Source organism: Manihot esculenta, chromosome 6 (genome assembly GCF_001659605.2).
Source record: "Manihot esculenta cultivar AM560-2 chromosome 6, M.esculenta_v8, whole genome shotgun sequence".
Taxonomy (NCBI): Eukaryota; Viridiplantae; Streptophyta; class Magnoliopsida; order Malpighiales; family Euphorbiaceae; genus Manihot; species Manihot esculenta.
The window spans coordinates 25101236-25172011 of NC_035166.2; the positions used below are offsets into that span (position 1 = coordinate 25101236).

Here is a 70776-nt window from a genome sequence, read left to right on the forward strand (position 1 = left end):
TTCATTTACTTTACTTTAAAACTTAAGGGGTTGTTCCACTCACCTGGTGACTGAAGCTTTAACAACGAACTCTGAACGACTATCTCACAACCGGGGGTCTCGGTTCCTCGGGTCCGAACCTACACAGGTGGACTCAAATGAGGCACCAAACAACAAGAACATAACTCTAAACATACCCCCAAAAACCTCCTAAAAACACCTCAAAACACTCCTAGGAAGCATGCAAGAAAAGGCTGGACAGGGCACTTTCGGCGGCACCTTCGGCGGCCGGAAGTCCCTCCAGAGCCGAAAGTCAGGCAGATTCGGCGGCACCTTCGGCGGCCGAAACTCCCAGACAGAGGCGAAACTCATGCATGTTCGGCGGCACCTTCGGCGGCCGAAAGTCTCGGACAGAGCCGAAACTCCAACTTTCGGGGGCAAGCTTCGGCAGCCTAAAGCTGCCTCTCAAGCCATGTTCGGCGGCCGAAACTCCCTTCGGCTGCCGAACCTGGTTTCTGCCAAAGGGCAGAAACTTGGCTCCCTTAAGCATTTTTGCCTTCAAACTCACCAATCATGCATAAACTTGTTCTAAAACATGCATAAACACCATACATCACACCTAGGGGTCTCAAACTATCAAATACCCCAACTACAACACTTCAACACACACAAACAACATACATTGTTCATCAAAACATTTGGGCCGGACGCTAAGCCTGAGTGGAGAGGATGGGTCGAATCCGGCCTTGAGGGTTGGATGAGCCAGGCTTGTTATGTGTATCAGGTATGTGGGCCTCTACGTCATGGGTCTTGGGCTGTGGTCAAGCCCCTGACCCGGGGTGAAGGAATCCAGCGGTCATCAGAAATGAAATCGTGTTGCTAAAGTATGAGCAACCACATTCACAGCCCATTACACAAAACAACATTTAACATTGTTGATTTTCGAAATTAAAAATTTACAATTTGAAACTATCAAATCAAAAGCGGAATCATCTTGATCACTTAGCCGCATTTACTATTAGTAAAGAATCAAATTCAATAACAACTGAATTTCAAAACTTGGATTTTGTCCAACTTAATGCTTTTTTGAAGGATAGCGTTTCTGTCTGTAACGCAGTAAACTGTTCTTGTTGCATCCAAGATTTTGCAGCAATCCCACGCAAAGAAGCATCAATCTTAATCTTTAGCTTCTCAACCAGCAGCCTCATCCACATTCGATCAGCTGGACCTGCAGACACTTTAATCCGTTGCCCACCATTTTTGTCATAATCTTTAAAAATATATTTTCTATAAATAGATCATATTGAACTGCGCTTTCATTTTCCTTTTTAATTTCTTTTAAAAATATTTGTACAGTCTGTCTGATGGGATTGACGAAATTTTAATTTCTCCGGAGAGTCAGAAATTGGCGGGAACAGAGAGTCATTAACCGATGGGTTTTGTCAACGTACGGTCTTTTAATTTCACCGTGCAGTATCATACCCTCCAGAGAGATCACTTTCGATTTCTAGAGCTGAAATCTGCAATCTTTGAATCTTGGAAAGAAGTTAAGATAAACCGATGGTTTCTCGCAGATTCAGAAAGCTAAGCCTCACCTTAGTTCCAATATCAAAGCCATGAATCAGAGGATCGATAAACCGAAGAAAATAATAATAATAATAATAATAATAATAATAATAATAATAATAATACGAGTGAATCCTAGTTTTGCAAGGTTTGCAATCTGAATCGGGGCCAGGGACAGCGCCACAATTACTTCCATAACCACAAGGTTTTCTCTCTGCTTTCCTTTCGATTCTTTAGCAAATTTGGTTCCTTCATAAAAACCCTCGGGGTCTTCGTCGCCGGAAATCGCTTCTGGTGCGTTCTCTGAGATGCAGATGAGGTATGCTGCTCCTTCGCCTGGTCAGTATTTATTGATCTGCTTCAAATGAAGATTTCAATTTTATTTTTCGTTTTTCTTTTTCAAATCCATGTTATTCGTCACTTCGCTCAAGTCTTAACCTTATTCTGAGATTGTAATATGTGCAGTAGTTTTATTATTATTTGGCAGTTTTCACAATTATATTGATTTCTACCAAACTGTGGATGGTTTAGACTTTAGCATATCTTTCACAAAGATATGGATTGGGTTCAGTATGGGCTTAGTTTCGTAAAATATTCTGTTGGAAGCCGAATTAATGAAATGAAAGATTCTCTATGTTTTACTATTTTTATTTATTTTCTTTGAATATCTTCGTTTTGCTGTCGCTTTTTGAGTGGTACTTCAATTACTCTTCTTATATATATTTCTTTCCTTCCCGGAAAGAAAAAGCAGTGTTCATCAATAAATCATCTGGCAAGTGTGGATCATCTGAAGAACTTGAAGTACTTCCATTGGAAATGTGGTGGTGAGATGGATCTTATGGATGCTTATTAGACTATTTTGGAATCTGATGTAGCGAAGATATTGTCATCTCTTCCTATTTTCAAAAAGAATGTCTGTTGTATGGTGGTTGCCTGCAATTTATGTGGTTTAAATAGGATGGTTTGGTCGTTGAAGCACTCTGAAGAGAAAAGAAAATGTTTTTGATACTTGTGTAACATTTCTGTTTCCATGATGAGAGAAATATAGAAAATGATACAATTACATAAAGGAATAAGATACAAAATGGTTTATTGACTAGTGTTTATTTTGGTAATTGTAGCGGAAAGGAAGCACCAATAACTGGAGAATGAAGATATATCGTCCAATAATGGATCTAATGTGCTTCAAATTAGACCTTCAAATAATATCCAAAATGAACTCAACCAGAAAAATACAAATACCTACAAAAGGCTATATTTTTTTACCCTACTAAAATCGGATCTTTCTAGTGGAGTTATGCCATTAAATAATCGTCAGAGATCCCATTCAGCACTTTCTGCAGCTTCGAATGTTGGACCATTTGTACATGATTTCGTCTCTTCTATTCCTGCGGATGGATGGAATCCAAATGATTTAACAGGTATGGTTAATTGTTTGTTTGATATCCTATTTGTTCAATGAACTTATTTGCTTGCTTTATGTTTAGTATTTTTTTGTGAGGTTATACTCAAGAAAAATTACCCGAGGTTGAAAGTCATTCTGAGGTGCTGTTAAAATAGAGTCTTACAGTGAAAGCACCAAATTCTGCAGTATGTTGTGTGGCATGCGATATTTTCCTTTCTCATGCTAGAGTTGTTGTTGATAATGCCTTAGTTGCAGAAACACAAAAAATAGGTAAAAAAAAAAAAGATCCTAGAAAATAAATTAGTTATGGCTGCACTTTTAAAAGCATTTTTTGTTAAAATTTCATGTATAAATGCATGTTACTATCAATGAAGTTGATGACAGTAGTCCCAATTATGCTTCATCTTTATTGCTTTGTTTTCTTCCTTTGAAAAGCAAAAGTTGTTAATATAAGATTATTGAAAATGCATACCTGTTTCATTTTACCAACTATATTGTATTCTTTTATTTTCCAATTACATGATTTTCTGAATATGTAGATAGTGGGCCTATTATAACCTGCTACAGCAACTTATAATTGCTTCTCATTGAGTTCTGAAAGTCTTGAGAATCTTTGTCCCACATTGGGAACATATTAAATGAAATAGCAAAAGATAAGTGGTTGGTTGCAACATTAAAGTGGCCAAGTTATTTTGAAGGTAAAACAACTTAGTCACTTATATAAAGCCTTTATAAAAATGAAAAAAATGAACTAGTGTCTAATGTGCTCAACACTTTTATATCGTAGCCTGGTTGAGGTTGTGGTTTCAACTGCCTATAAGGCTGTATAATTGGGTCCATTTTGGGTTATTACCAACTAATTGTCACGTGACAACAATGTAATTGCACTTGAGATGAGAGTGCTGCGAATCTTTGTCCCACTTTGAGAAAATATAAAATGAAATGGCAAATAATTGGGTCCAGTTTGGGTTATTACCAACTAATTATCAAGTGATAACAATGTAATTGCACTTGAGATGGGAGTGTTGGGAATCTTTGTCCCACATTGAGAAAATATAAAATGAAATGGCAAAATATTTGTGGTTGGATTGGTTAATCATTTTGATATATAAAGAAACTTAATTATTTATATAAGCCCATATTAAAAATGAATTGATGTCTAATATGCCCAACAGTAGTGGATTGAGTTCTCAAGAATTGATTAAATTTTCATGTGGAGTACTTCTGTATTGTCTGGTATAAATTTGGTGCCAATTCCCCTAGATCGGTTTCTTTTGGACCTTAGATGATTGGGTGGAAACTCTCAACTGCACATTTTACAGCAATGGAGTTGCAAAACATGTAGTCTTCTCCTAAAATATAGCTCCTTCCTGGACATGGAGGGAACAGTAATACACCTCTGCAATGATAAGAATCACTAATTTGAGGTGGAGTGCCAATGAAAATCTTTTGCTTCTTTGATGACAAGGTTTTATTTGGGATTGGTTTCAACAGTATTAATTTGTAGAACTGTTTCACATTGGGTTTATATAAATGAATTTTCTCAGCCTTATGCATTTTTATGTTTTCTCTCCAACACAGAGAAGGGATGTAAGTGAATGGTAGTCAAGGATGTATGGTGATCATCATGCAGATGAATGATGCTGCAGGTGACAGATGTGGTCAGAGGTTGGTATGCATATTTATCTCCATTTGAGATCATTTGAATTGGATATTCCAGTTGAAGGTGAAAAGGGATATCGGTGAACTTCAGTCTAGAAATGGTAAGTAAGCTGTTGTGTATGTGTTGTAATCATGACAGTGCTGGATTTGTTGGCTGTTGATACTTGATACTTGTTCAGTGTGCTGAGATGAAACCATCCCATATCTCATGTTACAGAAAAGAGATGATTGATTTTGTTAAAGTTGCAATTTACTGAAGCTAGGAATATATGAGCAATTATCACACTCACTATGTGAAATTCGTGGCAATATGCTTCGGTACTCAGATGTTATAGTAGCCATGAGACATGCTACACAGTACACACACACTAGCTATGTGAGGGTTTGACAATTTTATTGTGCCGTTGTTGAGAATTACCTTAAACATGTTAGGGGATATTAAGAATTCATTTTAAGTTAAGTTTGATATATTTTACTCATAAGAACTCCAAAACAATTAAACAACTTTTTTCAACAGCATTCTAATTGGTGTTTTTTCTCTAGTAATTTTTTTGACCACTCAACATAGTTCCAAATGGAGTCTAAGTATGATACCATGCGAATACTAAACATAGATTTTTTTATATAATTTACTTGAACAGATGATTCATTTTTAGATAAAAAAAATTGGGGCAATGAATCGTACAATACAAGAAACTGCTATTTTATTTAAATGGTTCTTTCGTTTGACAAACCTGTAAAATGTGCAATTCCCAGTGCTATCACCTACACGTAAATCTACTCACTAAAAGCTATGGACCGGCATATAGTTCATGGCTGAAATTATTTTTCTATAAGGATTTACATGATTATATGAAGATATATACTTTTTTTTGTTCTTGAAAATTTTCTCTAATACATGGCAGTGATTTGATTTTGTGTGGATCTTGTCCCTTGACTGCCATTATCTTGGCTGTTATGCAAAAAAAATTGTTGGCATCTGAACACATGGCTTTCATGATGCACTTGGGCACATCAAAGAATGTTCATGAAATGATGGGACTTGATTCTTTATGAGACACCTCAGAAATGAAAGCATCAGTCTGTGCAAAACCTCGTAGAATTTGACTTACCGGTGACCCTAAAATTCCAGAGCTTTCCCTTTGATGAAATCAAGTTCTCATCACACAGGAACTCCCAGGAAAACCACTTCTCAATTGTCCGGTCCACATCATGTACTACTACATCTGTTGTGTTTCCAGCTCTTGCTATTATACTAGCTGTGTAAATTGTAGACATCCTGCCTGGGGCCTCTGGTGAGTGTCCACTTGGTCCGTCCACCACCACTACATCCCATTTCTGCTTATATACTTCTTGTGGTAAATTTGTTAAAGCAAGTTTGCATGTTGAATTTTGAAGCCTTCCTGAGCTGGGTGCACAAGCTGGACTTTTCCTTGCATGCTTGAGCAGTTTGAAAGCTTTCTTTGCAGGTAGATGGTAGTCAACCTGGTAGATTCGAGTATTGTTGGATTTTGCTCTGGTTGCACTTATCCTGTCAGGATTGTCCTCTAGAAGGACAGTGATGCCCTCTGAGTTGATTGAGGACAGTTTAAGATACTGGGGCTCCAGCCCAAAAATAAGGAGGTTGCAGGGGGCTTTACTTCTAATGAGATCAGATAGAAGTTTAAATTCTTTTTTCATGAGAGTGGTTGAATTGGCAGGGGTTGTAAATTTAGTGGTTTGACTGCCAGGCACATGTGATGGAATGTTGGTGCATTCTGGAGATGCAGAATTACATGTGTGCTGGAGAGTTGGAGGAAACGCTGGTAGTGGAGGAGCAGAAGATGAATTGTTTGCTAGTCTAAGAAGTCTAAGGATGGAGATGGTTGATAAAATGAAAACAAGCAGAGGTATGACTCTTCTTCCAGGAATTTTCATAGTTTTCTTTCCTCTGATATATTTGCGGCCAATTGGCAGGATGGTATATGCTTCGGGTGAGCTTGGATCTGAAAACTTAACTGGTGGAGCTGCAAAAGAACGGTAATAAGGTACTTCTGGGGGCATTTTTTGCCCCTTGCCTATTCCTTTCAGTGCACTGTGAAGATTGCATCTCTTCCTCACAAGGCATTGGTGGGGTTTTCTATGACACACTGTGTAATTATGACGATTCTCATTTTTGTCTTGATTGAGGAAGAAGGAATGGGCTTTTGCTTTTGTTTCAAGTATTTTCTTTCATGGAGCTATCAGTTAGTCACCTAATTGTTGCGGTTAACATTTTACAAATCAATGCTTTCCATATCTATCAGTTGTGAAACGAATAATGAAAGAGTTGGTTCGTTTTTTTCTTTATTTTTAGGATGGTGACTTGGGTCATGAAACTTGTAGGAAATTGATTCGTGTTCACAGTTGTCATTTTGCCCTTTTTGGGCTCGTTTGGTGCGTATGAGTGAGGCTGAAGGAGGCTAGTGTATAGTTGCAGGGTTGCTTTCAATCAATTTCCACAAACCCATTAGTCATTCCTAATTCTGTTGGCTGGTAGACATTTATGTCTAATTGATTATAAAATTAAAGCCTTAAAGCCTAATTGGTGAGTCGTTGCCGTAGGAAGTAGGAAAAACAGCAAACGTTATATCCTCTAAGCCTCAACTAGAGTCCTGTGGGATTTATCATGTCGTCCTGAAGATATAATATAAATTATCTAGAAGGTAGAAGTTAACCACCTCCCCCAGTTGCGGACAAATGTACCTTTTCAGGGCTCCTTAGAAAGAGACTTGGAAGTTGGAAGTGATATCCTAGCCCCTCCTTGCCCTAAGGGGGTGATATAGGTGCCATGAAAATATCTGTGCCTCTACTAATTGATTGTTATGCTTGCCTAAGCTTTTCAATAGATGAGGACATCTTGTGAATTGTGACCTTCTGAAGCTCATTGCGCATGTGAAGATTTAAGTGCAATTTCTAGAAGCAACTTTCCTTTCCTAACATAAAATTTCCACTCATATACTTTACTTCTATTTGATGAAATTGTGGTTGCCCTGTTACCTCGAAAAGAAAAAAAAAAAACAACTATCTGCCTGTTGCTATAAATTTTGTTTACTTGTTTATTAACTGTGAATGTAAAGCCTCTAATAAATGAGCTTGCAGGGTGCTATTGCACTTTTGTAAAAAGATGAGTGAATCATGCTTCTCATTTCATGGCAAGGGCAACTGTTTCTGTATCTGGTTTGGTGGAATGAGAGTTTCAGCTCCATTCTACCTTTTCAGTGTATTGCTTAATGATGTTAATGTCTAATAGTAATATTTCATTAAAAAAAAAAAAAAGATCTTTTCCCTCGAAATAAAAATCCTAATCTACTTTTTCTATTCTTCAAATTGGGTGGGTGAGAAAATACCTACTGGGTCTGAAAGCCCTTTTCGTAAAAAAATTTCATTTATTTATTTTCAATATTATCAAACTTATGCTTACGAATGACCGAGCAAAAGCAGGAAAGGAAACCCAATTGAATGAGAGAGAGCGTGTTTGTGTTATTTAATCTGTTTAGTCGCAGGTAAAATTAAGATTAAAAGTGAGATTCAAAATGAAAAAATTAATACAACTGAATTAATTTAAAATTTTGATTTATTTTTTTATTTATTTTGATTTAATTTATTTTTTAATTTAAAAATTTTAATTATTTTAATTCAGTTTGATTTTAATTAGAAAAAGTTTAAAAAAATAAAATCGAATCGATTCAATGATAATAAATATAAAGATTAAATTATATTAAAGTTAAAATATTTTAATTAAATTTTAAAATATTAAAAATAAAGTGTAAAAAAAAAATTATTAAAATTTTAAATTGATCAAACCGAATTGAATTGAACTGAATTAGGCTAGTTCAGTTCCATTTGATTTCTTATGAAAATTAGTTTAAATTTTATGAATATTAAAATTTTAATTGATTTTAAATCGAATCGACCGAATGCTCACCTCTAGATAAAATCGCATATTGAGTGCTCGATGAGGGGGAAAAATAGCTTGAAGACTACTTTAAAGTACAGCATCCATATTAAGGAAACAATGGAGATGATTTTTCTAGTTATGATAATAGCTTTCCTTCAATAAACTGAGAGATACAACTGACGTTTGTTGGTTGGAATAATGCAACAGAGAAGTTAGGTTCAACTGCAATGGAAGACTGGGCTCAATGCAATAACTTTTCTCTTTCCTTTCCATTAGTTTCATTTAATCATGTAATGAGAAAGAATGTCAACTGCACATTGTAATAAGTTATTTTTGCCCGTAACTTTGTCTCTATATAAAATCCTGCTATAAGGAATCTCTTATGAGGCATAATTTTTCGATGCTTCTATAAGCCCCAAAAGCAAAAGAAAATCTGTTCTCAGTTTGTTCTGCTGCTATAGAAATCCACACCAATAAATAAGTATTGAGCGAATGCTTTCAATTTAAAATTTTAAACACAATAGGCTGATGTTTCATCCCAATGAATATAGATTTTTCTTGAGAGTTTGTTGCTCCTTGATAGTTTCATCTAAGAATTTGACCTCCTTTCACATCTATTCTTGAGTCAGATTGAAAAAGTCAGGATGTAAGCCAAATTATTGGTATAATCAAGGTTTATCCAACACCCTCAACTGTGCAGAATATCATCTAAAGCATGGGGATGATAACAAACTCAAAAGGTATAGAACATTGCTGTAGTCATTGTCAACTTTTCTTAACTTCTTTAATTAAAACCAGATATTCATATCCTTTTCTGCAGCAAGATCTTTTTAATTCCTTGAACATGTAAATTGTCAAGGTCTTGATAGACTCTGACCACAAGAAGAGAAATGCAATGTGGAGCAGTATATCTCAGTCAAGTACCGTCAATACGTTAGAACTGTTGTTGGAGGAAAGATAGATTTCTCTACTCTTTGCATTCAACAAGATAGCTCAGGGGCTGCATCACCTGACATGCTAAAGTTGGCTAGGATAGTTTTGGAGAGATCTCTACGATCTTCTCTGGAAACAATATTCCTGATTTGGATAACACCCAGTTAAAGCCATCAAGGTTGCTTGAACCTCGTTTCCAGGGAGTTTCATCTTAATACCTGAAATCCAAGCTCAAAACAAAATTTTGACGCACTGTGGATTACCTGATTATAAGTATCATGTCCTCTTTAAGCAGAAGTACAAGTCTGCAATGATATTAGTTGCGGAGAATGATCCTTTCTTCAAACACATGTAAAGAGACTGCCAATAGTCAAGAAAAGTAATTAGTTTGCGAGCCACAAGGAAACAAAAGTTGTCGCGGCACCGGAGACTTGGTTGGATTTGAGGATCATTCAGTACTGAGTAGCAGCAGCTCCTTCAAGTACGCTTAGATTGCTTCAGTAGCAGATATGAATGTCTGCAAACCAGGAGGTTCTGAATTTGGTTAACTAATAACCAGCTGTTGACAAATAATATTTCTTTTAAACATATTATAGATGAAATTATGCTAAAAACAACTAACCATTGTAATTTCTGGGATTATTTAACTTGATTCAATTGATTTGCTTACGAATTCAAATGTCAAGGAACCTTTGAAAATTACAATCTAACACTATTCAACATTTGCTAGCTTGGATACTCGAACTTTTTCCATACCTTCATTCAATCATGTAATGAGAAGAGACATACACTAAATTAATGTCAAGTTGAACATTAAAATAAGTTTTTTCTTGTGAATTTGTCTCTATGTAAGGTCTTGTCCTCAAGGCATCTTCAAAGGCATAACTTAATGCGTCTACTTTTCTTCTGCGATAGAGTCTAAATGGCCTTAAGGACTAAGAGCAAGAGTACTTCATCTTGCCTCTGAAATTTTCCATGGTCTAATATAATTGCCTCCACTAGAAATGCACCTTCCTTGAAATTGCTAAGGAAGCAAGCTTCTCTTCTTCGTCAAGCAAAGATTCCAACTGGCTTGACTCAAAGCCAACTAGCCAAGTCCCCTCTAGAATATTAAGTCTACCTTGTTAAGCAGGTCCTTAAATGGTCGCTTTCACTTAAGAATTCAAACCCCCCCTCCCCCAAAACCAACCAACCCAAAAAGTTAAAAAAATGATTCATGACTCAGATTGATAGAAGTCAGGACGTAAGCCAAACGTTGGTATAATCAAGGTTTATTCCTGATTCTCAAGCCACCCATTAATCAGATTACATCAGCCAATCCTGCATAAGGTCCTCTTAACCATGGTTAGAATAACAAATCAAAACCATGGTTTCATGGTTTCAAGTTTTAGAGGATTGCTATTGTCATTGTCAGTGTGCTTTTCTTCATAGTGACTTGTTTTTTAATTTCATTAATAATTAGCACCACACCTTCAGATCCAACTCTGCAACAAGAAATGTTTTGTTCAGTTTGGCCGGGTCTTCCCTTCACACCTGCTTCATTTTCTTCCACCAAATTTCCCATCTCTCGCCATTTCTAGAAGTCAACTTTTTGTTTCTTGAATTCTCATCTACATGTTCAGTCTGTTATCAGAGATTTTCACAACCTTGGCTTTTGCCCCCCCTCCCATCATCTCTTCTATCTATTTATTCGTTTCTTAAAATTTCTTGATATAGAACAGCAAGACAGGTCTGCAAGAATAACATAATTTTAGACAATAAATTCCATGGGGACCAACACCAAAGAAGAGAATGTCTCACGTGCAGGATCAAAGGTAAGCTACTTTAGCTCGATAAAATGTTGACTGCTTAACAATTCTTAGAGAATCTAATTGAACTGCTAAAAAAATTCTAGGCCGTGATGGAAGGTCAACACAAAAAATCCCTTTTTGCATCTATAGCCAAGCCTCCGACAGATAGTGGCAGACCAAGCAGTATGGTTGTGAAGGTAAAATTTCTCTGCGGACATTCTCTACAATGTTTTCTATGTGAATATGTAAGAATCTGATTAAAGTTCTGATCTTTTTTACTAAATTGGGGACTAAACAGAAAGCACATACCGTGATTCCTGCGCATATTGTAGCAGAAGCCATATCAACAATCCGAGGTCTTGACCTCAGATGGTCAGGTCCGATAACTCCATCAGAAATGCAATATGTTGAACAGTATGTGTTGGCAAAGTATCCCCAATATGCTGGTCTTGTTGTTGGAGAAAAGATAGATCTCTCTACTCTTTGTATCAATGAAGAGGCTTCAGAAACTGCAACTGATGACAAGAGAAAATCGCCCAGGAGTAGTTTCAGAGAGGCCTCCTCACCATCAAACGGAGGCAATCTCCCAGATTTGGACAGAACCCAGTTGGAGCCATCAAGGCTTCTTGATATCCTCACCAAGAAATCCTCATTTCCAGGGAGCTTCATCTCAATACCTGAAATCCAAGCTCAAAACAAAGTTTTAAAGCACTGTGGATTACCTGATGATGAGTATCTTGTGCTCTTCACTCCAAACTACAAGGACGCAATGATGTTAGTAGGTGAGAGCTATCCCTTTTTCAGAGGAAACTTCTATATGTCCATCATTGCAGAAGAAATGGATTACGCAAGGGAATTTGCCACTTACAAGGAATCAAAAGTGATATTGGCACCAGAGACTTGGCTGGATTTGAGGATCAAAGGATCACAGCTCAGCCAGTATTTCAGGAGGAAATGCAAGCACAGCCCAAAGGGATTATTCTCTTATCCAGCTGATGTGAATGGGACTCGTTACTCAATGCATTGGGTGTCTGAAGCACATAGAAACTCATGGCATGTTCTGCTAGATGCAACTGCGTTGGTCATGGGGAAGGATAGTATGAATCTTGCACTCCACAGGCCTGATTTTGTGCTGTGCAGTCCTGACAATTCACAAGCTAATCCTTCAAACATCACTTGCCTCCTTGTTAGGAAAAAATCTTTTGATACTTCAACAGCTTTGTCTTAGTGCATGGAGTAAGAGTTGATAGGTTGTGTATGTGAATATTGAATGTGTAGATTGGTTTAGCAACAGCTACACATTTCTGGACCTTGGAACTATAAAACCCAGTAATTGAATTTGGTTAATTATAACCTTACACAGAATAATATTTCTTTCCATCTTGTAATTTCTGTAATTAGATTACTGCAGTTTTCTGATTTTCAACACCAGCATCCAGCATCTCAGGCACAAATCTACCAGTGTTGCATTGAAATTTCATTTTTTTGCTTAATTTTTTTTTTCTGTCATTTTTGAAAGCAATGCTTGATGTGGTTTTCAGAAAATAACGGACCTTTTCAGTTCTTGAGACCTTGGTGAAAAATAAAGGTTAAAAGACATACCAGTTCTTGAGAGCCTCCTATTGAGGACCATGGTTACAGGGCGGGGGAGGTGGGGACTATTGTTTAGTTAAATTTTTTTAAATGGCTTTTAAAGCAATCAAATGCAATTAAAAGTTTTTGCTATTTTTCTTTCTTATTCCTTTTGAGTTTTTTTTTTTCAAAAATGAAAAATTGAATGTCGTATACGCAAATCGAGTAATGATGTCCTATATATTGCGAGTGAGGACGTTAGACTATTTATGGGATAAGCATGAGCTTAACATGCTAAAAAGCATGTCTGGTTTATTAGAGAATTGCAGGAATCTTAGTTGAGTTCAATCAATCAATTCATCAAGCTGCGACCCACCAAGTTAGTACCAATCATTCCCGCATCCACATTCAATTTGATAAAGGGAGGAGAAGGAGCACTCCAACGTGTGACTAATGATAGACAAGAAGCTGGGCCATCAAATGAAACTAAGCGGTGAACTTGCTGGAAAGAATCAAACATCATCCGGCTACGAGCAACAACAGAATGACCAAGACCAAACCATGTTCGTAAACAGGAATCGATTTCGGGTGTCCCATAAGCAGTAACAGACACAAGCAAATATAACCCAACTCATCTCCATTTCTATCCGCCACAAGATCTATCCACCACTGATGGAAATTATGTCTCGGGATGGAAATCCAAATTAATAGCAGTCCATACCTGTCATGCCCGATCACAATCCCTAAATAAGTGAAGCACCGTTTCATCCGATGTACAAGATAAACACTGTGAAGAGATAGAAGTGATGCGAACATGGAGCTTCTCACGTGTAGGGAGAATACCTAATGCTACTCTCCAAAGAAAATTGATCACTTTTACTGGAACCACAAGCTTCCATATTGAAAAAGTGATCCACAAGCTTCCATATTGAAGTCCAGCGAAAGCTAGCACCCGAAGAAGACTGAGCAGAACCTAAGGATAAGCTAAGCCGATAAGCCACTACATTGTTTTATAATATGTTCTTTATATTTATTTGAATATAAGGAAACAAAAAACGATTGAACTAAAAAAACTTTATTTTTTTTCAATTCAGAAAGAGCTGAAAATAAAAAACAAAAAAAATATAATTTTATTTTATATGGAATATAAAAAAAAAAGATGGTAGTTATGTAGTTTTTTTTTTCTTTCACATCTCCAAATGGAAAAAAAATTACGAAAACACATTTATTTTAGTTTTTTATTACAAGTATTTTTCAGCCTTAAATATTTTTTATTATGATAAATTATAATCTCGTAAATCCATTTTAAAATTTATATAAAAATCATAAACTTACATTATAAACCCATATAGACCGATTTATGTAAGAATAAGACTTTCGACACATTCAAACAGATAGTGATGATAAGGTCTTTTGGGCTTTTTGTGTTATCCCTTTAGCCTCGTACAGCTTCAGATTGAGCGGCATCCTTCAACACCCTGAACTTCTTCCTGCAGTTAAAGTTGAACATGATGTTGAAAGATCCAATCAGCGAGGGATGAATTAATCCCTTGTGTCAAAAAGAAGAGCCATAGATCGATAGAAAATAGATCCATTTGATGATTAAGGGTGTCAAGGAAAACAAGTTTTCAATGGTGATCTTCAAGAGAAGTTAACATCCACTAGAAGATGATTCAACCCAATAAGATACCACGTCAACAGCAAACTCAAAAGCATGTCCACACCAAATTGCAGCATAAATTGGTATTATTGCAATCATTTCTGGATCTCATGGCATGACTCGATTAGGAAATCAACAGCCAGAAATACTTCCATCTTTTGATTACACTTTATCCCTAAAAAAGCAATTAGAATATTATAAAGGCGCATAAGTACAAAAACAAACTACTTGATCAATTCAGCAAAACTGACCAGAACAAAGCAAATGCACGATTGTCAACCAAACAAAGACCATCCATAACATTAACTAACTAACTAGTAGTAAACTAAAAAAGCCGCCCAAACCTTAGTTTTAAGCATGGCATTCCACATAACATACATAAGCCTTAACATATTTGCTGCTGGGGAAGATCAATACTTCGTTCTTCCATCACCCTCAGTTATCACATCCTTAAAAGCTCCCCCACTTGGGATCATGGGCAGCACATGTTCTTGATGGGGCACAATCACATCCAACAAGTATGGCCCTGGAGTATCTAGCATTTTCTGAATCGCCATTCTAAGACCCTCTTTTCTTGTCACGCGAGCAGCAGGTATTCCACAAGCTTCTGCAAACTTCAACATATTGGGGAAAATCTCAGACTCCTTTGATGGATCCCCCAAATAAGTATGAGCTCTATTAGCCTTGTAGAATCGGTCCTCCCATTGTACCACCATTCCCAAATGCTGATTATTCAAAAGCATTATTTTAATTGGCAGATTCTCCACACGAATTGTTGCCAACTCCTGGACATTCATGATAAAACTTCCATCACCATCAATATCTACAACAACTGCACCAGGATTAGCAACAGCAGCCCCAATGGCGGCAGGCAATCCAAAACCCATAGCCCCTAATCCCCCTGACGTCAACCATTGCCGTGGTCTCTTGTACTTGTAAAATTGAGCAGCCCACATCTGATGTTGTCCAACGCCAGTACTTATAATGGCATTCCCATCTGTTAATTCATCGAGAACTTGTATGGCGTACTGAGGAGGAATTGCATCTCCAAATGTCTTGTATTTCAATGGATATTTACTTTTCTGCTCATTCAACTCCTCCCTCCAAGCCTTAAAATCTAGCTTACTCTTAGCACATCTGCTCTCCAAAATCTTGTTCATCCCTTGCAAGGCAAACTTCACATCTGCACAAACAGACACATGGGGCTGCTTATTTTTCCCAATCTCAGCGGAATCAATATCAATGTGAACAATCTTAGCTCTGCTTGCAAAGGCCTCAAGCTTGCCTGTCACCCTGTCATCAAACCTCACCCCAAACGCAAGCAACAAATCACTCTTATCCACCGAGTAGTTAGCATAAACAGTTCCATGCATTCCAAGCATTTGTAATGACAATTCGTGGCCAACTGGGAATGCTCCGAGCCCCATCAAAGTACTAGCCACTGGGATCCCAGTTAACTCGACAAACTTTCTCAACTCCTCACTTGAATTTAAACACCCACCTCCCACGTATAAAACCGGTTTCTTTGACTCAAAAATTAGCCTCACAATCTGCTCCAAATGTGATTCGTTGGGCACTTTAGGCAACCTCGACATGTAACCAGGCAATTTAATAGGTGTATTCCAATTTGGAACAGCTAATTGTTGTTGTATATCTTTTGGTACATCAATCAGAACTGGGCCAGGACGTCCCGAGGTGGCCAAAAAGAAAGCTTCACTTACAATTCTAGGAATATCATCAACATCAAGGACCAGGTAATTGTGCTTAGTTATTGACCGAGTTACCTCAACAATGGGAGTTTCTTGGAATGCGTCGGTGCCAATCATGCGGCGAGGAACTTGGCCGGTGATAGCCACAATGGGGACGCTGTCAAGGAGAGCGTCTGCCAAGCCACTTACGAGATTTGTAGCGCCGGGTCCCGAGGTTGCGATACAGACGCCAGGCTTGCCAGAAGCGCGAGCATATCCCTCAGCCGCAAAGACCCCACCTTGCTCATGGCGCGGGAGGACATTGCGAATTATAGGTGAGCGAGTCAGGGCTTGATGGATCTCCATGGATGCGCCGCCTGGATAAGCAAATACATCAGTGACCCCTTGGCGTTCCAGCGCTTCAACGAGGATGTCGGCGCCTTTTCGAGCTTCATCAGGAGAAAACCTGGGAGGAGACGCTTGAGGAATGGTTAAGGTGGTGGAGGATGAGGGGGCAGGGGTTGTAGGTTTAGAGACAGAGTTTGATATGTGGAGAGAGCGGTGAGGAATGGCCTTTTGGGGGTTGAGAGACAATGGGAGGGTGAATCTGGAAATGAAGATTGAAGATCTGGAGGAGGAAGAAATGTGAGAAGAGGGTTTAGGGATAGTGGTAGCCGCAGAGGTAGACGCCGCCGCCATGGTTGAGGATGCAAGAACGAGCACAGTGTTTGTTGCAGAAGGCTGAATGGAACGCGTGGCTCAGAATTCTTAAATTTGAAAGACCATCACGAAATTACTTATCTGTCCCCCCTATCTCGCTATGTTATTTCTTTTTTAGGGTTAGGAGTGTAAATTAATGAGGAATGTGTGGTGAGCAAGTATTTAACATGTTTTTTTGTTTTATTATTTTTTTTGGACTAATAATGTGTGTAAATTTATTTAAATATGTAATAAAACAAATAAGTTACATGAATATTTAAATTATTATATCAGTGCTTATCTACATTACCTTATGTTCAAGACTTTCTTTTCATTTATCATTACCTATAGTATTTTTAGAAAAAAAATATTATGCCTATAATATTTAAAGTCCACTTAAAAATAATAAACATAAATTAGAGAATAAGCTATATGTATATCAATCCTAGAGTCGACCCCTTTTCCTTATGTTTTATTCTGAATAGGAGTGTAAACGAACCGAGTCGAGCCGAGTTTTGAAGAGCTCAAACTTGGTTCGTTAAAATTTTTTCAAACTCGAGCCGAATTTGAGTTTTACTCATATCAAACTCGAGCTGAGTATTAAGAAGCTCAAGCTTGGCTCGTTTAGCAAACGAGTTTAGACGAGTCGAGCTTTATCGAACTGAGTCGAACTTTTATCGAGCTGAGTCGAACTTTTATCGAGTTAAATCTCAAATAGTTCACAAGTAATTTAATTTATTTACATGTATAATGAGTTTTAGTTTAAAACTAATAAGTTTAAAACTAAAATAATTTTAGTTAAATAAGTATATCTACAAACTAGCATGTAAACTTATAAAAATGAGTTTTTAAATCTTAATGATCTAAATATATGCAAGTTTAAGAGTGTAACTAAACTATATAGAGCTGAATTTTAAAAAATTCAAATTTGGCTCATGAAAGTATATGCAGGGTTTGAGTTTATTTCTCTTATGATAGTAATTTCAGTTTACTTAACGAGACTGTTCACGAGCCTATTCGCGAGCTTACTCATGAACTTAGAAATGAACCGAGCTCACGAGCCTTAACGAGCCGAATACTATGGAGCTCAAACTTGGCTCGTTTACCAAACGAGCCTAAAAATTAAGTTCGAGCTTGGCTCGTTTAGAAATCGAGTCGAGTTCGGTCGAGCTTTTATCGAATCGAACCTCGAATAGCTCACGAACGGTTTGGTTCATTTACACCCCTAATTCTGAATTTAAAATGCTATATAAAAGAAAAAGAAAAAATTATAAATAATTTTATTTTATTTTTCTAACTTTGTTCTCCATGGAAAATTTAGCATTAAATACCCATGCGATGCGACTCACGACGCTCTTGCCCTCTTTCGACTAATAAGTTCAATGAACTTTAGTTATAACCACAAGTGAATCTTGACCACTCTACTCTTCACATATGGACTACTAAGGCTGCTGCAACGTTGTGCATGGCTGATGTTCTAATATTTTATGTGGAATACATTATAATTTTCATTTCTAAACAACACAAATTATTTGTATAGATTGTGCATCTCATCTCACAAGGTCATTTTGAATTCAGGACCCTTTATAACCATATGGTGAGTATAGTCAGATGATTTTGAAACGTGAAATAAATATTTTTTTTCAAAAATTAATTGCCATCAATATATTGTAGTTACTGTAAGTTTATGACAATATAGTTTAAGGATACAATAAAAAATTTTGAAAATCACATATAGTAATTTTTATATTTTTCAGAAATTTAAATTAAAAAAATATGAAAGAAAAAAAAAATTAAAATTTTAGAGTTGATACTATATGAGAACTTTTCAAAGTTGTGAGCTATAATTATAAAATAGAATCACATGGCAAGAGTTTGATAAATTGATAACTGGTTTCACTCATAAAAAGAAAGACTCGAATGTCTGACTTCTCAAAAATACTCAGATGTCCGGCTCCTCAGAAAAACTCAGATGACCATTATGTTTAGAGTCAAGAATAAAGACTCGATCTTAGGACAGATCAGCCTTAGGTCAGACAGACTCGCCTTCTCAGCGTCTAGGCGAATTTTTATAAGGAGATTACTGTTAACAGCTATAATCCAACAGATTCTCTTTACGCCTGTGATCACGAGATTTCCGACCAATTAACCGGTGAAGATTCCTTAATAGCGAGCTGGCCATATCATCGTCCGATTATAAGGAAATACTATATTTATCTCCATATTCTTATAGTTATCCCATAAACCAAGATAAACTATTCTCCCACACAAATATTCTCAAGCTCATCCTTTATCATTTCTTTACTTTACTAATTTGAGCATCAGAATGACTGTCGTGGGTACTCACCACCACCTTATATTCTCTTCTTTACAGGTTTAGTCAATCACAATACAGTTCCGTTTCAGCCACGCCATCTTTTTATTTTTAAGCAACATCATTTGGTTTCGCTGCGGGGAGATTCATTAAATTCTCTCTATTCATTTGGATTAAAACCGGTCTTTTATCTCTTTTATCTCTCGAAATGGCCGACAACTTACGAGCTGTTGCTAAGATTGCTACCAATGAAGATGCTATCATTTCTTCCACTTTTGACAGTGGGCAAAACACAGCCTCTACGGTCAATGAAGAGATTTCAACAATATGAGCATTGAACAAATACTCTAGTACGCCAGAAGGTTGCAGGTTATTCTCGAGAAATACAAAGTTCGGGAAGAGGCATCACTTGTGGCTCTTAAGGGAAAGGAAGAAGTCTCTGAGGATACTCTAGGGACTCGAACAGAGGCAATCCAAATATGGTCGGTCCAAAGGGAATGACAAGTTTAAGGAAGGAGGGTCTTCAGATGATGTTCCCAAGGACGCTTGCTGGAAGCTGGGACGGGCTGCCCAAAGGTACCAAGAAGGATGGCAAAAGGACAAAAGGTCGGGTCAAAAGTATGGCCAAAAGCCAGAGAAGCAAAGGTATGAGGGAGACTAAAGAAGTTACATGTGTAATACCCGGCTAGAGTCCGACGTCGGAAGTCCTGTAGTCCGGTGGAATTTCTGATGTCGGAATCCTCTGGAAGGGTACAGATTATGTTTTCTTATGTTTTGTAAGCGTTTTCATGTGTTAAAGTGTAATTGTAAAAGATAGTTTATATTGTTTAGATGATGCTTGACCATATGAGTTGTAATCCCTTTGGTATATACATGGTCTGTTATGAAAATAATTTTATTGTATATGACAAACCAAGCTTAACATTATATGAGTTGATCCGCCTAGAGCAAAGATGAGAGCTCTAGCAGGGGTTTTACAGACCAGAGATAGAGTATGCACAGGTTAAGCCTTGGAACAGAGAAAATTTTAATGTTTACTGAAAATGTCTGATCATGTATGGGATTTCACAGGTACACAGAGTTCACAGCAGGCTTGCTACGGGTCCCGGCGGCCTTAAGCCGATCTGGATCCTAGCGCCGGTAGCAGTTCGGTTTCTGGGCTGTTACAACATGGTCTTCCGAAAAAGGAATGGCCGAGGTAAGTATAAGAAATATGCCCGACTAAACGATTCACGAATGCATATCCTTATGTGGATTAGGAAAAATGATAAGAGGATCAGGTGGCCTCTTGAACTCAATCATAAAAAAGCCAGAAAATGAGACAGGACCATGTATTGCCATTTTCATGAAGACCACAAATATGTGACGGAGGAGTATGGGCAATCGAAAGACGAGATCGAAAGGTTAGTAGGGAACAACACACTTTAAAAGTTCATCAGAAAGAGTAGAAAAGATAGGAGGTCCGAGTTCGAGATAACAATTCTTAAAACTGCTCCTAACAGTGAACCTATGGGAGATCATCCATGTGATTGCAGGAGAACTGAGTGTTAATAGAGGTGACAATAAGGAGAATATCACAGATATTCAACTCCAGAATCAAATTATCCAGCTCTTGAGTCAAACTTTGAGATTTGAAATTAGTCAAGTTAGACGACCGAGTTTTTTATTTTATCTTTAGAAAAATATTTGTGGTTAATGAAATATTATAAAACTAATATGCATTCTTCAAGTTTCTTTTATAGGAAAATCGAAATCGTTGGATGGATGAAAACGTGGAGACAAGAATAAAAGCCATAAGACATTTAATGCCAGGCCATCCGGACATGGGTCTCGAAGATAATCTGGGCATAGGTCCCAAAGATAATCCGGACATGGGTCCCGTATTATAATTCGGGAGTTGGTCCGCAGAAGAAAATTCATAAAAAGCCACAAGGCTATCCAGGTATGGGTCCTGCATTATAATCCGGGCATTGGTCCGCAGAAATAAATTCATAAAAGGCAACAAGACTATCCGAGCATGGGTCTTGCATTATAATCTAAGCTCTGGTCCACGGAAACAAATTCATAAAAGTTCGCGAGGCCATCTGGGCATGAGTCTTGCATTATAATCCGGACGCTGGTCCACATAAACAAATTCATAAAAGGCCACAAGACCATCCGAGCATTTAATGCCAGGCCTGAAGGATACTAGGCCGACCTATCGAGTGTTAATCTCGTATCACGAGAAGATTCTAATGCATTTGATGCCAGAAAGCCCATCAAGAAAAAGCTAAGGAGCTCATAAGGGCTAGGAAGATGCCCGAAAGCTCGCAAAGGCATTTGGTGCCAAAAGCTCATTAGGGCTGTTAAAGGCTAGGAAGCTCGTCAGGGCTGTATAAAGCCAAGGAGCTCATAAAGACTAGAAAAATATCCGGAAGCTCACAAAGGCATTTAGTGCCAAAAGTTCGTCAGGGCTGTAAAAGTCCAGGAAGCCCATTAGGGTTGTATAAGGCCAATGAGCTCACAGGGGTTAGAAAAATGCCTGAAAACTCATAAAGGTTAGAAAAAGCCAAGGAGCTCATAAGGACTAAAAAATGCCCAGAAACACACAAAGGCATTTGGTGCCAAAAGCTTGTTAGAGCTGCAAAAGGCCAAGGAGTTCGTTAGGGCTGTATAGGACTAGAAAATGTCCGGAAGCTCGACAAAGAGAGAAAATGCCCGAAAGATGCTTAAGAGCAAAAGTGCCCAGACGACGCGCAAGTGCAAAAATATACAGAAGATGCTTAAGAACAAAAGAGCTCAAAAGATTCGCAAAAGTAAAAATGCTCGGAAGCTACTTAAAGAGCCCAGAAGACGCAAAAATGCTCGGAAGGCGCTTCAAGGCAAAAAGCCTAGAAGGAGCACAAAGGCAAAAATGCTTGGAAGACGCTTAAGAGCAAAAATGCTCGGAAGATGCTTCAAAGCAAAAATGCCTAAAAGAGATGCAAAAGTAAAAATGTTCAGAAGACGCTTAAAGGCAAAATAGCTTGGAGGAGGCACAGGAGCAAAAGTGCTCAGATAATAATCAGTGCTCAAGAGTCTGAAAGTTGACCAGAGGGAAATATGCTCGAATGAAGGTCCAAGACAAAAGGCCCAGAATATCACTAAGACCTTTGATGTAAGAAAGAAGCTTGATAGGGCTGGAATCAAAGCTCATTAGTTTATTATTTTTAATTATCATAGCTACAAAGCAATTATCTTTTACGGCAAGAGCAAGCAAAACGACGCGAGTATGAAAGGCTAATATAAACAAGCCATGTACTCCAGACCACGAAAGTAACTGTCACCTTTGAATCTAAAGAATCAAAGACCAATGGTGGGACCTCTGATGCTACATGAGAATTTCCTAAAATAAGCCGTGAATTGTCACCATAAGACAGGGTCATGTGGTGAGAGCTTGATAAGCTAATAAACTGTCTCACCTGTAGAAAGAAAGACTCAGATGCTCAGCTCCTCATAAATACTCGGATGCCCGGCCCCTCAAGAAGACTCGGACGACTATTATGCCCGGAGTCAAGAGAAAAGATTCAATCTTAGAATAGGTCAGCTTCAAGTCAAACAGACTCGCCCTCTTAACGTCTGGGTGAGTCTTCATTAGGAAGTTATCATTAATACTATAATCTAGCAGATCCCCTTTACGCCTATGATTACAGGATTTTCGACCAATTAGTCGGTAGAGATCCCTTACCAGCGAGCCGACCATATCATTTCCGAATTATCAAAAAATACTATATTTATCTCTATCTTCTTACAGTATATAAAAAGAATGATCTCAGAGATCAAGGTAAGCTATTCTCCTACATAAATATTGTCAAGCTTATCTTTCATTATTTTTTTCAATTTATTGATTTGAGTGTTGGAGTGGTTGCCGTAGACACCTGCCACCACTACATATTTTCTTCTTTATAAATTTAGCTAATTACGGTACAATTTCGTTTCGGCCATGCCATCTTTTTATTTTTAAGTAACATCAAGAGTGAAACTAATATTTAATACAAATTAAAATAGTTTATAACTCTTAATGGTACCCTTCAAATAGACATATAGGTCTCAACAAAGGAAATAAAAAAAAATTAATAGTATATATTTTGAAATTAATTGAATTTCTATTAAATAAAAAATAAACTACAATGATTCCCTTCTAAAAGAGATTGACAAATAAAGAGTCGGTAGTGTTATAAGAAAATATATTTTGAAAAAACAACTTTTTGCATCAATAAAAAAATTAATGAGCAAAAAATATTTTTATAATTAAAAGTAAAATTAGATTATATAAAAATAAATTTTAATTTTTTTTCTTAAAAAATCACTTTCTAAATCCTATTAACACCACTAAAATTTTTTATATATAAATTTATTAATATTATTTATTTATTTTAAAATTTTATAACCAAATAACATAAATTTAATAGGAAAAATATCTTCCACCCATAATTTTTTGCAAAATAAAAGAAGTCTAGAAAATATTATTTTTAAATTTTTTAAAGTAAAAGGATATTTAACTTTTTTTCAATCATATTTACAGCATTTGGTTATGATGCAATTTTTATGTAGTGAATCTAATTTATATAAAAAAAAATTATTCTAATTAATTTATATATTGATTTTATTATCTATTTGCATTTTGAATTTATTATAAATATTTTTTTATTTTATTATTATTTATAAAAATTAGGAATGCGTGATATTGAAATTAGTAGCAAACTTGTTAATTGATCTGATTTATTATAGACCGAAAATATACTAAAGTGAATTCTATTTAATTTTTCATTTATATAAATCTTAAAAATGCTTGAATCCATGATGAACCTGTGCAAGCAAGTACTTCTCCGAAAGGAGATATTCTTCACGTGAGCATATCCTCTGAATACAAATATCAACCAATTCCCAGCTAGGGGCCAAACCCTACACTCCATTTCCAAACGCTTCTTAGCTATTTCTCTTCCATCTTATCTGAAACGAAAGGCTTCAGTTCAAAGCATAGATTCAGCAGATTCTATACAGCAATATATTTACAATCCACGTTTCAGTTTATCCTAATTAGGGTAAAGTAAAATCACTTTGAGAAATAAGACTCCAATTCATCTCCATCGCCAGTCCACAAGCCTAAATTATTATTTAAGTATTGTGAGATTTTTTTTGTCCTTTGATTAAATCAGGATACTCTCATATCACGGTGGGTTTTTCTTTATCTTTTCAGCAATCAAACACAAATACTTTATTATTGTAGAAAAAATATTTTTTATTTTTAAATTTTATTTTCATATTTAAATTTTATTTTATTATCTTTATTAATATAATTTGTATATAACCTTTTAATTTTTTATTCATTAATTTTTTTAGTATAATCTATTAATCACAATAAATTAAGTTAAAATTTTAACATATATATTTTGTTTCTATTTTTAATAATAAATAAACTGCAAAAAATTAATTATACCGAATGACATAAATTTATAATTTTATTTTTATATAAAATAATAATTTATATATATATTCCATTTTTATAAATATATTTTTAATATTCTACTCATTTTTAAAATAAAAATATAATAATTTTTTTAAATAATAAAAATATAATAAAATTTTTATTATAATATTAATAATATATTATATTAAAAAATTAGTAGAAAATGAAAATGTTACAGAATAGTAAAAATTAATATAATAAATTATATTTATTATATTAAAAAGTACTAGAGGAAATCAAAATCTCTTATATATATATGTATTACCACTGCTGCCATCGCCATCCGCTTTCATTGAAATTTAATAAATTTTATTTTATTCTTTTAAGAATATAATCTCTTTGAATATAATGTTTTTGAATATTAATAATATATGATAATAAGTGTTAAAAATCTTTTTTTTTTTGATATAATTAAGTTTATAATATATTATTTGATATTCGATTAAGATTTGATATCTTTAAATTTTTTATTCTAAACAGTTTTTTTTTATTTGCAAGTGATAAGTTGCATAATTAATGAAGATATAAAATAAGGTAGATTAATAAAATTAAATATTTTGTTTTGTAAAAAATTATTTTTTTAATATTGTTTTGAATCTCAAAAAATAAAATAAGATGCTATGATTCATTTAAATTTGAAATCAGAGAATATAAAAGAGAAAATGTTTTATTATTATAAATAAGCAGAATGAATTCATATAAAAAAACATTATTTAATAAAATAATTTTATATAATAATAATAATGTAAAAAGTACTAGTTTTATGAGTAATTTAATCTCCCTCCCCGTCCATTAATATTCATCAATATCCCCTCTTCACCTCCAACAATTGTGGACGTACAACTCTCTCTCCATCAAGATTCCTTCCCCTTTTTTTTTTTAAATAGATTAGGGTCGTTGATTTTACATTTAGATTTGTAGTTATCTTGTTTTTTCTTTTAAAGTTGTCTGCATCTATATCATTTTGGAAGAGAGATGGAGAGACATGAATGGGGAAAGAGATACATGATAGAGATACAACAATGGCAAGCAATGGACAAGGTGAGAGAGATAGTTAATGCTTTTATTTTGAAAGATGATGGATTAGCTTCTAAAAAATTTCAATCGCTAGAGTCTAGCCACCATGCGAAAATCGCTGAAGCAAACACCGCACTGTGGGCTTCTAAGCTTTGGAGTTGCAGTCTTGCCCCGAGGAACAATGCCGGAATAGCTAACAAGAACAGCTCCTTTTCAAACTCATAATCTCACAGAAAATGTCAAAGTAGAACGAAAAATAAACCTTTCAAGTATGATCTTCCAGAAGCAACATGGACAAAGCAGAATCAGCAAGGATAGGAACATAAATGAAGAAACTGCACATTTAGTTATAATTAGGCAAGTTCATGACAGCAATTGTATGGCTGTTACAAAATTATGTTAAGGGGTTTTAATCGTCTAGTTTCACCATTACAATTAAAGACAGCTTCCATAAATAGCAGAGCAGACACGTACATTAAAGATCATAAGCAAGCAAAAATCCAAGTAGTATTAGCTGAGGCTCATTGCCTTCTGGGGCACCACTGAACACCACTTCATCTGCCTTGCTTAACTGCAGAAGATAACATGGGAGAAAGCTCCGTCAATTGCGTGGAGAAGACCAACATAAAACAGCAGAGTAGTTAACTTGGAAGAGTAAAAGGAGGTATTTGTAAAGGTGAGGTAATTTAACAGATGGAGCCCCAGAGTCTTTGATTGAGAATACAAAGAAGCATTGTGCTATTCCCATTTTGTGTTGCCTTAATATTTGAGTCGCTTCAGGATTTTTCTCTTACCAACAGTAAACAACCACAACATCCACTTTCTACAGGGAAGGGACAATGATTCAAGAAATTACAATAAACAACGAGGCATATTTTTACATGAAGACATGATTTTCAAACAACCACCAATAGAAGATAAAGTTCCTAATATAAAATCACCCTCAATGTACAGAAAAGTAAAAGACAGCCTGCTGTTTATTTCAGCTTGGGCATGAATTTTATAAATATAAAAAATATCCAGAATTGCCCAACGGTGCATCTTTGCACATAAATACAGAATAATCAACAAAAACATAATTTCTCTTCAATATTCCACATAACAAACTACTTTTAAGCTAAACATTGACTATTCATCACGGTGACAGAGTGGTCAAGCTGGTATATTGATGTTACATACAGGCACTCTTCGAAATGTGAAAACAAATAATGCTCAACAAAAATATAATTTATCTTCAACATTCCAAATGCCAAACTTCTTCAAGCTAAGCATTAAGACTATTCATCATGAGTATAAAGCTATCATGCTGGTATATTGATGTTACATACAGAAATGTGAAAACAAATAATGCTGTTATAAATTAATAATTTCATTTTGAATTTGAGATTCCACAAAGTAATAGCATCAAAGTTACTTGGATGTGAACAAGTAACAACAGGAAAGGACAACGCATATCTTCTCTTTCCCACCATTAGTCCAGAATGAGACAGTTCTTGCATCCCAGGATAAAAAGGTGATGGGGCAAGAAAAAAAAAAAAAAAAAATTCAGGTAGAGGCTCGTATACTTGAGTGGCAACCATAAGAAACAACTATAACTGACATCCCAACTATGCATTCATATTCAAAAAATCCAAATGCAGACATCTTCCAACTCAGATACTGTTGCAGATATTCATACTGAACCAAGGGGCAGAACCATAAGACCTGGATGACTTATTCTCGAAGGGGTAAGAAGGATCCAGAAGAATAGAGGGAATTAGATGGGCCAGGAATGGAGAATCAAGCCGTGTGTCAATAAGGTCAGAGCATTTTTTGGGAAAGCATGTATCAGCATCCAAAGAAGTGTACAAATAGAATGGAGGGATGAGTAGGTGAGATATGAAAAGAAATACAAATGTAACTCCAGCTAAGTTTTAGCTTGGGGGAAGAATTCCTTTTCTGCCGGGAGGGTATTTCTCACAAGGGAACTCTCTGAGTTGCATTTACATCTGCATAATAAAATTCCTGGCCAATTTGTCTCATCCATTGTTCTACTTATCTAATATTTTTTTGTGAATATTTGAGCCGAATCCTTTCTCTATCAAATTGGTACAACCTGCCACCAAAACCGAATGCCAACTATACGGATAGACAATTGCTAGATGCAACAGAGAGGACTCTCAGCTCTCTTGAGAATGGATTTTCAAAGTTACGGGCAGATAATGAGCACATCCACCCTAAACTCTCTCCATTGAAACTCTCCTTACCGCCATTGCTAGGGGGAAAACCATGGTTCCTGAGGATGAAGTGTCTAATACCCTTACTTCCAATCACCACACTGTCAATGATGGTTCCATATGCTGTCACTCTGCTGCCCCTACTGTTGACAATTCCTCTCTGTTCCCTAAGCAACTGGAACTTCCACAACTTGATGGTAAAGACACTCTCAGCTGGGTAACCAGAGCTGAGCATTACTTTGAGATGAATGGCACTCATGATGACCTCAAAGTTTCCATGGCTCTCACATGCACGCAAGGCAGCATGCTCCATTGGTTACTGTGTCTCTGCCAACACATGCCGCCAGCATGCCAATGATCACCTGGGCACAATTCTATCTGAGCTGCTGTCAAATTATGGATCTGATACGATGGCAAGCCCCTTCAAGGATTGGAGGCAATTAAACCAACTAGGTCTATTGATGAGTTTATTGCTCGCGGGTCTCATGCCAACATCCCAGATTTGCACTATGTTGGCTATTTCTTGAATGGATTAAGAGAGCACATCTGTATTCGATTACAAAGCCATGAGATCACTGTTTTGGGATAAGCTGTGGCTTCCACAAGAGAGGTGGAACTTGAGTTACAAGTAACACATCCTCCTCTTTTTTCTGGCTTAGAGTACTTGGGGAAGAAAGCATATACATAGGGGCTTGGACCCCAGGCCACTACTCCTAGGGCCAAATCTTGGCCTTCCACCATCACTTCTCACTCTTCTAGCTGTTTGCTTCAACCTCAGCCCACTGAGAAAGTCTTGAATTCTTCAGCCCAGCCATCAACACCACTTTCTTCTTTCCATAAAATTCCAATGGCATTAGTCACTTCCCATGTGAAGAACATTCACCAGTATTCACATTAGGAGCACCAAGATCTACATGCTAAGGGCATTTGTTTCCACTATAAACAACCACACTCTTCACTTCACCAATGCCCAAATAAGACCCTTTGCATGATTATAGCTGAAGAACATGATGAATGGATTAACCTATGCAAGTTAGCAGCAATGGATGAGAAAGGACCTTTCCTCACCAGAGCTGATTGAGACCCATTTGATTCAAATGGATCTTCCACTTTATTCGGTTGGCGGCATTTCTCACCCTCACACCATAAAATTTCAAGGTACCATCCATTCTTTCCCTGTGATTTTAATGGTTGATATTGGTACCAGCCATTGCTTTGTCTCTCAGAAATTAGAGCAGACATTAGGCCTTTCCACTTTGGAGACAGCAACATTTGGGGTCCACAAAGGCGATGGTCGTTTCCACTGGGTGGTGCCAACATTATTCTAGGAATCTTTTGGTTGGAAACTCTAGGCAATATAAAAGTCACATGGCACAAATTGACAACGTCTTTTATGCATAAAGGGCAAAAGGTTCATCTCTGTGGTAATCCCCCTAACTCATTCTCCTGTTACTTTCTTGTGGGAGTGTTCTTCAATGGTTTCACCTCCCATAGTTGACACTCATGATTTAACTACTGCTCAGTCAGGACAGCTTCAGCCCCTCCTACAAAAATATTCTGATGTTTTTTAGCAAGTCATTTACAGTTCTACGTAGCCAGTCATTGGATCATGTCATACCATTGCAACCAGGCACTGGCCCCATCTCTCTCCGTCCTTATCAATTCCTATGAGATTGAACTACTCATATCTGAAATGCCAGCTGCTGAAATAATTTGCCCAAGCGCTAGTCTCTTATCTAGCCCAATTCTATTGGAAAGCAAAAAAGATGGGAGGTGGCATATTTGTATTGACTATCATGAGCTCAACAAAGCTACAATTCTAGATAATACCATATCTCAGTCATTCAGGAATTATTGGATGAGTTGCATGGTGCTCCTTAATTTTAAAAAATTTTCAAACTTGATCTTCCATCCGGTTCACCAAATTCAGGTTGCTGTGGATGATATTCCTAAAACAGCATTTCAGACACATTCTAGACATTATGAATTTATCATTATGCCTTTTAGAGCCAAAAGGACTTGGATGACTTATCTCAAAGGATCCAGAAAAGTAGAGGCCAAGGAATAGAGATCAAGCAGCATGTCAATACAGTTAGAACATTTTTTGGAAAAATAAAAATGTATCAGCACCCAAAGAAGTGTATAAATAGAATAGAGAAGCAAGTAGGTGAGATATGAAAAGAAATACAATTGTATTTTCCAGCTAAGTTTTAGCTAGAGGATTTCTGCCGGGAGGGTATCTCTCACTAGGGGTACTTTCTGGGTTAAATTATCTGATTTTGTTTTTGAATATTTGAGTTGAATCCTTTGTGTATAAAATACAAAGCTGAGATGTCAAATTGCACAGAGAAAATGGTGTAGGACCTAATTCTATAAAGCAATAACTTGTTGGCTTGTTTACTGTGGGGCTTTTATAACAATACATATGAAGGATAGGTCTTCTCCATTTCTACATAACTTATCTGAAACCATAACATAGAGCTCACCCCACCAATCAGTCAGCTTTTCACATAAACTCATAAACCATCCCCTATATTTGGCAAAAATTTGCTGAGAGAATCCCCTCTTTAAGAAGGCTGATTCCATGGATTTAAATCATAGTCGTAATAGCTTATGCAGTCACAAGCCTATAGCAACTGTAACTCTATATCATAATGCACATTATTTTTAAAAAATTGTAAATTGCACAAAATGAGATTAGATTTTCAAAGATGTAATAAAAACTCAAAAACATAACCCATATAATAAGCATAAACACATCAAATAAAGAAAATAAATCCAACATTCTTAGATATCATTACCATTAGTCAATTTAAAACTAAAATAACTACGACCGCACTGTTTCAAACTTCCTTAGTTCAAAAGGTTAACTTACCCAAGAAAAAAGTAGCAACCAACATAACAAAGAAAACCCATCGATACAGTATATCAACCACATGGGCATGTGAGGCAAAAACGTACCCCAAATTATTCACACAAAAGCATACACAAACTCCATTCCAATAAGTTAAAGGAATCCTCCTTTATCAAAAACCCTAAAAAAACAATAGGCCCATAAAAAGTCCACTATATCTTAGTGCAGCCAATCATCTATGGTTCTATGATACCAACAGATAAATGGAGCAATCATGAATCAAAAAACCCAGAACAAATTACAGCCTAAAATACTCAATTGAATCGTTCTCCCTTCACCCGGTAGAGCATTGTGTCCGAAAGTTAAAAGGAAGTCTTTTTTGAGTAAAAGACATAACTTTTCCTTATAGAACCATCACAACAATACAACAGAGCCCATCTAAATCCAAAAGCATTTCGTACACCCCCCCCCCCCCAAAAAAAAAAAAAAAGAAAGAAAGAGCGCCAGAGAAATGGCCAATCAAAATGCATACTCACCCTTGTCCATCGAGGTTTCCCTGCCCACTGCTTCCTCCGCTTCCATACGAAACATCATCCGCCGCAGCCGTCTGCCACACAGACTGCCACGCCTGTGAAGGTGGCTGGACATAGACTCCAGTAGGATCGACGGCAGGCCTCCCAATCATCATTCCTCCAGGACCGGCACCGGCCGGATGGCCCATCGGCGGATAATAATAAGGCACTCCGCTAGCAGTGGCCCCAACCATCCCTCCCAGGCCAGCCTCATCTTTGATCTCATCTCTGGGCACAATATCCACCAAAAAATCAAAAATATCGGTCCTGGTAATGGCCGCAGCGATGTCGTTTTTCTGAAGCGTCCTTCGCTTGTTCTCTTCAGCGTGAAGCCAAGACCGTATAGTAAGCTCCAAAATGAAGAGCTCACACGCCTTAGCAAACAGAATGGGAGCCTCAGCGGAGATCATGCGAACATCTTCATCAGCCTTCATGATCTTCTTGATGCGGGCAAGAGGAAGCTGGTGGTTTTTGAAATCATTCACCTGCTCGATCTCCTGGCGCTGGTAGGACCAGAACATTTGGAGTTGCTGCTGCTGCTGCTGGAGGAGATGGTGGAAAGGGGTTGGAGCAGGCGGAGCAGGGGCGCCACTGGTGGGAGGCTGTGGCGGGTAAGAGCCGGATTGGGCTTGCTGGCTGTTGGCATCCATCTGATTGGCTACGATTTTCTTTTTCTTTTTCTTTTTTTTTTAAAGATCCAATTTTTTTTCCTGTTGACAAATGTTGGTGTTCTGGGGAGTACGAGAGAGAGAGAGATTTGTGCTGTGATGTGTTGGATTTGGATTTGGTGTTTTTAAGGGTTTGGAGGGATGAGATGAAGGGATAAGGTAGAAGGAGAAGAGAGGGTGCAGCGTTAGGGTCCGTGCGATTTGGTGATTTTGGGGATTAAAGGACTCTTCTTTCTGTCCTCTTTATAGAGTAGAGAGAGATTCCGTCTATTTTATTTGCTTTATCCTGTGCAAGTGCACCTCTCTATTAGTCTATTATTTTTTTTATTTCTATTCCTTTATATTTTTTTGACCATTTCCAACTGAAATTCATTTGTTTAGGACATCATTTCAAATTCTTTAAAAATGGAGGAAGAATTATTATGCAAATGGTTGCTGTGATGAAACCATGTTTCAGCTATTATTGGAACATTCTGATTTTTTTTTTTTTTTTTAAGAAAAAAGCTATTATTGAAACATAAATTAGTATATAACTAGCCATGTCAATATGCTTGTCTGTTGAAGGAAGTTTGGCTGCAAAACTTCACCATAAGGTTGTCAACTTCAGTAGAAAAACTATACACTTTTCTTTTTGGGGACAATTTGGTGACATAGTCAATGATCGAATATGGTGCCATCACCATAAAGTTATGCACTTCTTCCATTGAAAAAGGCATCTTTTAAAGCTCTCATTCAAATAAATATCTCTTATCTTTTTTGCTTTTTGAAATAATCCAATGCCTCTCATCTATGAAGCAAGTAATGTTGACTAATTAGGCTCTCCAAGTCCCAGAATACCTCTAATCTAAAAGAAGCTTTTTCATTACTTAGCCTTTTTTGGATCAATATTTGTACATACAAAGCCTTCTGGACTTCAGAGATCACTTTGCCATTTGCAAGGAGGGAAATAAAAGGTAAATTATTGAAGGCAGTCTCCTTGTTTGTTATGATGCATGAATGAGGCAAGAAATTAAGTACTCTCTACTTGACACCACAAACATAAGAGGATGAAGAAACAAGTTTCAGCACACAATATCCTTTATCAAGAAATGAAGATTGTAAAGCATTTATAAGCTGTATTGAGAAGATCTGCAGCTTCTGAGCACAAAATTGACCAACTGTATTTAAAAACATAATAAAAGCAGGCGGGCAGCAAATTAGCTTACTGGTTGCTAAGCTATTAACTGGCCAGTAATCCTGTATGTAACTTTCAGCCTTTCAAGATCTGTTTTTATGCTATAGATGCAGCTGAGATAAGTCTCAGGGGCACCCCATAACTACAAAAACAAAACTGTAACCCACCAATAAATTGAAAAAAAAAAAAAAAAAAAAAAACAACTGCTAAATAGTTTCTGCAATGGCTTTTCTAACTCTTTTCCTTTGGGGCTATAACTGTTAGTTCACCTAGTTCCTCTGTCGCTTCCTTTTGTACACAATTAACTTTTCTACCTTGAGTTCCTTCCCCTTATCCATCCTCACTTCTGCTACATCTTTTTTTGCATCTTTTTCCTTCATTTCACCATCTTCCACCAACTGCTCCTTAGATGTTTTCATATCCCCAAGTGGATCCCTTGTCCTTTCAGCATTCTCCCCCATTTCTTCCTCCTGAACTTCTGGTAACATGTTGAGTAGTTCCGAAGGCATAGATGCAGGATCAAGTTCCAAACAACCGCTGGGAACATTAAGACCTTCTTGACCTGTAAGCGGATAAGAAGGAACCTGGTGAGAAAGCCGAAACAGATCCTCTCTTGGAATTGTCTTTGTTTTACTGGAGTCAGAATGCCGGCAAAACACTGTCTTGAAACCATAAACTTTCATAAGAGGAGCAACAGTCACACCTCTCTCCTCCTCGTAATCTTCAAGCACTTCCACCATGTCATACTTATGTATCACTTCATCTGGTGTAAGCTCATTCCAATCAGGAGACCAATTCCTATATAGAGCCCATACGTCGCCTTTCCTTGGATATATTTGAATCGTCCCTCTTTTGCCCTTTGCCCACTTAACCTTGTGCGAAAAAGAATTAAGAGACTTGTTAACTTCATGCTTGCCTATCCAGAAGACTCCACTGGTCTTGTAAAAACCGGCACCGATCCAGTTTAATGGAGCCAATTCACGATTGCTTTTGGAATTCAGCCAACTGATCTGCATTCTCAATGGTCTCCTTGATATCACCCTGTGAATAATAGCATAATATCTAGGCATCCCATCATCATCATCATATGCAGCCCAAACCTGGTTATCTCCAAATGATTTTTCTGTGCGATCCTTGTCAAAATTATGAAAATCTGGATCTGGAACAGCCATTGACAATGGATGAGTACCCTTTGTGTCAGGATAATCATCAAAGTTGGCCATGGACAGCTCCGCTTGAACTCTGGTCTTCGTATCCACAAACTCCGGGCATTTGTTTCCCTCAGTGTTCATGCTAGTTAAAGAAGCCTTTTGCTTTGCTTTCTCTTCCTTCTCCATCTCCTTCCCTGAAGTCATTGATACAGCAGTCGGAATGCTGCAGCCCTTTAGCTTCATGCGAATATCCATCTTAGCCTTCTCCATCAACATGTTTCGAAGCTCCAGCTGTGACAACTCCCTCGTACTATTATTACTTCTAGAAATGTTTCGCCATCCCATTTCAAAACAACCCTTTTGACTCCCAACTCCTCCATTTCTGTTTGTAATTTGATTGGCTGTACGTTTCACCCTGTGTTCACCAATGCGTCTTCTCTTCTTCAGTCCATCTCCTTTTGATGTAGAAATGACACTAGCATTAGAAGATCCAGCAGCTAAACTGGCGCCTGCTACCTTGTAACTGCCAGTTTGCTTAAGAAGGGACTCCCGTCTTATATTATTTTCTCGAGCTGCTGATGGCACGCCTGCAAAACTGCCCACCTTACCAAATATGCCTGACTGAGTTACTGGTCCTAAATTTGGCGTAGACACCGGCCTCATTCCTGAAGCATATAAGTCTTCAGGTCTTGATCGCTGAGCATCATTCAACCCTTGCATGTAAGGAGTCCATGTGCTAGGTGGATCATTGCCATTCATAGGTGAGCGTGGAATCTCAACGGCAACGAAAGGAGAATTGCAGTTGTAGCAGACAACGGTGCTCTGGGCAAAAGATATGTGGTACTCAAATCCTAATTTGCAAAACTTGCAGATTGTCACAAAGGTGTTAGGATTGGAAAATTGGGGAGGTGGAACAGGCTTTGGGTATGCACTCTTCTGAATTGTATTTGACTTGTTATCGCAGAAGAAATTACGGAAACTATTCTGACCAGCTGGCATTGGAGAATTCAAATCTGGAACTTTCTGAAACCTATTGCATAAAGTCCGCTTCTGGTCATAAGCATTTCTCTTGGTTTTATCAGATAACAAACTCCAGGCTTCAGATAGAATCTTAAAGGCCCCTTCAGCACCAACTGATTTGTTCTTATCAGGATGAAGGATCAGAGCCAGTTTCCTATAATGTTTCCGGATTGTGTCATCGTCAGCCAATGGATCTACACCAAGAACCCTATACCAATCTGTTTCCCCATGCATTCTTCTCTCAGCAGAGATGTACACATTAAGTGTTGCTAAAAATTGAGAAAGACCATCAAGTCCAGGACACAAGTTATGGGCCTTCATTGCAAATCTTTTGGCCCCAGAAATGTCCCTCTCAATGAACTTCTTCTCTGCAATCTGCTTAGCTCTGAAGGCGTCTTCCTTATTGCTCTCCATTTTCTCTATCTCACTGAAGGCTCTTCTTCTTTAGATGTATAAGCCAAGGCCAGCAACAAGAACTCAGTCACCAATATCTAAATTTAAAACCCGAAGCTTCAGCATTCATATTCATGAATCTGCCTTTGATTGCGTAAGCCCTAATGCACCAAAAATAATAAATCCAAAATAAGTAACAACGTCTAAAAAGAAGGTTAAAAAAGTACTTTCTTGCCAAAAAAAATGCAGGCATGATTCATCAAAGCCAACACTTAAAAACGCAAAATGATAATGAATGCTTCTAAAGATCCATCAACTACAAAGTTGTTGCTACCTGTTGATCTGAAAAACTATTAAATAATGAAATAACCTGAAAATATTAATGAAATTCTGAATATTAATGAACTTCCTAGATAAGCAGAACAGATTTGGGATGAATATTATTACAATGGGATGAATTATATATTTGTTAAAACCAGCTGATCTAAAAACTTATTATGAGAGTAGAAGCAGAACCAGAAAAAGAATAAATTCCCGAGTTTCGGTAATGAATTTCAACAAAGAAGGAAAATAAAATCCCCCATCTAACATAAAAAGAAGGGCATGATTCATCAAGACAACACTTCGAAACAGCAAAATACTAAGGAATGCATATCATTATCCACCAATTACAAAGTTTTCAGCCTGTTATTACTAAGTTTCTGGGACCTTTTGATATGAATCCTAACAAAGGACCAGATGGAATAACCGGAAAATATTAATGAAATTCCAAGTATTCGGTTACAAAACTTTCCACGCAAGCATAAGATATTTGGAAACAAAATATTATGAGAAGTATAATTAAAATGTCATGAATTACATATTTGTCAACACGCGTCAATCAAATATATTAAGCAATTAAACAAAATAACCAGAAAACATTTCAAAGATTCAGTAATAAAACTTCAACAAATAAGGTAAACAAAGCCCACGTCGTACCAAAAGATGAGAGCATGACTCATCAAAGCGAACATTTCAAAACCCAAACCGATGAATGCTTTTAATAATCTGTCAATTACAAAGTTTTAGATACCTATTGATCTGAAACCTATTAAATAATCAAATGAAATAATATTTATGATGTTCCGAATATTCGGTCACGAACTTCCTTAGATAAGCATAACGGATTTGGAAACACAGCATTGAGAAACATATGATTACAATGCCATTAAACATACTTGTTAACACCTGCCTATCTATAAACAGAATAACCGGGAAATTAAAATTCCAAACATTCCGTAACGAACTTCCAAGATAAGCATACCAGATTAAAACATAAAACATAAAACATTAGTGAGAAGATTATGTTTCCTTCAATATAGTAGTCTTTAACACCTGTTGATCTAAAGACCTATTAACGATCAAACCATATAACTACAAACTATTCGTAACGAACTTCTGCACATTACAGATTACAAAAAAGAACATGATTACAGTGTCATGCATGTTTCTCATTCATATACTACTACAAAACCATCAAATAAAACCAACATCATGTAATAAAATAAAAATGCCACCCAGTGATACTTATGTTAACTAAAAAATAATAAGAAATCAGGCAAGAAAAAAAAACTCACTCTAACAAGAAGGTTCCTCTAAAAAAAGTGATTTTTTTTATGCATTATGTTGATTCATAAGCTTCTAAGAAAATCCTAATTCTCTTGATCTTCAGCATCTAACAGTATAATCTCAGCTCATGCATGCAAAGCCAAACAAGCCTTGATCATAATTGAACAATAAACAACCTAAAAATTAAAATTAAATTAAAAAAAAAAAAAAGGAAGAAGCAAACACCCAGTTTCACAGATTAACTTGAATTTGCCTTAACAACAGAAACCGATGATTAATAGACAATGAGAGTATCCAATTCTAAGAAAAGTTGCTTTCACGACAAGAATGCCCAATTCCAGTAATTTTTACTAGAACCCTACATAGCCTTTATCATTAAAGTTCGAAATAAGGCACAAAGGAATGACTATAAAACATTTTGAAAACAGAGCAGACATCGGTATAAAAATGTGATATTTGCATAAAATTTCACAAATATAAAGAGACGAAAATTACCCATTTGCATTGAGTTCAACCACAGGGACGCCATTGAAGAATTAGATTTTCTACTTTGATTTTGCCTATGTTATAAGACAGATCAAAGGGGGGGAAATTTTTATTTTCCCACAGTGCTTTTCTTTTTTTTCCTTTTTCTAAAGCCTAACGGGAATTTAAAAAGAAAACACTATTAGTATAATCCGAAAAAGAAAAAAAAAAAATGGTAATATGTTTTTCTTTTCATTTTGCTCCCCTTTATAGGCAAGAACTCAACCCTTGTATGGATGGTTAAAACCCGAACCATAGTTGGATTTTAACTCTAGTTAATAGAAAATTTTACATTTGCCTAAAAATGGAAAGAAAATATAAGGTGGCTCGAAAAAAATAAATCGAATTTGTCTATTCATATAAAAATATGTATGATAATAATTAAATAAAAATATTATATTTTGAGATTTATATAATATTGATTAAAACATAATATTATATAAACTAATGTAAATCTAAATATTTGATTTAATCTAATGTATATAAATTTAAATAGTAAATACAAATATTGAATTTCAAATTTATAAATTTCTTGTATTTTCAAATACAATTAATAAGTTATACAATGAAAGTTTTTTATTATTGAATTCGAATATCTCAGAAATACTTCAATTCGAGTTCTCACCAACTCTCTTGCAAAAAAAATCAGCAAGATTAATATTTATTTATTTACATTTTATTTTTTAAAAATTTATTTTTAAGTAGACTAGTTAATTACTACTTACCAAGTTTTTAAATTTTGTCCAGATTTCATCCCAAATATAAATTTACTTTCTGCATAAACAAATTTTATTGGATATTTATTGAATATTCAAAATTTTCATTAACAAATATAACAATGTTGTTGATTTTTTTTTATAACGAAAATAAACCTTAATATTAAATTTGTGGTGCCAAATTTAACTTGGAGTCCTTAATGACTTGAGGTTGATGCAAGCATGTCCATCTAGAAGCAATAATATGCATAAATTGGATATATATGACATAATAAGAAAAATTTTAAAGTTGGAAATGCATTAAATGCATAATGTAAATATGGTAGCTAGTTTTGAGTGAACTGGAAAGGTTAAAGGGATTGGCTGTGCATTAGCCTTAGCACAGATGCATTCCATTTGTCTTGAGGGCAGAATTCAGTTTTCATGGTGGTGGGACTCAACCTGTATCCATAAATTATTGGTTGCCATATTAAGCAGATTTTGCTTAGCAAAAAGAATCCAAATCAAGTTTTTGCACAGTTGGTGATTATTTGCCAAAGATGAAAGGTACAACTTTGATACCTAATATGGAATTAAAAATGCTAATTAGTTGTACTTGACTAATATGGGGGAAGGGGCCTGAGGGTAAAATTAGTTTTTACACCTCAGATGATAGACTTGCCATAATTTAAGGCTTGCCGTTTTTTTTCCCTTCACTGATGCAATTCCACATCAGCATTCAGTTGTAAAACATGCAGAAGAATTCTCAGAATAGACAAATTCATCAATTGAACGCTTGAGTCACAATGTAAATGTTTGGGAATAGTGATTTCCAGAAGAATCAAAATTATCAGGACAAGTGTACAACAGTAGTATCATGCATAGAACAGATGTCCATTGCTGTTGAATTTTAGCCATATTTCTTTGCTACTTGTTTCGAGTATGGTTAAGCAAACTACACATCACACACAATCAATAGCATTCTATCAGAATCACCTATATAGTTTCAGATACATGTGCCTTATTCAAGAAAATTCAGATACATGTTCATACAACAAGAAATAAAAAATGTATGAATTTATTTTGCATTAAGCATGTAATGGTTCACTATAACACAGTGCAAGACAGAAGTACGATCCTGGCCTAACAAAATAACCTCCTGGTCCAAGGAAAAACCTTCATGGAAGTTGAATCAACTACCATAGGCAAATGCTTCCAAATCCTGCAAAGGAATACAATTTGTTTTGAGAAAATTTAATGAAAAGACAATCCTCGATTTGTTCAGTATTTACTTTAATTTAATGCCTCCGAATCATCCTTTGCTAAGCAAACTAGAGATCACACACAATCAATAGCATTCATCAGAATCACCTATATAGTTTCAGATAAATGTGCCTTATTCAAGAAATTCCAGAAAGTAAGCATACAACAAGAAATAAGAAATGTATGAATTTATTTTTCATTAAGCATGTAATGGTTCACTATAACACAATGAAATACAGAAGTACGATCCTGGCCTAACAAAATAACCTCCTGGTCCAAGGAAAAACCTTCATGGAAGTTGAATAAACTACCATAGGCAAATGCTTCCAAATCCTGCAAAGGAATACAATTTGTTTTGAGAAAATTTAATGAAAAGAGAATCCTCGATTTGTTCAGTATTTACTTTAATTTAATGCCTCCGAATCGTCCTTTGCTAAGTAGGATGCTAATCTATACGGAAAGCAATCTATAGTTGCTTCTCCTTACAACTCAAATATTAGTCTTTCCACAGCACATATGCAATTCCTATGCTGATGAACCACAATCAAACTCAATATCATGGCAATAACAAAAAAATGTCATCCTGAAAGTGAGTGAATAACATATGGAACCCCACTAGTAAGTGATTCCTCCCAAGGATGCATTTCAAGCACATTTCTGAACTTAGCTTTTGGATGCGAGCTCGTTTCTCTACATAATAGTTATACATACCTCTACCAATAACATCTGAGAACATTAGAGAATGGTCGGTAGAAAATCGCACCAAGGCCGCCATACTATTTAATCCAAATAGTTTAGGGATTGCAGCAAAGACAACTGCCAACCATAGCCAAGTCTTATCAAAATGCTCGCAATGTAAATTTCCTCGGTCCCCATTGTATTAATAGAAAAGTCCAATAGCCATTGATATCTCCTGAATTTACACATCAAATAAGCCGGTGCCACGTGGATCCCATACGGGAAACAACCAAAAAAGGATAACCCGAGGAAGTCGGGTCAGGTACTGATGGACTGGTAATTGAAAACCCGCCTAGTAATGCTCTCCCGGACGACCTCACCGAAATCTCTGAGAAAGATTACAATGTGTCTTTGTCATTTCGGCTCAGTTGACCTAGCAATAAATAGCCGAATGCCTATGATAAACACTCCTTATGGACAAACACGCGCTTGAAAACCCGCCTAGTAATGCTCTCCCGGACAACCTCACCCAAATCTCCGAGAAAGATTACAATGTGTCTTTGTCATTTCGGCTCAGTTGACCTAGCAATAAATAGCCGACTGCCTGTGATAAACACTCCTTATGGACAAACATGTGCGCACTACCAAAAGTATGGTCAGCCTATGGTAGGTGGCAGTATGACATCGTAGATGACATGGCTAGACCAAACGGGAAAGAGGAGAACAAAAGGGTATAAAACCGACGGTACGGGGATGGGGAACTTTTCCTTTTGCACACATCCCTCCAGCACTTGAGACATTAAGTATTAACTCCACCTTGAATCAGCATATAACCATGTGTGCACTTCATGTCTCTTGTGTTATATCAGCCCACGACATTTTAGATGACACGTCCAAACCTAATGGGAAAGAGGGGAACAAAAGGGATATAAAAATGATGGTACGGGGATGGGAAATTTCAACTTTTATTTGGCACACATCCTCCAGCGCTTGAGATATTAACTCCAGCTTGAATCAGCATATAGAACACAATTACTGTCCCTTGAGTTATCAGCCATTATCACCTGAAAACAGCCCTGGCCACCAGACTTGGGTAGCTAAATTTTCTAGACAAAAGAAATAACATAATTTCAACTTACCATTAGCAACATATATGCTAAAGGACATATGCTTGCTTGTTATTTTGAATGAACAAATTCAAGGAAGTTAGGTTTCACCTGATGATAGCTTAAAACAAGTAGCCAACACCAAAACAGCCAAGAAAGTTCCAAATACTAATCCCAAGATTGACGAGTCTGACCCAAATTATCCGGTCAAATCAGATCCAGAAGCCAACATGAGGAAGAAAAACATAAGCAGGAAATTGCCTTAATTAAGGCTTGCGTCAAAGTGATCCTCCCCACTATGTGGACATATTTTGCACTTGACTATTACTGCTCCTCTTGCAGATGCTTGGAACAGTTTAAATGTAGATGAGCTATTCATTTATGTCTTTCTGATACAAGAGCGACTCCGCTTTACAGGCTTCTCATCTTCATGCTCAGTCAGAAGACCTCATTTCCATCCTGCGTCAGCCTAGATTTACCTCCTCCTTGTTTATCTTTCTCAGGAAGAAGACTCTCTCCTACTTGCGAAAAAAGAAAACCAAAAGAATAGGAATTGTAAAAGGAACACTATAAGAATTATGAGAACTACAGATAATGTAACCAAAGTGGATCGCATCAACTAAGTCCTCAAGTACAAAGACTCCCAGTAAACAAGCAGCCAGAATGAGGCAGATGTTGCAGGTAAATAAGAAGCTCAAGTAATCAGAGGGCCTAACTTGTTTGTGACTTCTTACAAGTCTGATAATGAATATTAGAGCAATAACAACTGTAGATGGCTCAATTGCAAGCAATAGAATTAATGATGCTTCATTACTGATATTAATCCTAGCTTAAATCTGAGTCAATTTTGCACCACTCAACCCAGCAAATCCATTCAGTATCCCTACAACTGAACCCCAGTCTTCTGGGGAAGTTTTGCACACAAGAAAACGGAGCTGCTGGGTTGAATTAGGTTTCCTATTTATCCCCACCAAATTCATACAATTCACAAACATTTATAAACATTTCAGCTGACAAAATTGTGATCTATTCTAAAATCACAAGTGAAAAGAAAATTGCATAATCAGTAAATTACTTGGATGTTGGACCCATGATTAATTGATTTACAATAGAACTGATTACTTCTTGCCAGCTTGATAGACGTAAATCCATGATTATTGATCTTCAACATATAACCTTCCTCTCGGATGCCAAAAGTCGAGAAGATAGGCAGATAGGCATAAAACCAGAAACCAGTAGTCCTAATCATTAAGTGCGTCCATTGTTTGTCAATGCAAAATTCAGATTATTCCCAGATTTGGAATTTTAACTTTTACATGATAAATAGTTTAGTATGTTCAACAAAAGACAGCAAAACATTTTAGAGAATCAGAAAATGATTTCACTATGCATTAGTCCAGTGTAACAGGGCAGCCTTCAGCTTCTTTCTTGAGACAATAAGATAAAGAAGCATATCAAAAGTTTCTATTTAGAAATAACCAATAAATTTGAACCAAACTAACAGGTCACAGGTAAAAACGACAAACCTTTCTCATTATCATGAGAAATACTATTACGAAACAGAATACTTTTATACTTTCTGCTAATTAACAGACTAGTTTCATTGCTTTAAAAAGTTCCAACCTTTGTTATCAAACAAAAGCAAAATTTGGCCAGGAAGCTATTTACTCTATCAATATGATTGAACTAAATCATTTTGAAACTCCAAGAATCATTAGCCATAATCAAAATAACATAACAACCTAAAGGAATAATTGATGGTAATTGCTGAAGGCACCCCACAATGATGTTTTTCAGCGTGATGTTCCTGGAAAAAGGAGGTTGCAGAATAAGAATGCAACAAGGAAGATCAACCCACTCAAACTTGTACTTTTTTCCTCTGCAAACTTGTTATTTTCTCTGCCTTTTTTTCAAGGCTAGAGCTGTATTGACTTCTCTTTAAAAAGATAATAAAAAAAACTGTATTGACTTTTACAATCATGATTAACAGTCAGATCCCTGTTACACATATCACCAGGTCCTAAGTACGAACATAATTCATTTCATGACCTTTGATCATATAGTATAATAGCAACAAGTTAGATAAGGAATGCCAAATTGAAGAGTGAAAGTGAGAAACAAAAATCAACTCACCATGTAGTATCAATTCACAGTATCCAATATAGTCATAATTCTATAGAAATGAGCAAGCAGATATCAGCATGTCCCAATGAACCTAAACATCAAACTTTGCAAAGCTATTGTCCGTGACAAACAATGTTTGCTGTTTGATCAGTTTGTCAAATTTAGAATCTCATTATGGTTTTGGCATGTGAAAGCTGCATTGATTGAAGTGCTCATATTTATTGGAAATATATCAGAATTTATATGCATCTTAAAACTTTGTGCTATTACAGATCTCAATTCATCTGAAACCAAGGAATGTTCTTGAGAGGGTTCTCTTTCCATAGGTGTCAGCTGATGAAGTTCACTACTTCACGTATTCACCAGCTATTAGTTGGAAAGCAAATTTACCAGTGGATCAACATGAGATTCATCAAGGATGTGCATGATCTTACAGATTTAAATCAAGAAAGTAGTAACGCTAGTACAGCAAGTTCTCAGTTATATTTCACAGAGATGTGATAGAATATCAATTTAAAGCACAATCCACAAAGAGTTGGCTTATCCCTGGCAACTATGCCATTATCATCATTGCTCAACATAACAAAAATCAAAATTCTTCCAAATTCCCGCAAGTCTTGCCACAAGCCAAAAGAGACCAGTAAATAAAGCAAAATCAATCCCAACTAATGAAACTTCTGGAAAAACCCAATAATCAAGCTTCCATGGAAATTTAGAAACCACATACTCACCAACAAAGAAGTGCCAAGTTAATTGGTAAAAAACATGAATGCATTAACTCACCACCCAAAGAGGCAGAGAAGGCAATTTCTGGATGACCTCCATACCAACAAAGTTCTGCAACCCCTCAATCAGAAGAAGCGCCCAAATGGGTAAGACCTCACCAATTGCATGAAGCCCCCAGCCACGAACCCAATACTACCGGCAAAGTGATCACAGGTGATATACTCCCACTCCTTGAGTCGCTCATGCAAACACTGCATCATCACCTCTGGCAGAAATGATGAGTGATGAGAGAGGATTATGGGTCGCGGCGGATGCAATGGGATCTTGAAGAGAAGTAGGCGAGAATTGATTTTTCAAGGAATCAAGTTATAGAAAGCCACCGAGAAGTAGGTTCGGAGAAAAGAAAGTGATCAAGATTCTTCCATTACACACCTTATCATCCTCTCATGCAAGTCTTTTACTCTTCTGACAATAAAAACCCTAACTATTTCCAACATATCAGCTAACAATTTCAGGAAGCTAACCAGCTAAAAACTCTACAACAGTTTGAAGTCCAATTCAGAGCCGTTAGGCAATCCTGTTATTTCTCCCGCCTGTATAAAACGCCGCCGTTGCATTTAGATATAAATTCAATTAAATTCTCCTATTTCTATTTAATGACTAAATAAATTTAATTTAATTTAATTTTTTAACTAATGAAACTAAATAAGTTTTCATTTAATATAATATTATTTTTAATAATAAAAATAATTTTTATATAATAAAATTGTATTTTTATAATTTTAAAATATTTACTATTTTATGTATTTTTTTAATTTTTATATTAATTAAAATAATAATTTTTAATATTTAAAATTATAAAAAATAATATTTTTATTGTAAAAATATTTTATTATTAAATAATAAATCAATCGGATGATTATGTAATTTAAAAATAAGTCAGAGTGCGTGGATGATTGATTGGGCCTGTATATGGCCAACCTGAGAGTCCAAAAATAAAAACGATTACTGGTCTTGCTGGATTCTTTGGACGTCGGTTTCTTGCTTCTAATTCTGTGCATGCCTGAGGCTGAGAGTTTGCTTGTTTTCTATTCCTATTCCCATATTCCCCTCAAATTCCAAGTCTCTTTCGAATTGGATTTCTTTCTGTTTGAAGCCACTATATAGTTTATTTTTCTTTAATTGATCACAAATTTTTAACTGCTTATAGTCTCAGATTTTTCCCTACAACAGAAAACAAGTGAAATTTTGCAGGTTGCTTTATTAATTTCAACACAACTCAAAAGCCATGGCCACTGCCGGTGTACAACTGAACAAAAAACGGAAGATATCTCAGCTTCAAAGGGTAACTAAGTGACTTACATATGGCTCTTTTTCTTCTCTTTTTGGAGAATTTTCATTTTGTCTGCATATTGTTTGTTTCTTTGTTTAAATAATTTGATTCATTTTGGCACAATGGTAGTTTAATGTCATATATTTGCTTCTGCAGGAGGATTTCATTAACAAATTGCCAAACGACATTCTTATATCCATTATATCTCATTTAAGTTTGCAATAGGCAATAAGAACCAGTGTCTTATCCCAAAGATGGAGGAATTTGTGTAAATCTACGAGCAGATTGGACTTTGATGATTCAATCTTAGTGCCAAAAACACGCAGAGGTGCTTTTAATTTTTTTTCAATGTGATACATTCAGTAATCTGTTGAATAATGTCTTGGAATCACATCAGAATTCAAGGATAGATGAATTCTCAGTCTGCTCCTATTTGCTTGGCCGTGATGAAAAAAGTCGTGTTGATCGTTGGCTCAAATTTGCATTAGATAAAAGAGTTCAGAAGCTTCATCTGAATCTCGAGTTTGGGGCATATACTCTGCCAACACAGTTTCTTCACAATCATAGGCTTTATTGAATAACAGTCCTTCGATTGGAAAACCTATACCTTACTAGTGAGGTTGTCGAAATCCTTTTATCTCATTGCCCTGGTCTTGAAGTTTTACAACTGACAGGCTCACGGGGTCTTGTGCATCTTAAAATTTATGGCCATTGGCTCAAGCTTAAGAAGTTAGAGACACTATTTTGCAGGGACTTGGAATATATTGAGATTTCTAGAACAAATCTTGTGTCATTTAAATATTTTGGTCCAAATATAAGCATACTTCTTTATGATGTTCCACATCTTATTGAGGCATCAATTAGAGGTGGAGTTGTTTTCCATTTCCTCAAAAACATGTCGGAGTTCTCAGCCTATCTTTCACAGCTGGAGACATTTGAACTGGACTTAATGTCACTCGCGGTGAGCATGTGAAATTATTTCCTCTCTGTTGAGCACACAGACACACACCAAAAAGAAAATAATGTTAAAGTTGTGCTTATTAATGTGTCATTTGGATTGAATTGCTAGATAATTGGAACATGCCCCAAAATTCCTAAGTTAAGCAATGTGAAGCACTTGGAATTGGCGATATATGCTTATGATGCTTACGACCATTGCGTGATTTTCGAACATGCCCCAAAATTCCTAAATTCCTATTATTATCCTTACGTTAGATTGGGACAATAAAAATACATAATTACACCATTGCGTGATTTTCGAACGAAAAATAGATGCAGCTTTGATGGTTTAGATAAGTTGGCAGCATTATCTCTTTTATTATTATTATTATTATTAAATGAGGTGAGCTTAGATTAGCTCATATTATTAGAATCAAAAGCAAGAACCTCATACAAGTTGCGCAGCATTATCATTTAGTTTGGTCATACTAATCGATTGTATTTGTCAAATCTTCATCCATAACGATCGAAATAAGAGAATTCAAGTCCTCATTATGGAGTTAATAATTGAGAGTCAAAGGATTATCTGAAAAAAGAAAGGAGAGAAAAGAGATAGGAAGTGGCAATCGAGAACAACAATGTGGGTTTTGCCACTGATAGAAAAGAGATAGGATTACCAACACTTTCTTTTACCGAAAATTCAAGCACATCCTGCCCTAATCTTCCGAGAATGTCGGCTTCCAAATATTTCCCTGAATCTGCTACCATAATCAGGTTCAAGAAAGTGCCCTTACTCTAGAGTTGCTCTCATTTCTTAGATCATTGCGCTATCATGTATATGACCTTTACATAAACAACAACTATATGAAAAAAAAAGTTAAATAAATAAAACGTGCATTACTCATATGTATAGCTATATGAAGAATATTATATTTCCAACAAAATTGCATTAGCATATGAGCTAGGACCTAGCTAATGGAATTTCAAATCATCTCCAATAGGTGATCAGAAAAAAACTCCTTTTTGCGTGGTAATAGAAGATTATGTACGTATCTAGGATAATCCGACCATCGTAACAAAGTAACCCTTATAGAATGTTTACAAAAACACCTGGTTATCTACTTTGTTTACAAAAACAATTGGCTATCTACTCCCAGTGCACCCAGGAAATAACAAGGTCCATTATCTACAGGGTTTGTGCTCTGTTTACAAATCCCTTCCTAATCAGAATATCTGCAGGCATCTGCCTTCCTACTTGCGACCAAACTGTCTGAGCTTCCAGCAATCATTAATGAAGCGCCTGTAACCAAATGGGAACCAAGAAATTAGTTGCAGCAAAAGATTAGAATAGCAGGAAACAAATGTATGCCAATACTAATCTTAGAGGCTAGAAATGGCTACATTAGATGGACAAAGATATGGTAGGTTTAAGCAGCTGCCCATATCTATCATAGACCCATTCTCAGGCGAAGCAAAGCAAGAAAGACAGCCAACATTCCATTTTGACGATTAAAAGACTATCTTCAAGTTGGGTAAATTTCAGTTTATAGTTGAAAAAATTATTAATTAGTTTTTATAGTATAAAAAAATTAATTTACTAATTGGTCCTTCAATATTAATATTTTAAAAAATTTATTGAAATTAAATAGTAAAATATTTAGTTATTTGACAGTTAAATTAACGTAGAAATTAATTAGTAGATTTTTTAAAATATCAAAAATATTTTAATACAGCTTTTAAAATTAAATGAGTGATAATAAATTTTTTCGTACTATATTATAGGGATGGAGTAATATATAATTTTCTTTTATAATTTAAAAAATCATTCCATGTAATTTAGAACAAATGTCAAGGAAAAATTCTCATTATGATATGGCTATTCGTAATTTATGTTATCCTTTAGCTTATTTATAGATTATTTTTACATAATATAATGATCAAAACTATAATTTTTATATTAAACATCCATTTATTTTATTTAAATTTTTTTTCTATAAAATATTTTTTAATATTTAAAATACTTTAAAAAAATTAATCAATAAAAAATATTTTTTATTAAAAAATAACTTTTTCTTTTAAAATGAGAAAGTCATTTTTTATATTTTAAAATTTTTGTTAATAATTCTATATAAATTTATTAATATATTTTATTTTTTAAATTAAAATTAAATAATTAAAAATAAATTATTTTTTAATATAAATTACTTTCTGTAAATAATCAGAGTCCCATTCTTAAAAAATAATGCAACAATAATAATTTAACTATATTTTTCATGTTACGTAATAATTTCTGGGTTTGTTAAAGTTACAATAACTGATGTTGGGTTCCATTAAAGTGTAGAAATTAAATTATAGTTTACTCAGACAAAATTGTTTGGCTCTACCCTGCATTTATTTTTTCTTAAACTAATAATAAATTTACTAGAAATTTTGATTAATATAACCCATCATCGTTCGAAAACCAGTTTAATTAAAAACTAAAACATGTGCAAATTAGGGGTGAGCATTCGGTCGGTTCGGTTCAAAACCGAACCGAACCGAATAAACCGAAAACCAAAATTTTAGATTTTATGAAAACCGAACCGAACCGATTTTGGTCAGAAACCGAATCGAACCGAACCGGTCTGATTCGGTTCGATTCGGTTCGGTTTGATCGGTTTCGATTTTTAATATTTTTTTAATTTTTTACACTTTATTTTTAGTATTTTAAAATTTAATTAAAATATTTTAATTTTAATATAATTTAATTTCTCTATATTATTGAAAAAACATATTATTATTCCTAATCGGTTCGGTTCGGTTTTTTCGGTTTTTTTCTGATCAAAACCGAACCGAACCGAAATAACCAAAATTTCTGAAATTTAAAATCGAACCGAACCGAAATGTATAAAAAACCGAACCAAATTTTCAAATCGATTCGGTTCGGTCGGTTTTTTCGGTTCGAACCGAATTCTGCTCACCCCTAGTGCAAATGCCTCAAACAAATATTTTCCATCCTGCTAGCTCAAATCACTGTTAAACCTAGGGATGTTAGGCGGGCGGGTTTTCACGGGTATCCGATCCGCCCAAACCCTATTAAGACGGATTTAGATTTTTACAAAATGGATTTAGGCGGATTCGGATTTGAAAAATTTTACCCTTCTCGGATTCGGGTAGGGTTCGGAATTAGACGATCGGATACCTCTTACCCGAACCCGATTAGTATATAACAAAACTAACTCTAACCCTAATCATTAATTCATTTTTTTCATTTTTACTTTCCTCTCTCCGTGCTTCTCTCCCTGCTTCCCTTCCCATAATTCCGAATCGGCCTCTCTCCTCCACTTCATTGACGACTGTCGGCACAGGGCGACGTCTCCTTTCTCTCCCTAGCGATGATAAATTTTCTTCTCCCTCAGTCATCAATATCTCCTTCTCTCTCCAGTCGGTAACATCTCCCACAGTTCCACTTTCCAGTCAACCCTCTCTCCCCCACTTCACTAACGAGTGCCGGCAGCCCAATCGACACCAGCCGATGTCTCTTTTCTCTCCCCAGTCGACGATAAATCTTCTCTCTCCCGATACTTCTCTCTCTCCAGTGGCCACATCTCCCACTTCTCAGTCAGAGACAACTCTTCCCTCTCCCCAGTCGGCGACATCTCCTCCTCTCTCCTCAGTCAGTGACATCTTCCGATTAACGCTTCTCTCCTCACTTCACTGACGACTGCTGGAGACAACCCTTGCCTCTCCACAATCGGCGTCAGCGACATCTCCTTTGGCTGGAATTCTCTTTAGGTTTGCAATCAAATTTTTTGATAATCATGCATGTTAAAGAATTTTTAGTTGCTATTAAAGAATTTTAGAATTTATGAACTATTAATTTGATTATTTGGATATTTCTCCAATGTTTCTACTGCTGGGTATTTCTCCAATATTTCTACTGCTGGGCATTTCTCTAATATTTCTACTGCTGGGTTGTGCATATCTTAGGGATAATTTTAGGTTGAATGGATAATTGAGGTTGATATTCAGATTGTGCAAATTTTCTAATTCAGGGTTTGATATTTGGGCTATAATATCTAAATTTTTAAATTTTTTTCATTGAATTGAATTTAAAAAAATCGGGTTCAGTCGGGTTCGGGTATTGTACGGGTATTGTTAAACGGATTTGGAACGGGTACAAATAGTAAAATTAAAATACTAAACGGATTTGGGACGGATTTCAAAATTTTATATATAATCGGGTTCGAATTTGGATACTCTCAATTTTACGGGTACCCTACCCGTTTATATCCCTAATTAAACCTCCATTTTAAAAAGGGAAAAAGAAAAAGAAAAAACAAAAGATGCGCCCCTGCCATGTGATTAATTGCTTTGAATTTATAAACCTCAAAGCTAAATTCCAATCAGACATAGGGGTGTAATCGAGCCGAGTTTTGTAAAGTTCAAGCTCGTTTATTAAAAAAGTTTGGAAGCTCGAGCTCGAGCTCGAGCTCGACTCGAGCTCTAATATTTGATTCGAGCTCGGCTCAATAATTAAATATTATAATCGAGCTCGACTCGTGAAAGGCTCGTTCAATTTAATAACGAGCCTAATTCAAGCTCGAGCTCGAAAAGCTCGATTAAGAAGCTCGTTAATAAAGCTCGAGCTCGAACTCGGAAAGCTCAATTAAGAAAATCGTTAAAAAAGCTCGAGACCGAGCTCAAAATTAAAAAGTTTGGTTTGAGCTCAAGTTCAGGTTCGAGCTCGAATTAATAATTACACTTTAATCAGTTTTTAATCATCATTAATTTAAATAATATAAAAAAAAGAGAGTGTACATAAAAAAAAATTACGTAACACAATTAATAACTAAAATAACACAAATAAATATAAATTCAACAACATAATAAAATTAGATTACACACAAAGTTTAATATCAAACGAATAAAGTTGATTCCAACTTCCAACAGTTGAAACAAGCTAATATAATTTAATTATCTTCATAATCATCTTCATACTTGTTCAATTAGTTAACTTGAATTTCAACTTCAACATCCATATAACCTTAATTAATTATTATTAATATACTTTGATAATTATTATCATCTTTTATATTGTATGCTTAATTATATACAAAATTTTTTTTATAATTATACTTTAATTTTAAAATGTATATAACTTTTACAACTCAATTTATCATGTAGTACTATAATTTTAAAGAATACTTATTATAATAATTAATATTAATTATTTGTGATTATATATTAATTTTATGGAATCTTATTATAATAATTATATACAAAAGATTTTTATAATTTAATTTTAAAGAATATTAATTATAATAATTAATCTTAATTATTTGTAATTTTCAATACTATAATTTTCAAGTATTTATAATAGTTTAAATTTTATAACATTATAGTTATTTTTATTTTTTTAATAATATATGAACTTGTTTATAAATTTATTTAACGAATTGGTTCACCAATTTATTTAAACAATATTACTCACGAGCCTATTTAACGAGTCTGCTCGTGAGCATTCTCAACGAGCCAGCTCGCGAGCCTAAAAACGAGCCAGCTCGCGAGCCTTAACGAGCCGAATACTATGGAGCTCAAGCTCAGCTCGTTTAAGTGACGAGCCTCAAAATTGAGCTCGAGCTTGGCTCGTTTAAAAAACGAGCCGAACTCGGTCGAGCTTTTATCGAGTCGAGTCTCGAGTAGCTCACGAATAGCTTGGCTCATTTACAGCCCTAATCAGACAACAACTCATGACTACCGGGCTCCCCACTGGGTCAATCGCAGCCTAACAGCGGAAAGGATTAGGCCGGCCTGATACTGGCCCAATACGCAATAAAAGAGTAAGCCCCATATTAGATTGAACTTGTCCTTGTGAGTTGGGTGAGATTTGGACGGGCTCGGGAAATCCGATCTAAATGACCGTTAGATTTTTATACAAAAATAAAGCCCCTAATATCAGGGATTGTATTTAAATGGTGTCGAAAGAAATTAAATAGATGTCGGACGAGAGTAAAGACGCAGTATGTATGTATAAACTGTCCGTATGAATGTGATAAAGTACGGGTGTAGGACGATGGTAGTAAATCTGAAAAAGACAAAAAGAAATGAAAATAAAAGGAGGGAGAAAAAAATATAGAAATTAACCTTACCAAAACTTATCTAATTTTAAATTTATTCTAGGATCTTAGACATTAATTAGCGTCGTCCGTGGGGAAAAAAGGATCTTAACGTTACATGAGTTCTCATTCAATCACTGAAATCTACATGGTTAACCCCAGTGAAAATCACACAAGATGACATAGAATACTCAGGAAAGTCTATTATTTTCATTCTCCAGCCCGCTGACTTAACAAATCTGTCACCCACATTGCAAAACCACTCACCAAACTCAACTATAGTCATGCCTCAGACCCCATTATTAGACCAAGAACTCCAAAATATGGCCCTACGACTGCAAAGTACCGGCAACTGGCTAAGTCAAATGTTACAATAGAGAGTGTTTAGTACCCCGCTGAGTAGGCCACCTATGGTGAATGGGCTCAACTACAGTGAGCCCCAACCCATTCTAAACTATCAGAACTCCCAACAGAGTAGCAGAAAGACAGGAGAAGGAGACAGAGAAACAGGCTGAAGGAATGAACCAGTGACCTGAGTTCGCAGCAGAATAGCAAGGGAAGGGACCTTATAGAAAATGAGGGGGCAAAAAGTTATTCATCCGAACCTGCGAAGAGGTTTGAAAGTAGAAAACTAAAAGGAGGCCGTTACTGCCTAGAGAAAAGGCCTAGGAGAGATGATCAGAAGTAGGAGAGGCTAAAAGAACAGTCACTAATGGAGCTCGAGGCCAAAGACAACAATGGTCCAATATTGCCAACTTCATCGCCGTTCATTAAACGAATCCAGTTCGGGAACTAAAATAATAAAATCTGTGGGCAAATCTAACTAAATGAAAGAAAGTAGAGAATAAATCGACAAAAGGGGAAAAATCTCAGCACAAGAAAATAGATTCGAAGCAACACATAAACAAGATAGAGTTAGAAGACAATATTCAGGAAGTTACCCTGAAACTCTGGAAGACCTCGATGAAAAAGAAGGTAAAGAAAAAAGTTAATTCAAATTCATGTTGCTTGACGAAAAAGACCACATTGCATCCCTGCTGAGTATCTACCAAGCTCCTAAGTGGTGGGTTAGGAAAGACTATACGCTTGTTACACAGCCCTAATCCTGAAGATCTCTATATCGATTAGGTCAGGAGAAAAATGTTGAAGCAGGAAAGAAGTAACAGAGGAGACTAAATCGTCCAATGCAGATATCTCAATAAAAGCCATGAGAAGAGCAATAACGTACCTCTGATAAAAAAATTGAGATAACCAAGAGAAGAGAAGCAAAATAGCGAAACCAAAGCGAAAGGAAGAGCAACTAGCAAAAGTGAGGAAGACGAAAGAAGTAATATCTTACTGAATCCACTTCTTGAGCCACACAAAAATAATTGAAAATTTCGAAATTTACTATTTCACTAATCATGAAATAATTAATAAGGGAATAAAGGGGCACTTAATAACTATCAGGCTCCAAACCACTTGATCTATCACAGCCCAAGTGAAAAGGATTAGACTAGCTTGATGCTGGCCCAATACACAATAAAATGATAAGCCCCATACCAGTTCAAACCTGTCTCTATGAGTTAAGGTAAGACTTGGACGAGCTCGAGACAATCCAGTCCCAATGACCATCAATCTCCGTATAAAAACAGAGCCTGTAATACTAAGAATAGTGTTCGAAGGGCACCGGAGGAAATTAAATAGCCACTTGACAAGAGTGATGACGATGCAGTACGCACATATAGACTGTCTGTGTAAGATGTGGTGATAATGCATAAAAAAATAAAAATGAATGAAAATAAAAGAAAAAAAAAACTTACCAAAACTCAACTAATCCTAAACCTATTTGTTGAATTGAGATATCAACAATTAACTATTTGAGGTTGAGAGGTTTTGGCTCAAGTCTAAACTGTAAAACCAACCTAAACGTATGCAATAATTTGGGTTGATCCAAACCCTCCCATTGTAACCATATTGCCGTTTCGTGGCATAGACAACGACGTACTCCTTATAATTTTGCACGAAAAGGAACGGACTTCTCGAAGCATGTCCCAGCAGTCTATGGAAATCATCAACCTTGGTTCTAATCGGTTCCTCACATATATGACATTTATTCTCCAGAGCTTGGGCCAAAACTTTGATACTCTTCTTAAACACCCATGTCTGCCGGTGTTTCACAGAGCGTTTCAGGTGGCACTTGGATTTGTAGAAGGCATGGATCTAGAGAAAATAGTGGACATGTTATATGTGAAGTTATAAAAGCAAAATGCGGAGATTATTAATGTTTCACACCTTAAGATTCTTGCGGAGCCTAAATGCAAGTGGATAATTCTTCAACAGTTTGCGCATTCCCCTCAGCCTCCTTTTTTCTTCATAAATGCCGACTAAGAGCATCAAATGCCCCAGTACTCTGGCCAACTCCGTTACCAGATGGAACATACTGACTGTTTCCTCTAGGGACAAATCAAGTTTTTGACAAACCCTTAGCATAAGTAATTCTTTCTACAAGAGAACATCTTCGAAGATGATAATTACAGTAGCAATCAAAGAAAACATAAAAGTTTTCTTATATTCTACTAAACTAAATTAGAAATTGCCAAAGAAACTACTGAAGTGTGCAGACAATAAACCTGATTCTCATAAACAAAAAAAAAAAAAATTAATTTATGAATTCGTAAATGAAAATGAATATACGAGAAAACCCTAAGCTTAGAAGCTTTGAATTTTTCTCCACTAGTAAAAATATTGATCACTAAATGCATTTGTAATTAACGAAAGATCTTTAAAACGAAATCTAAAGTGATGAAGAAAACACTAATCTTAAAAAAGAAATCCATATATCAAGAACGCACCTCGAAACGCAGCTCGAACTCAGAGGTGTGTGTCATCGCTTGTTTCTCAAGAAATGATTTCTGAGATGATATCTGGTACCCGCCATTTTACTGTTGCTCTGAAAACGCGGGAAAAGGGAAATCAAAACGCTGGAAAACGAGGCTGTCGTGGAAGCCCATTTTCCTCTATTGAATTAGTGATTTTTGTAAGGCTCCGCTCAATTATGAAAATTTTAGAAGTAACGGATTAATTTGGTTATTTTTAAAATATAGAGTAAAATTATAAAAAATGATAAAATATATTAATTTTTCTATAATTATTTTATAGGTATTATACATGACAAATAACACCGGTATAGATGTAAAAATTTAAATTAATAAGGTCCAAATTTATCCCTTTATAGTTCATGAATAAATTTCACATTTTATTTTTTTATTTAAATAATCTAATTTATTATCTATTAAATTCATATTTTCTAAATTTGAATAATCCATGAAACTATTATTAATATTACATAACTCATAAATAATTTTTTTTAAAATTTAAAATTTATTTTTTTAAATTTAAATAGTCTAATATATAATTTAATTATATAAATATATTAGTAGACAAATAAAAAAAATATCACTTCTTAACACTAAAATGATGTATAAAATTAAGTTAAATAATAAATGAATAAATTAAGAAAAATTTTAAGTAGAAATTTGAAGTTGAAATTTTAAAAATAAAAAATAAATTTTTTAGAATAAAAAATAATAGAAAAAGAGAGAAACTAAATAGTATATTATTTATAGATAAATTATATAAACTAAATACTATAAGTATTAAATGCGGTTAATAATTTTTTTATAAAAAAGATTAAAGAGTTTTTTTGTTAAATATATTCGGGGCACCTTTTTACCCTTCATGCATCGCTCGGGCTTTTTGCTCTTAGATTGCTTCCGAGTGTTTTACTCTTTGTATTTTCTAGGCACTTAGTCATGATTTTCTGTTCTAAATTCTTTGGCTTTTGAGCTTCTTTAGTCCTTGTTTTTTCTATGAGGATTTAGACGTATAGTCTTACTGGCGATTTTATAACTCAAGCTTGTGACCTTACTTTTATTTATAAAAATTTATCTGCAAAAATAAAAAACTGCACAAAGTATATATGCGGCGGGAATGTCTGTTGTTAATTGAATACCATTGATAAACATTGTATTGTATAAGATACTTAGTTGCATGGTCTCTTGGCCTTTCTTAGTATTTTTGAGATTCAGACCTATGACCTTACTAAAGATTTTAGAGATTCAGACTCATGGCCTTACTGGCGATTTCTGAGATTCAGGCCCGTGGCCTTACTGGCGATTTCTGAGATTCAGGCCCGTGGCCTTACTAGCAATTTTTGATACTCAAACTCGTGGCCTTACTGGCGATTTCTGAGATTCAGGCCCATGGCCTTACTGGCGATTTCTGATATTCAGGCCCGTGGCTTTACTAGCGATTTCTGATACTCAAACTCGTGGCCTTACTGGCGATTTATGAGATTCAGGCTCATGGCCTTACTGGTGATTTCTGAGATTCAGGCTTGTGTCTTACTGGCGATTTCGAGATTTAAACTCATAGCCTTACTAGCGATTTCAAAAATTCAGGCCCGTGGACTTATTGGCGATTTTAGATTTATTAGCCTTTCTCTTACTTTTGAAATTTATCTACAAAATAACAACTTGTACTATACATATATATTTTAGATTCAGGCCCGTGGCCTTATTGGCGATTTCCTTCACAGCCCCTTGTGAACAGTAACGTCGAATTTACTGTTCACAGGTGCATGTCCCTTTTTTCCTTAGCAGATTCAGATTCAGTCTCCATGGCCCAATCAAATATTGCCCATTCTGGTAATTCTTTTGCTTATCTAACCAAGTCTATACCCATTGGTTCATGGATCCTCGACTATGGTGCTTCTGATCATATCTCTTGTAATCCCTCTCTTTTCTCTACTCTTGTTTCACCTTCTATATCATCTAAAGTCATATTAGCTAATGGTTCACAAATTCAAGTTAAAGAGATCGGTAGCGTATATCTCTTTCCTTTTATCCCATTGACTAATATTTTATTTACCCCTGAATGTCCATACAACCTAATCTCTGTTAGCAAATTTACTAAAGATTTTCACTGTTCAACCATCTTTACTACTGAATCTGTGGTTGTGCAGGACCAGAGTACTGGAAAGATAATTGGAGCAGGATATGAGTCACAAGTATTGTACTATTTTTCCACTTCTAACTCTCCAATTGCTTTTGTGTCTTCCACATCCGCTGAACTCATTCATAGTCGTTAGGGATATCCAAGTCTGAACAAGTTATAAAAACTGGCTCCTAGCCTCTCTTCCTTGCCTTCTTTAGAATGTGAGTCTTGTCAACTCGGGAAATAAACTCGAGCTTCTTTTCCCAAGCGAATCAATAATAAAGTCACTTATATATTTGACATTATTCATTCAGATACTTGGGGTCCAAGTTGGGTTATTACAACTCTGAAATTTCAATATTTTGTTACCTTTATTGATGACTATTCTCGTTGCACTTGGCTTTTTCTTATGAAGAATCGTTCTGATTTGTTCTCTATTTTTCAAAAATTTTATGCTAAAATCTATAATCAATTTGGTTTTCACATTAAGATACTGTGAAGTGATAATGTAAGAGAATATTTGTCTTCCTCATTCACTCATTTATTGTCTACTCAGGGTATTACTCACCAAACTTCTTGCTCTTATACCACACAACAAAATGGAGTTGCCGAGTGAAAAAATCGGCATTTAATTGAAACAGCCGCACTTTACTCCTACATCACAATGTTCCATTGCGATTTTGAGGGGAAGCTATCCTCACCGCCTGTTACTTGATTAACCAAATGTCTTTCTCTGTTTTGCAACATCAAAATCCTCATTCTATCCTATTTACTAACCAGAATTCCACCCAGTTGTCTCTGCATATTTGCAGATGTATAAGCTTTGTTCATGATCATACTCCTGGCAAAGACAAACTCCAGCCCAAATCAGTTAAATGTGTTTTTCTCGGCTATTCATGACTTCAAAAAAATTACAAATGCTATGATCCTACTACTAACATATATTTTGTGTCTGCAGATGTCACCTTTTTTGAAACCTCTCCTTAATTTTTTTTTAGTCCAACACACAAAATTTTTGTCCCTAGAGCTTTGCCTGTACCTCCGATTCTTATTTCTTTTTTGCCGCAAGTGTGTCCATCTCCCACTCCTATGCCACCTCTTCAGGTCTATACATGTCAGTCTCACCCATCTGCTAATAACAATGACATTTCTCTCCCTAATGCAGGTACTTCTAATGACTCACCTCCCGTTCCGTCATCACCTACTTCGATCATGCCTTCAACAACAGCAGCTACTCCTCTTCTTGCTCTTTGAAAAGGTATTCGCTCTTCCCGAAATTCTCATCCCATTTATAATTTTATGAGTTACCATCATTTGTCTCCTTCTTATTATGCTTTTGTCTTTGCTGTGTCTACTGTCTCCATACCCAAGATAGTTAGAGAAGTATTGGATCATCCTGGTTGGTGTAATGCTATGGTTGAGGAAATAACTGCTCTGCATAACAATGGAACCTGGGAACTAGTATCCTTACCACCTGGTAAGTCTACTATTGGTTGTTGATGGGTTTACACAGTTAAGGTGGGACCTAATGGCAAAATTGATCACCTTAAAGCTCACCTTGAAGCTCGCCTTGTAGTTAAAGGTTACACACAGATTTTTGGGCTTGATTACAGTGATACTTTCTCTCTAGTAGCCAAAACAGCTTATGTTCGCCTCCTTATCTCATTGGCTGCAATTAATCACTAGACCCTGCATCAACTGGATATTAAAAATGTCTTTCTTCATGGAGAGCTCGCTGAAGAAGTTTATATGGAGCAACCTCCAGGGTTTGTTGCTCAGGGGGAGTCAGGCTTAGTATGTTGTCTTTGGCACTCTTTGTATGGGCTAAAACAGTCTCCAAGAGCATGGTTTGGACGATTTAGCACTGTAGTTCAATAGTTTGGAATGTCTCAAAATAATTCTGATCATTCCGTATTTTTTCGTTATAATGGTGATAGATGCATCTACTTGGTGGTTTATATTGATGATATTGTCATTACAGGAAATGATCATGATGGAATCTCTCAGCTTAAGCAACATTTGTTCAGTCATTTCCAAACTAAAGATCTAGAAAAACTGAAATATTTCTTGAAAATTGAAGTGGCATAGTCTAAAACAGGTATTTCAATTTCTCAACAGAAATATGCTTTGGATATATTGGAAGAAACATGCATGTTAGACTGTAGACATGTGGACACTCACATGGATCCAAATGTTAAGCTTGTTCCTGAATATGGGGAGCCACTTAAAGGTCCTGCTAGATACAGAAGATTAGTCGGCAAGCTTAATTATTTTACTATCACACGACCAGATATTTCCTTTGTTGTAAGTGTGGTTAGTCAATTTCTTCAAACTCCATACAGTAGTCACTGGGATGCAGCCATTCGCCTTCTTAGATATATCAAAGGAGTTCCAGGATAGGGTCTACTCTATGAGGACAAGGGTCATTCACAAATTGTTGGTTATTCTGATGCAGATTGGGCAGGTTCTCCTTCAGATAGACGATCTACTTCAGGATATTGTATTATGATTGGAGAGAATCTCATATCTTGAAAAAGTAAAAAACAGAGTGTGGTTACAAAATCAAGTGCAACAGCAGAATATCGAGCTATGGCTTTAGCAACATGCGAACTCATCTAGTTGAAGCAACTCCTTTAGAAATTAAAATATAGCGATACTGGTCAAATGAAGTTGATATGTGATAATTAAGTTGCACTCTATATTGCATCAAATCCAGTTTTTCATGAGAGGATGAAGCATATAGAGGTGGATTACCATTTTATTAGGCAAAAGATTGAATTCGGATGCATTTCTACTAACTTTGTCAACTCAAATGATCAGCTAGCTTATATTTTCACAAAATCACTTTGAGAACCACGAATCGAGTATATTTGTAACAAGCTTGGAGTATATGATATGTACGCTCCAGCTTGAGGGGGAGTATTGAGATTATTTTTGTAAATAGCCTAGATTTATAGTGATAATTAGGGATATGATTGGAATATGATTAAGTTACAATTAGAAAATTAATTTATTATATGTACTCTTGTAAGTAGTATATATGCTCCAATTGACTTGAGGGGAATAATCAAGTATTTTCTCTCAAATCTTCTGCTCTATTTTTTTTTTTCTTTTCATCAAAGATTTCACTCACCATTGAGGTCTTCATTACTAAACTGAATCCGATGTGTGAGATTTGCAGCTCTATGGGAACTATAACTCCTGTCTCAAATGCTAATACGAATGGGGTTTCTCCTGTCGCTGTTCGAGATGTAGTGCGGAATGCCCACAAGATGAATTCTTTTTAGCACCGTCTAACTATTTCTGTAGCCCTTGAAGGATAGCTCGATTTGTCACTTCGGTCTGGCCATTTGTCTATGGATGAGCTACTAAGGAAAACTTACATCATATACCCATGTTTTTCGTAAACTTCTAGAAAGAGTTGCAGTCGAATTGCTTCCCATTGTCCGATATGAGTGTCTTGGGTATCCCAAATCGACAGATGAGCACAAAGCGAACTATTGTTTCGCCTTTTACTAAAAAATATTGTGTGCTTGTCGCAAATAGCAGCATATGCCAATTTTTGGAGTGTTCGCCTATAATGGGTGGCTGATTTACTAGGGCATTTGTGCTAGAGAACGAGAACTGTGGACCTTCCTGAGTGGAGCTCAGGTCGTTTGGAGTGATTTTTGTATGATTTTCTTTGTGATTGGCCATATGGATTTCAGTGGGTGAATGAGAATGATAATTTCAGTAATGATAAGATCTCATTCGTTTCCACAAACGATGTCAATTGATGAACTAAGATCCAACAACAGATCAGGCTCAAATTATATTTTGGTAAACTTGGTTTCTATTTTTTTTGCGTATCTTTTTATTCCCTTTCTTTTTTGGTTTTTAGTGATGTATACCCGTTGTTCTGCACTCGTTCCTCGTCATATTCACGATTGTTGTACGTACGAGTGTACTACGTTCTTTTCTTCCATCGGACGGTTATTTAATTTTATTCGGCGCTACTTAACATGATCCTGGATATCACGAGATTTGTTGTTCTACAGGGGCTACTGGATACTCAAAGCTAAGGCCCACTCACACAAGTTTGAGTCCAGTCCGACTCACCTGGACAGATTCTGGGCTCACGTAGAGCCGCGTATTGGCCCTCCTAAAGCCCGGGCCCAGTCTTTCTAGCTTGAGTTTTGCTGAGGCCCGAGCGTGCAGAGCCCGGCCGTGTCAAGTGGCTTTCCATTTTATTCTTCCATTCTATACCATTCGTCTCTGTAATTTAGCCCTGTCTTGCAAATTTGTGACGTACATTGCAATATTGCTTGCACTAGTTGCAGAATTATCAATGTCTTCTTCGTCCTCTAACTGGCAAAAGCATTTGAATTTGGTTCAACCACAAACAGTTCATCTCCGGCAGATCAAGCCGAGGTTCAAAAATTAGAAGAACAAGCCTCCAATTTAAGAGAGGTAATTTCCAGTGAACCATGAATTCATCTTTTTAAGGCCTTGTTTGATCTTTTTAAGGCCTTGTTTGATTGGGTTAAATCAACTATAAGTAACTTCAAGTTCCCTTGTCACTTATTTGGTTGGCTTTTTTTTTTTTTTTTCTGACTTCCTGGTAATTTAGAGTCCTTTCTTGGGGAAGAAAGCTTCTTCCTTTAAACCACTTAAATCATTTTCCAGGAAGTTTTGAACCAAACAAGGACTAAGTTATATTTTTCGGGTTAGGGTGGAGGAATGGCCAGTGGATTACTAATGATTCCATGATAGCATTAGCATAGGAAGTGTTGAATCTTTTTGGGCCATCCTCGGCGATTGATATCCTTGTTTGAATGAATTTATGCTAACATAATATCTGTTGATCTCATTTGTTCTTGTGATATTTGCTTTTTGATATGATACTGTCTGCTAAAGGGTGATGTTTGTCATTTTTCTCGAATTTTTATTTTTTTTTTCCTGTTTTTGTTCAATTTAGGAACTGGTAAACAAGAGCGCACATCTCAAGCTTCTCATTGATCAATTACAGGATCTTATCACTGACATATATCTACATGTAAAGTTCAAGAGCGGACATCTCTGTCTGAAGTCCATATCTTGCATTGAAAAGAGATGCCTGAGAATAAAATGAGGCGACCTTGTCTTTACATGGCTTTCTTGTTAAACTTTTATATCCATTCGCTGGGGTTTTTTTTAATCAGGTGGTAGGAAGTGGATTTTGATTTTAGGGGAAAATAATAATTCTGATGAAGTTCTACGAGAGAACTAGTGAAGAATCCTGTATCAAATAATATGAAATGGCATCATGCCAGGTTCTTATGAGCAATTTGGTAATCTTGTTTTCTGGAGTTTGAGCCCTTAAAGCTGCATCTTGACATTAATAGGTTTCTCCAGCAAGTAGCCTGATAATTTGTTTAAGACAAGCCTCAACATGTTTAGTTGAACCAGCAAGTGATCAATTAGGAATTGCTTCCTTTGGATTTCTGCATAGGCGTGTTAATATATACCAATTTTGTAGCAAAATAAATAAATAAACCTGCTGCTTTTAGCCAATTTTGTGAACTTCACCTCAGGTGCTCTCAATCTCCTGATGTTGGCAAGTGCAAGAAATATCATCTTCTGCACTCCCTTTTTTCATTATAATGATGCTTGCACTCTACCATTAAGAATCAATTCCTCATTGCTGAATGGTGGAATGTTTTTAAGTAGCTGGTATAACCGAAGTACAAGTAGAAAGGGAAAAAACTTTGTGGTCTTCTGAAAATTCTTGCATTAATATGGAAATAGTAAAGGATGAAGAGATTTAATGAATTCTGTGAAATATTCAGCACTTTTCCTGTGGATATACATGGTATAGATGTCCCAGGTAAATTGTGTTTAAGACTGCCTATTAATTATACTCATCAACATGACGCACCCTCTGTTTTTCTCACGTGTGGTGACTGCTGATTAACTTAATTCCCATTTTCCTAACCTGCGATTACAGTATCATCTTATGGTTTCTACTGGCTCTCTGGCTGATGGCTTCAATAATGTCCTTTTCTTTGAGCTCTTTATCTGCAAATCTGTTTGTAAGTTTTCCTTGAAATAGTCCTGTCGCTACTCATGAGTATGAATATGGTGACAAAACAAAAATGGCTTCTAGAGGAATCTCGTGGATCAGGGGATAAGCACTATTTTGAATTATTTGCTGACCACCGGTTCACGTGTATAACATTAAAATATTCTAGCAATAAAATTTTGGCAAAAATATTATGATGATTAGGATTTCAAATTGTGCTATGGATTTGTACACGAGTCATGGGTAACACTGCTTGGAGTGTGACATCAAGGAGTCTTGAAAATATTTCAGCTTTAAACTCCAGTTGATATAAACCTTTGACTAATTGCTGTGTTTGCACTTGTGCTCTTCTCTCTACCTATAGTTATTCAATCCATCAATATATTGGGTTTCTTTCCAAAATATTACCAAAACCAGTGATGTCTGGGCAAACAATGAACAAAGCCAAGTTGGCCATCCCAAGAAGGATTCAGGATATTTTTATCTGAATAAATTACCACTTCCCTGTATGCTGTTTGTACTGGCTCTTACAATTGATTCACAGAGACTCAAAACTAAAGAAAACAACAAAGCCTTGACTAGTTTTTATTGCTTTCTACTTTCACAAATTTAATATTTCTAATTCTGTAAGGGAGACGTAGACCCAAATGCAAAGATGATATACTATTAATTATGAACTGAAGATCTGGTAGTGAGCGATGACCTCATATCTACAATTGCAGATTCATCTGCTCCTAAGTTGATGGCTTCTTTGCTAGCCCTTATGAATCTGGCAACAGCACCCCTCACGTATTGGTGAGCTTCTCGCACATTCATCTTTTTGCTCATCCCATCAGGGAAGCTGCTCAAGAAGTGGTCGCCATTAAGAACCGCCGCTAGTTGAACTATCTCGCCCTGAAACTCAGATAAGCTACTATCTTCCTTTGCTTCTGTACTTCTCAAAGGCGCCACATCCGGCAACGTCACTGCAAATAAATTTTGAAAAAGAGGAACGCCCATGAATATCCACCAGTATTTCATCAATTCACAAAATCAATTTCACTAGAAACCTGTAGAAACGGGATTGATACCTGGGCAGTCAGTCCTTGGAGAGGTTAACTCGCCAACAACTCCTTCAAATGTACCAGCCCAAGCGTCCCTGTGGGTCAAGAAATTGGAGGAAAGGTTGAAAATTTTCTTTATGGTAGCAGGGATTGATGAGTGCTCGAACTCTGAGTTTGAAGAAGGGCCACTGATAACTGGGGAAAAAAGTAGAAGATCAGTCGACAAATAAAGCAAATAAATATTAATAAAATAGGAAAGAAAAGTGAAAGAATGAACTAAAGAACAATTCAAGCCCAAGAAAGCATTACCAGTGCCTTTCTTGATCCAAGGGGACACCATAATTGTGGGCACACGAACGCCAAGGCGATCAAACTTGAAGAAATAGGGAGCAGGGCCAGTGTTCCCATCTGGGCTAGGGACATTAACAAAAGGAGTCTCGACATGATCATAGAATCCACCATGCTCATCATAAGTAATGACCAAAAGGGTCTCATTCCATTGAGGACTGGACCTTAGTGCCTCATAAACCTCCTTGACAAGCTTTTGGCCATTGGCAACATCATGAGATGGATGGTCATCATTTGCAGGCAATCCCTTTAGATCAAAATACCTTGGTTCAATTACAGTTAAGCTAGGTAACTTTCCATCTCTAGCATCTTTCTTAAACTTCAAATCAAATTGGTGAAACTTGAACACATACTTCAGTTTCCTCATATTCCTGTAAAACAGAGTGGTGGGTATGTTCTGGAAGTAAATTCCAAAGTTCTTACCATTCTCATGAAGTGAATCAAATATCGTCTTTTGAGGGTACCCTTGAGCCAATTGCTTCTTAACATGGCTGGTTGAGCCGTGAGAAGTAGCAGAGTATACAAATAGCCTATTGGGTTGCGTTGGACCAGGGATTGAACAGAACCACCTATCAAATACAGCAAATTCTTTTACCAGAGCGGCATAAACAGGCACAGATTCAGGCCTAAAACCTTTCATGACAGTTTCAGAGAGGTTTGGAGACATAGTGAGCGCTTGTTCAACAAAGCCAGTCATGGTGGGAATTGAGCCATTGCCAAATACCTGTTGCTCCACAGCTTCAAAGGAGTGGCCAGGATCTGGATCCACAAACTCTGCATCATCTGTGAAGCAAATAGACTGTTGCTTTGGGTCCTTGGTCGATACAGGGTTACATTCCCTTCCCGTCACCCCATTGATTGCTGGATTTACCGTTTTCTTCATCCACCCAAGCATGTGATCGAAAGATCTGTTTTCCATCACCAAAACCACAATGGTCTTGATGGGATTTTGCTGTTGTGCAGTGGAAACACATGACAGAGTGAGAAACAGCAAGAAAATAGAGGAAAACGAAAGTAGTCTGGTTCTGAATCCTCTCATAGTGATTTGCTAAGAGGATAACCCTCGAAGCAAGTGGGTTTATTTTAGATTTGGCTGTAAGAAGATGGGTTCAACTTTATATTGGAATCAAGAATACACAGGGGAAGCCAGAGGCATTGAAGTAAAATTTACTGGGTATCTTGTACACTTGCTGCTGTACAAAACTAGCTTTCCTTGGATATTTTCAAGTGTGAAAAAAGATTCACTGTGTTGGTTCTGGCAGAGTACAGACACCAAAAGCAAAAAAGAATAAAGAAGCTTCTGGTTTTAATACGCAGTTTAGCCTATGCTTGTCATGGCGTTTTAAAGGGGACAGTAATCAAAAGTAAAAGCAGGAAAATGACATTTGTATCTTCAAAGGAAGGATTTGCTAGCTTTTAATTTTTACCAAATCTTATGGGTAAGCTTTATCAAACTTTGGCCATTTCCTCCGCAAATTCAGTTTTTAAATTCTCCTTATTTGTTACAAGACATCACTTTGAATTAACACACCCATTAATTCCAGGTTTTTTGGGCTTACAGTTCTGTTAAATTATGCAGTGCTCTCAAAGTATTGCTTAGCAGGAATGACGTGGTACTCCAATTAATAAAGTTAAAATATTTATTATTAAAATATATTAAATAAATAAGAATAATTATTAATTCGTTAAATTATTTTTATTCATGTGTCATGGTAAGAAAATTTTGAGGAATAATCAGATAGTAATGGGACGGTGACAATTCTTGGACCCGATTCTGATAAGGGAACCTTTTTTTTTTTTTTTTTTTTTCCTGAGAGCACACAGAAATCAGAACCAGAAGCAGTGAATGACAGATAGTTGTGTATAGTGGTACATGTCCCTGTGAATTCTCAGAATTGGCAATTATTTATATTTAGCATGAAAATGAGTTGAACGAATTATATCCATTTAAAACTTTTTCATTTTGAAGCTTTGTAATATACCAAAACTGTCTTTTTCTTTAAATAGAGAGAATCCCATTAACTAATTTTAGATTGATGGTCTTTGAGAATTTAGGGCACTAGATGATTTTTAGGAGAAATAATTATATATTACATGGTTAATTCCATAAATAATAATTCTAATAATTACATAGACATGAATAAATTTAAAAATTGACATCTTAAGAAGGGGAAATTGACGATGACAGCTTATAGTAAGTTGGTGAGTGTGGTGCATGTGAAACCTATATAATTATACTTTTTCTCTATGTCTGCATTTTAGACCTACTAATGTCACGCTTCAAATAGTATATATTACTCTGCTTAATAAATTTAAAGTCAAGCCTCATGCAATATCAAACATTAAAAAAAATTATTGTGATATGAAACTCTAAAAAAAATAGGAAGAAGAAGAAGCAAACTATTTTCTCTGCCATTGAGACGTAGAATATTAGTTTACATAACCTAAACATCACTGAAATCATGAGCATCACTTCGAATTTTTTAGGATTTGTAACTACTTAATTATCAAATACTTTTTTTTTTATTTCTTCTTTTCAAAATAATAAATTGTTTTCTTTTTGGTTTGGTGGCTATATATTCCATTATGATTATGTGGCATTAAAATATAATTTGTTCAGAATGTCAAATAACACCAAAAAGATTTATAAACTTTTTCAAAATGCTGTGTCTTATATTGTGGTAATATTTATTAATTGAAAACCCACTGTAAAATTAAATTAAATAATTGCATCCCGTAATCTGTGGGAATCCACTCATCAAATCACATTCTTTGGTTTTGATTATTTTTTTAATGTATATAATTAACTTTGATTTAAGTATGAAAATTCATAATTTTATAAATTATTACAATATTCATTAAATCCATTAATAATCTTAATTATCTTTTAGAAAAATAGAAAACATTTAGCAAAAAAATATCGAAATGATACAAGGGAAATAAATGAATTTTTCTTCTCTTCCTACTAGGCCGGTTACGGTATGATACTAAGTTAATTAATCGAAACTGAATTTAAAAGTTTATTTGATCTGATTTTAACTTTCATCTCATTTTAATTTATTTCGACTAAATTAACTTTAGAAAAAGAGTTCTGGAAGAACTAACTGGTAAATTTAATTTAATTTTAAATTAAAATATTACTGTGTTTAATTTCAAATTTAATCAAATTAATTCTAAACCAAACCGTGGGCAACCGCGACAATGTGAACGCCACTCTATGGTCCAAACTCGAATCAAGTAAAAGAACTTAAAAAAAAAACCACAAAAGGTCAAAAAGGATCAGCAAACAGCAAGTAGATTGGGCTCCACACACCGACAACGAAAGTTGGGGCATTTTCGTTGAGAGTTGAATATACACCCGCTAGCCGCTGCGTCTGGAGGAGCGAGTTTTAAAAAAATTGAATTGAATTTATTTTAAATTTAATTTAAATATTAATAAATTTAAATTTAATTTATTTAATAAATAAATTTAAACAAATCAAATTATTATCAATTTTAATCTCAAATCATTTATATATAATTTAATTTATTTTAATTTAAAATTAATAATTTTAAAATTAAATAATTTTAATTAAATAAATATATATACAATTAACTAATAGATTTATAAAAAATAAACTCTTAAATTTTAATAATTCAATTATCTTTAAAATTTTAAAAAATTTAAATTTTATTTATAAAATTATAGATAAAATTTGAATTTATTTTTTTATAATATTAATTTTAATATGTTAATGACACTGTTTACAAATTTATTCAGGAACAAATTAAATTTATAAATCTTAACGAACTGAATATTATAAAATTTAAAATTAATTTATTTATTAAATAAGAGTTAAAAATTAAATTTTAATTTAATTTATTTAGAAATCAAATTGAGTCAAAATTTTATTTAGGTGAATTTCAACAAGTTTATTTAGGACCTGCTCTCCATGTATGTGGTTCCTGACTATCGCGGTTGGCCTATTGTGATCACTCGTAGCTTGCTTTACAAATGATACACCACATTATTGCCGGTGGCATATCTACAAACACATGGTGGACAATGTCTAGTATTGCATTGGCCCTCTTTAATATTGATTTTGCTCTAGTGATTAATAATTGAAGGTGATTTCCAATGCCAGCTATCTGATCCTTACATTTCAAAGAGGGATAGAGAAAGTACCTATTGGTTTGTTGAGCTGAGATGTCAATCCACACGGTCGCACCGACAGAGTCAGATAATGAAAATGCAAGATGGTTGCGAACATGGTATATAATCTCACCCTTTTCCGTTTTTCAGTTGATTTTTTACTTTTAGAAAAGGCTGGCTCAGATCAAGACACATTTTATTTTTCTGTAACACTAAAAAAAATTCTTCAATTTCTTGTGCGAGAAAGAATACACATACCAGCTTATCAGCAATCAAGAAACTGAATTTTCTTTTTCTTTCTCTTCTTTTTTCTTGCACATAGGTAGTTCGACATGAACACAAATCAAGCACAAGAAAAGCCCTCCCGGCCAACTCCTCTTTGGTCATCCAGTTCATGAGATGAATTTGTATGAACTGGTGATTCTTTTTTTTCTCCCCTTCTATCTCTCTCCCACTTGAAGCATCATTGACCAGATCTCCGTAAGTATGCTAGTACACCTAACCCAGCAACCAGAGCCGCACCTGCTGCAACGGCACTGTAAGCTGCAGCCCATGCATCTGGATAAGCATAATACATATCTCCCGAAGTTGAACTCAACCGACGGCTACGTACTCCAGAATAGTCTAAATGCAATCTTAGACTCTGCAAATTTATCAAAGTTTAAGCCTTCTAGAGTTTAAAAAATTCAGTATTTTTTCTTTTTTGTTTATAAACATTTCTTTCTCTTTTCCCATAGAAAAGGAACCCTAACATCATAAATAAAGTGGTATCTGTTTCTACTTTTGATTTCGTTGTATAATAACTGATGGGTATTATCATATCAAATATTTCTTTTTTTTTTTTTTTTTTTAAAAAAAGCTGCTCTATAGATCCCTGAATTTGACAATATGTATTCCCTTATTAAGAAGGGTATTAGAAAACCAACAGAAAGTAGAGGCGCACCTTGAACCCAACTAATTTTGCATGATCAATGGCTGCTACGAGGTCGCTATCTGACTCCAGAACAACTTTATCACGGTCTTCATCTTCATACTTTAGAATGTGACCACAAATTAAGATGGAACTAAGAGGGTAATCAAGAAACCAAGCCAGTAGTTTAAAAAATCAAGTTGTAAAGGTAATACCAAAATTTGAGGCAAATTGTATCGATCAATGTCATCTCCTAATCTCTGTAGTATTGCAGTTATTAGATTTGTCAAACTCCGAGTATCTGGTACAAAAGAAAACCAGAAAAAATGTTCATTATCTATTTTATGAACAATTGATTTATTGGCACTTAGACCCAAATGTTTGGCATATCATGAAAGTTAAGAAATATATTTCAGTCTACAACAGTGCTGTAAAATTCAACTTTTTAGGTCATGTAGTAGATACATAAACCGGCAACAAAAAGGCCATCC

At 35.7% G+C, this 70776-nt stretch overlaps 7 protein-coding genes, 3 long non-coding RNA genes and 1 other non-coding gene across 16 annotated transcripts in view; 3 read left to right on the forward strand and 8 right to left on the reverse strand.

Moving 5' to 3' along the window:
• Window positions 1-5296: 5296 nt before the first annotated feature.
• On the reverse strand, window positions 5297-6851 carry LOC110616837 (glucuronoxylan 4-O-methyltransferase 1). Its single transcript, XM_021759334.2, has one exon. The coding sequence runs from the start codon at window positions 6653-6655 to the stop codon at window positions 5690-5692; it is 966 nt and encodes a 321-aa protein (XP_021615026.1). The 5' UTR covers window positions 6656-6851; the 3' UTR covers window positions 5297-5689.
• A 3425-nt stretch (window positions 6852-10276) lies between these two features.
• LOC110617061 lies at window positions 10277-12636 on the forward strand. Its single transcript, XM_021759653.2, has 3 exons — window positions 10277-11278; window positions 11359-11451; window positions 11553-12636. Exons 1-3 carry the CDS (start codon window positions 11231-11233, stop codon window positions 12480-12482), a joined length of 1071 nt encoding a protein of 356 aa, XP_021615345.1. The 5' UTR covers window positions 10277-11230; the 3' UTR covers window positions 12483-12636.
• A 1918-nt stretch (window positions 12637-14554) lies between these two features.
• On the reverse strand, window positions 14555-16930 carry LOC110617115 (acetolactate synthase 3, chloroplastic). The gene has a single exon (XM_021759725.2). It carries the CDS (start codon window positions 16871-16873, stop codon window positions 14897-14899), a length of 1977 nt encoding a protein of 658 aa, XP_021615417.1. The 5' UTR covers window positions 16874-16930; the 3' UTR covers window positions 14555-14896.
• Window positions 16931-26007: 9077 nt separating this feature from the next.
• On the reverse strand, window positions 26008-32255 carry LOC110616616 (nuclear transcription factor Y subunit C-1). Of its 2 annotated transcripts, none has more exons than XM_021759047.2 (2): window positions 31299-32245; window positions 26008-26263 (listed from the first exon to the last, which is right to left on the reverse strand). In XM_021759047.2, the coding sequence occupies exons 1-2, from the start codon at window positions 31982-31984 to the stop codon at window positions 26260-26262; spliced, it is 690 nt and encodes a 229-aa protein (XP_021614739.1). In that variant the 5' UTR covers window positions 31985-32245; the 3' UTR covers window positions 26008-26259. The 2 variants fall into 2 exon arrangements, with proteins under 2 accessions (XP_021614739.1, XP_021614738.1); XM_021759046.2 differs by lacking the exon at window positions 26008-26263 and adding an exon at window positions 26278-26515 and having other exon boundaries at window positions 31299-32255.
• On the reverse strand, window positions 26981-31292 carry LOC110616617. Its single transcript, XR_002488230.1, has 2 exons — window positions 29527-31292; window positions 26981-29452 (listed from the first exon to the last, which is right to left on the reverse strand). It is a non-coding gene; the product is annotated as an uncharacterized LOC110616617 (long non-coding RNA).
• Window positions 32256-33140: 885 nt separating the features above from the next.
• On the reverse strand, window positions 33141-38024 carry LOC110616618. The gene is made up of 2 exons (XM_021759048.2): window positions 37844-38024; window positions 33141-35901 (listed from the first exon to the last, which is right to left on the reverse strand). Exon 2 carries the CDS (start codon window positions 35759-35761, stop codon window positions 33446-33448), a length of 2316 nt encoding a protein of 771 aa, XP_021614740.1. The 5' UTR covers window positions 35762-35901; window positions 37844-38024; the 3' UTR covers window positions 33141-33445.
• Window positions 38025-39544: 1520 nt separating this feature from the next.
• LOC110616619 lies at window positions 39545-45042 on the reverse strand. 2 transcript variants are annotated; one of them, XR_006350942.1, is made up of 3 exons: window positions 44523-45042; window positions 41727-42136; window positions 39545-41615 (listed from the first exon to the last, which is right to left on the reverse strand). It is a non-coding gene; the product is annotated as an uncharacterized LOC110616619 (long non-coding RNA). The 2 variants fall into 2 exon arrangements; XR_002488231.2 differs by having other exon boundaries at window positions 41727-42133; window positions 44523-45041.
• A 16243-nt stretch (window positions 45043-61285) lies between these two features.
• On the forward strand, window positions 61286-61402 carry LOC122723915. Its single transcript, XR_006351111.1, has one exon. It is a non-coding gene; the product is annotated as a U5 spliceosomal RNA (small nuclear RNA).
• A 2899-nt stretch (window positions 61403-64301) lies between these two features.
• On the reverse strand, window positions 64302-66528 carry LOC110616610 (non-specific phospholipase C6). The gene is made up of 3 exons (XM_021759035.2): window positions 65205-66528; window positions 64923-65090; window positions 64302-64817 (listed from the first exon to the last, which is right to left on the reverse strand). The coding sequence occupies exons 1-3, from the start codon at window positions 66280-66282 to the stop codon at window positions 64519-64521; spliced, it is 1545 nt and encodes a 514-aa protein (XP_021614727.1). The 5' UTR covers window positions 66283-66528; the 3' UTR covers window positions 64302-64518.
• Window positions 66529-69350: 2822 nt separating this feature from the next.
• Window positions 69351-70153, forward strand: LOC110616984. Its single transcript, XR_002488296.2, has 2 exons — window positions 69351-69494; window positions 69698-70153. It is a non-coding gene; the product is annotated as an uncharacterized LOC110616984 (long non-coding RNA).
• Window positions 69839-70776, reverse strand: part of LOC110616983 (CBS domain-containing protein CBSCBSPB1) — a 5649-nt gene continuing 4711 nt past the window's right edge. For all 4 annotated transcript variants that reach the window (XM_043957318.1, XM_021759543.2, XM_021759544.2 and 1 more), the window contains exons 13-15: window positions 70501-70586; window positions 70319-70408; window positions 69839-70018 (exon numbers count right to left, since the gene is read on the reverse strand). In XM_043957318.1, the coding sequence (XP_043813253.1) occupies window positions 69839-70018; window positions 70319-70408; window positions 70501-70586 (356 nt within the window). The remainder of the gene's footprint in view (window positions 70019-70318; window positions 70409-70500; window positions 70587-70776) is intronic.

Bases quoted from the DNA above. Each gene is read 5' to 3' on its own strand.
- LOC110616610 (XM_021759035.2), bottom strand. From the start codon at position 66,282: ATGAGAGGATTCAGAACCAGACTACTTTCGTTTTCCTCTATTTTCTTG. The intron at 65,091-65,204 runs GTAATGCTTTCT...TTTTTTCCCCAG, and splicing joins TTGGATCAAGAAAGGCACTG to TTATCAGTGGCCCTTCTTCA. The intron at 64,818-64,922 runs GTATCAATCCCG...ATTTATTTGCAG, and splicing joins TCCAAGGACTGACTGCCCAG to TGACGTTGCCGGATGTGGCG.
- LOC110616616 (XM_021759046.2), bottom strand. From the start codon at position 31,984: ATGGATGCCAACAGCCAGCAAGCCCAATCCGGCTCTTACCCGCCACAG. The intron at 26,516-31,298 runs GTGAGTATGCAT...CCTTCCCTGTAG, and splicing joins GGAAACCTCGATGGACAAGG to AAAGTGGATGTTGTGGTTGT.
- LOC110616618 (XM_021759048.2), bottom strand. From the start codon at position 35,761: ATGGAGAGCAATAAGGAAGACGCCTTCAGAGCTAAGCAGATTGCAGAG.
- LOC110617061 (XM_021759653.2), top strand. From the start codon at position 11,231: ATGGGGACCAACACCAAAGAAGAGAATGTCTCACGTGCAGGATCAAAG. The intron at 11,279-11,358 runs GTAAGCTACTTT...AAAAAATTCTAG, and splicing joins TCTCACGTGCAGGATCAAAG to GCCGTGATGGAAGGTCAACA. The intron at 11,452-11,552 runs GTAAAATTTCTC...GGGACTAAACAG, and splicing joins CAAGCAGTATGGTTGTGAAG to AAAGCACATACCGTGATTCC.
- LOC110617115 (XM_021759725.2), bottom strand. From the start codon at position 16,873: ATGGCGGCGGCGTCTACCTCTGCGGCTACCACTATCCCTAAACCCTCT.
- LOC110616837 (XM_021759334.2), bottom strand. From the start codon at position 6,655: ATGCCCCCAGAAGTACCTTATTACCGTTCTTTTGCAGCTCCACCAGTT.